The sequence below is a fragment of the Acanthochromis polyacanthus genome, chromosome 9 (genome assembly GCF_021347895.1).
Source record: "Acanthochromis polyacanthus isolate Apoly-LR-REF ecotype Palm Island chromosome 9, KAUST_Apoly_ChrSc, whole genome shotgun sequence".
Classification (NCBI taxonomy): domain Eukaryota; kingdom Metazoa; phylum Chordata; class Actinopteri; family Pomacentridae; genus Acanthochromis; species Acanthochromis polyacanthus.
This window is the reverse complement of record NC_067121.1, coordinates 25,231,036-25,302,978: the sequence shown is the minus strand read 5'-3', so window position 1 is coordinate 25,302,978 and position 71,943 is coordinate 25,231,036. Positions and strand designations below refer to the sequence as shown.

Genomic DNA, 71,943 nt, shown 5'->3' with positions numbered 1-71,943 from the left:
AATGTACTTAATAACCATAACTGTGGAAGTGGAATTGCTGCCTCCGTCTCCCAGCATCACATGCCTGATACTGGGAGTTACAAACTGATACCAGCTGCCTGTGATGAGCACACACCAGCCCGCCGTAGATCATTGGCCCTGCATGAGGCCAGGTCCATGATTTATCCAGGAAGTGTTAAATAAAAACAGAGATAACACAGACCTCAGCTACACACACCCACATCCCCGTGTCCTTCAGTAATAAAACAGTATGGGGTCCAGGGCATTTGTGAAGCCTGCAGGGGCGCCGGTCTCAAGAAAAACACTCACACGACACTCAAAAAGACAATTACACTCATTATTTAAATAAACAATCCAAATATCAATACACAAGCATTTCAAGTGGCCAGATGAATTGCGTGCACTGAAGAAGGAACACATTAAAGTGAGAAAATGAATGAGGAATTGCATGCTAGTGTGTGGTTTCCACACTGATTTGGAAATATTCGCATTTTTATCTCAGTTTTTAACATTAATGGCTTCTCGATTAGATAAAGTTATGGCTTTGATCAATCACATGACTCTACAACTAAAGTGTGCATTATTTTCTCGACATGTGAAATGCAGCCGTAGTCCTGTAATAAACTGAATCACAACACAGTTTTAAAAATAGAGTAATGATATATCTTCTTGATGCATTAAAATTGCCCTATCCACTGGTTTCTGCTGGTTTATCAAACTGATTTGGACAAAACAACTGTCTCCTTTTATGCTTTGCTGTAGTAACCTTTCATGCTAATAAGGGTGTATTCAGCTCAGTCTGAGTGGTTTAACAGGTCCAAAATAGTACGATTGTCTCACTATCCAAACACAAGACATGCACGTGATATTACTAACTTACTTGTTTAATGTGGTGGCTGTAAAGGGCCCTTTTGTTTGCAAAAGTACCAAAAAAAAAAAGCCGGAGTTTCCAAGCTACTGTTTTTAGCCGTGCACCTGGGACTACACAAGACTCAGCATGATTACAGGGATGAAAAAGCAGGGACCTAGTTTTCTGGAAAATACATCAGAGAGAGAGAGAGAAAGCAAAAAAAATGAGGCAGAGCGAGAGGGAAGCAGGTGGTCACTGGAGAATACTTTAGAGGCACTTCTCAACAAAGTCCTGTCTTCTCACACTTAACCCAAACTATGAGCTGAAAGGGGGACACGCTGACAGTAAAGGACAACTTTCAGCGACTGCAGCCGATCCACTGTGAACACACACACACACACACACACACAGACACACACACACACACACACACACACACACAGACACACACACACACACACACACACACACACACCAGATTTAGAGGAATACACACATGGGGGCATATGTGGGAGAAATAAGCACGCTGGATATGAACATGGATTAACACTGACTCACCAAGACACACACTCACAATGTGATTATGGGTTGTCGCATTACCATGGCAACACATCCTGCAATGTGCTAATGCCTCATTTCTCTGTTTGAGTGTGTGTGCATGTGTTTGTTTTGCGTGTCAGTGGGTGGAAGGTGGCAACAATGTCACACTTGCCCTTAATTGCACAGACAGAACAGATATTTTGCAAAGTGACACGGGGGCTGCATGGTGCGAGGTTCATTGGAAAGAGACAGCAGCTACAAATGACTGGACACGTTACGGTGTGTTACTAATTTTCAAGCTGATGCTGACTTTCAAAGATTTTATGGTTAGATAAAAAAAAAAAAAAGATTATTAAAGGAACTATTACTAAGTGGCATTTGTTCCACATATGTTGAATTAAACACCAATTGCCAGAACTCATTCACACATTTTGTCATCACTCTGCCCCTATTTTTCATGAATAGGTAGATTTGTTTTCTCAGTGCAGAAACATGGCGTCCCCATTCTTAAACCTGCCTGTCAAGCTCTGCTATGTTCAGGTACTTTCTATATTTAACAGCTGTCAGTGGTCCCAGCATCAGACTAGTTGCTGATGTGGGCAGTGATTCAGAGTTCTCCTTCAGGGGTCCCAGAACTAAAAATAACAGTGAATTTTCACTTTCAGCTTGAGGCGACGACGGCATTCTTTAACACCTATTTATATTCCGACACCATAGGTTGCTTACACTTTTTGCAATCACAAATGTACGCATTTGAGACACATTAAAGTCAGTGAATAAAACATGACCCTGTGACACAATGTACAACAGCATGGTACCCAGAGAGGAGTACAGCGTTGACTGTAAATGCAGATGTGTGTAAGTGTTAATATTTGTCTGCGATCAGACACACGCTCAGAGGATCACAGCTGTTGTAAATGCACACAGCCTGTTGTTGTGTGTCACACAATCTGAGGGAAAATGTGCGATTAATTCACGTGTGACATGTCATCAAGATAGGCTGAGCTGGCACTCCACAGAGCAATAAATTCCACAAATCATTTTTAACACACGTGCAGAGGAAACAGATAAGCTACAGTGGTGAGAAAATAGAAGTAAACTATTTGCATTTAACCCTCTGAACCTCCACTGACAGGTTTGAAAGGCCGGTTGTCTTTAAAATAAAGCACCAAAGTTACACTATTTATCAAAAAGAGAGGCCAGAAAAACATGAACTATCATCAAATTTTCAACTTTTCAACCAAATCAAAATGATGCTATCCACCATGTTTCATTTATTTAAAAAATGCGGTAAAAAGAAAGATTTCCTCTGAACAGAATGTGTGAAAAGAAGAAAAAAAATCAGCACTCCGATGAGTGACTCAACTAACAACCAACGGTCTTGTGACAATATTTTAGGGACTTTTCCACCACACTGGGCTGTACTGCAGGCTTTGTTTACACCCAGCAGATAAGAGACAAGCACAGAAACAATGTAAAAAGGTCAGTGGTTAAATACCTGCAGTAAGCGGGGCCATCATTTTATTCCAAAATAGTTAGCACCAGTGGGTTCTTGGAAAAGAAACCCATATGGTTTCATAGGCATTCCAGATTTTGTATTTCTGTGAAAACTGAGTCCATGGTGAGGAAAATGTGACAGGAGAAATATATATTCATCCATTCTCAATCCTCATTAGGGTCGGAGCTGACTTAGGGCGAAGGCAGGGGGCACCCAGGACAGGTACACAGACAAACAATCACACTCATATTCACACCTACGGGAAATTTAGAATAATCAATTTATCTCACCACATTTTTTGGACTGTGGGAGGAAGTACCATGAGAAAACCCACACATGCACAGATAGAACATGCAAATTCCATGCAGAAAGATCTCGGGAAGGCCAGGACGGAAACCAGTGATCTTCTAGCGGCAAGGCGGAAGTGCTAACCACCACTCACTGTGCAGCTCCCAAAACACATATAGAGAGTTTTTCTTTTTAAACCAGAAACTCTGTTTGTGTTAAGATATGGTCGGATCTTCTTTACAATTATGAACACAATCTATTTCATCATTGATTATCATTCATCAAATCACTGTATTGCCCATTCAAACATTCACACTGTAGTGGACTCATGTTCTGATCAGTTAACATGGACTCACATGCTTGTTCTTGTCTCTGCAACGACAGCCTCCACTGAGAAGAAACACACAGACTCACACATGCTTCATAACGGCAGATGAATATTCAAGACAGATGAGAATATTCATGCATATTTTTCATGCAGCAGTGAGTTCCGTCTCTGCAAACATTAGCCTGAAATTTCTGCAGCCTCTCCAAGTGGGAGTGCTGACTGCTTACAGGAAAACACACAACAGAACATTTTCGAGCCTGACACAGACTGATACATAGTAACTGATCTGAACTCTGTCCAGTTCTTCACCTGCACTCAGGGTTAGAGGATTTAATTTGTAACACATTTACAGAGAGATTTATACTGTATGGTTGTAAATACCAAGCTTTGCAAGTGAGCTGTAAAGCATAATAATTAATGTGAATTATAAATACAAGTAGGTGGAAATCCCTGTGCCGATCCTCTCTGTCCTCTTTTCATAAAAGCGGTTACCATGGCACTGTCTGTCAGTGTTTTCTAGACAACAATGGGTAGTAATTATGCAACCGATTGTCTGTGTGTTTGCTGTTACGGGTGACCAGGTTTCAACAATTATGAGCACATCCACAAACATTCAACACCGGAGATCATAAAATCTATATATAGGTAACCACACAGGTGTGAAGAGGTGGGACTGCAAGCAAAATGAACTGTAATTTTCTATTTCATAGTTATACTCCTATTTCTGCCAATTTGCATACAGGGGGGTGTCTGGTTAGAGAACCTCGGAGTCGCATCTTTTTTCTTTGCGGATGATGTAGTGCTGTTGGCTTCATCAGGATGTGGCCTTTAGTGGCTCAGATGGGATACAGCACCTCCGAGTCTGAGGCAATGGTTCTCTACCCCAAAATGGCGGTTTCTTCTCTTGTTCAGTTGGAGGTGAGTTGATACCTTAAGTGAAGGAGTTTGAGCATCTAAAGATCTTGTTCATGAGTGACAGGAAAATGGAGCTTGAGATCGACAGACCAGTTGGTTGGCATCAGTAGTGGTAGTAGTAGTTGTATCGCATCATCATGGTGAACAGGGAGCTGAGGCGGAAGGCAAACATTTCAGTTGACCTGTTGGTCTCTGTTCCAAACCTCACATTTGGTAGTCAGGTCTGGGTAGTGACCTAAAGAACGAGATCATGAACATGAGCAGTCAAAATGAGTTTTGAGCTCAGCCTAGGAGGGAGGATGAAGAGTAGCTTTGACAGTCAGAGAGAGTTTGCAGTAGAGTGAGGTGGTTTAGGCATTTGATTAGGATGGGCACCTTCCTTTGGAGGTTTTTCAGGCAATCCAAGTATGAGGAGACCCCAGGGTTGACCCAGAACTCACTGAAGGTCATATATATCTCATGTGGCTTAGGAATGCCTTGGCATCCTCCAGAAGGTGCAGGAAAGTGTTGTCAGAGAGAGGAGTATCTTGAATGTCCTGCCTTGAATACTAACACTACAGAGCAACCTCAGCTAAGGACAAGGATACATGCAAGTGCAGCACTTTGTTTTGCAGGAGAGAATGAGTATCATTATTGAGCAGAAACTTCCTGAGCTGAAAAAGGAAGCCAATTCAAAACTGCCAAAAACTGCAGATCCTTGAATGGCCAGTTTCATAAAGGCCCAATAATCAGAAACAGTCATATTTACAGACCTCTTCAAAAAATGTTTTGGTCTCTAAAGATAAGTTTCTTACTCATGAAAACTGTATGTGGGTGAATTTTATAGAGCACATCCATTTAGATTGTGTTTAGAATTGAAGTTATGTATAATGAAGGACATGGCTGCTTTGAATGGTGGGTGGATGTGATCACAGGACAGTTTTTAGTCCAAACATGTTTGGATGGCCTGCTTCAGTGACACTCACATTTCACCTCTCTCCTCATTTTTGGATTAGCCAGGAGGAGTCAGGCACTGCCAAGATGGCAATAACCGGAGCCACCACACTAATCTTCAAAACAGTTCCACTGGAAAACTTTGAGTAGTGTCACAGAGGGTTAGTCTATCTTTATATGCAGTCAATACTCATTATCTACGTATTGTCTCGACGCTCTCTACGATGGCAAGAACACCTAATAACAGTGTTGACTTGTATTCATATGTTCTAGGATACACTGTTGAGGGGATTTTAAGATGCTTTGGTGCTGATGAAAAGACTCTTTGATTCTGTCTGTCAACAGGCTCAAAGTTCAAACCGGGTTTCTTGTTGTCTCAAGTAAAGCATGTGATTTCAGCAGTTAGTCATTCTAACCTTAATCTGTCTGGTATTGGGGGCTTTCAGACTTTCAGACTTTCCTTAAATTTTTTTCTCTATTATCCACTTTCACTTCTCCTTTGTTTTTCCCTAGAATCTCAGTAGTCTGACAAAGGTCACTATTACAAAGCCACTCAGAAACTAAAGCATGAAGAGCTGAAAGTGACAAAAACTCTCCCAGAATTTGATTTAATATGCTGTTTGTAATGATTTTACAAAATGTGGGAATGTGTCAGCGTGGATGAAAACAGACCAATAAAATTTCGTGAACAAACAACATCAGCAGACAGTCATAGCAGTAAATACCAGCCTTATCTGTCCGTGGTCATAAATTACAACTCTCAGCTGTATTTTGGTCTGACATTCAGATAAGTCATGTGTTGGTGGCTGTTTCGATTGCCTGTAGTTCAGCTCTTACAGTGCTAAATGTCCTTTAAATGTTATTTCCAGTCATGATCTTGCAGTCTTCTGGCCCACTGTTAGGCTTTAAAAGGAACCTGTGCACCGGTAAGCCCTTGATCGATTACAGGAAACGAGGTAAACCCCGCATAGTCAGGCAGAGAAACCTCTGGGTCTTTCTAGATAGAATGACTTCTCATTTTGGTTTCACGTAGACGCCAACACACACACCTCTGCAAACACGCATCCTTCAGATGTGAGGCATGGTTTTCTAGGATGCCCTTATTAAAAGACTGATTATGAATACACACAGTGGGCTGTTCTGATGAAGGTGTGGGACAGTCCCGCACTTTAGTGAAACACATGAAAGGACAGTATGAAAAGCAGTGGAGGCTGCTGTGGGGAGATTCAGAGCTGGGTAGGGGGCGTTTTGCTGACTAAAAGAACTATTGTTGTCCCTCCTCCACACTCATTTTTTTAATGTGGCATCTGTTTACCATATTGTTAAATGAGGGTGAGTTATCTAGTTCCTCCTGGTAAAATTTCCCTGTGTCAGTAATGCTGGTGTTGTCACAAAGTCACTAAACTTACAGTGACTAAAATCCACAAGTGAAAATGCCGAAAGCTGTTGAACAGATATAAAATGAATTACAGTGAAATGATATAAAAAAATAAACTCCATATAGAAAATGTTTTATCCAACTTTAATGTATGCTCTGAAAGTGTGTCCAATAAACAATAGCTATGCTTTCAACTCAAGCGATGCTAATAGAATATTGATCTTTGTCAACACGTGTTTCAAGACGTTCTGTTTGTGCTTCACCCAGACCGCGGCACACAATCTTCTTGCTAAAAACAATGTTACTCTGCCTCCCTCAACAACGACAGCAGCAAGGTTACTTTAACCTCTTCCACCCTGGAGGCCTCTGTACTGAAAGCAGCAAGTGTCTATTATATAAAACCAGCTGGCTCCATTTTTTGAAGGTTGCCAAGCGAGGCGCGTTCAGTGAAGAGGCTGCCTAGTAAATCTATGACTAAAATGGATGAAGTGTTGAGTGCTTTATTTGTGTTGCATTAAATGTGTTAGAGATGCACTTTTCTGAACAGGTTCAATAACATCAGTGCGTAGTGACTCACTGTTATGATGTTATTTACTCTCTACTAAGTAAAAATATAATTTTTGGTGTAGTTTTTCAAATCTCACTCTAGCCTCTGGATAATGATATTGAGATTTAATACATTGTTCCAGGTGTTTCTGTCCTTATTTTGGCCCTTAAGTTACTCAAGTGTATATTTTGAGATGTTTATTCAGGTGGAAATTTTAACAAATGACCTACATATATGGGTCAGGGGATATGTTTTCACAGCTTTTCTTGCTTACAGAGACCTCATTAGCTTCTGATATTATTGCTAAAATATATTATCTAGGATGTGCACTATTTTTTTGTCTTTACTGCATCATAAAATGGTGATATAAATATATTTTGAATTTTGGAAATAAATAAAGCCCTAATTTATGAAAAACATAATTCCAACAAGCACCAAAGTTCATACACTTTTGACAGACTTCACAGTTCTGTTTTTAATAAATTTTCTAGTAAAATATATACCTGAAGTCACAAAGTATTTACAAAAGTTATATGTATCAGCAGGATTCTGGTGCATTGCAGTGTGACACTTTCTGATGAACCAATCTTACGGTTTTGAAATACCAAATACAAATACCAAGGAAAATAAATACTACTTTCATAATAGTGTAAAGCTTGTTCTTCATTTGCTAGCTGACTTCCTGTATAATTTAAAATCAGCACTTTTATTTGCTTTCATTTATTCACGTTAGCTTAAAAGGAGGATTTCTAACAGTAGGACATGAAAGTGATTGGACTATATGTACACTACAGTAAATTGTAGAAATATATTGTAAAATAACATTACCTGTGAATTGCTGTTCCTGTTGCTCAAATTTTCCATTTCTGTCATCAAACCCACCAAAAGTAGCACAAAGCTGCCATAATCTGCTATTTTAGCGAACCAGAACCCTGCAGCAATATACTGGTAGCGTAGATAGTGACTGCAGTGTGACTTTCAGTTTTAATCTCTTCAGCATTTCATACAGAAAGATCTGTTCCATTACTGTGAAGCATTACACTGTATTGGCAACTGTTACAAATGTTTACTTCATTTTATTTGCTTGCTTTGAAATGCACAAAGCATTGCCTTAGCTGCAGGATGGCATCATCTGGCCCACAGTTGTTCCAATGTCTCTTTCTAATGACTCTTAAAACAGTGAAATCAGCCCCAGATGGCTGTAAGTTCATAATCCGCATTGGTTAGAAAATGGAAAGAGAACAAAACATCTTCCACATCAACTTTCCAATAAAATTATGTCGATTAAACTGGATCTTTAAGCCATTTATTTTCTTTGCCCAATAACATTTTGATGGCATTAGCGTCAAAAGGCAATCTAAGATACAACTCATCAATGCTATATTTTAAGAACAAACCCCAGTTATCATATGTTAGTTGTGTCATTGCAGTGATTAACTGCTGGTGCTCTGCCTATAAGGCAAACAAATTATGCTATATCACATATGGCTCCTGGCAGTCAGCCGTTACTGTCTATAGTATCCTGCTCCTCAGACTTAGCTTGGGATGACATCCAAAATGGGCGGTGGACAGAGAAATCATTCATCATGGTTTCGGCTCTAGGGGATCACGGGGTCCAAGACCTCTGCTGTAGTAAACAAAGTCATACAACTATTCTAGCTGTCAGCACAGGACAGCTTGAAATATAGTACAATAATCCCATTATCGCGGCTCGCTGGTTTTGCTTCCAGTCAGTCAGTCCAGTTGTGGGTTTTCCCCTCATTCCTCTTGGATTAGATTAAATTCATCTCAGCTCTTTACGTGAATTGCTGTCAGAATGCTTTGGGGGTTTATTCGTAGACGGTATAGTAATGTGCTGTCCTGATGAACACGAAATGCTATTTTCGGTTTTGTACAATTGTGTGCTCCTACATACTGTGTGTCATGTCATGTCACTATAGTTCCCCTTACATATTTAAGAGTAGATGCCCCATTTATTTTCCAATGAAAATTCACTGGCAAAATGGGGATTTTTAAGCAGAAGTTCTATCTCATGAACAAAGCATATTTTTCTTCTTTGTTCTAACTACCTGTGTATTGAAGGGAAATATCACAATGAGGGTACTTCCCGTGATGTAAATTTTCCCCTCCCTGTTTCCAAAAACTAAAGCTAATGTGGAAATAAATCTTGACTGAACTTAGAGTCTGGCATATTGTTTTAACATGAGCTTTTTATCTGAGCTTGACTTTGTACCATGGTGAAACATGGCTCTCGCTCTGTGGCTGTGTGTGTGTGTGTGTATGCGTGTGTATGTGTGTGTCTATGTGTGTGCGTGTCAGATGATCCGCAGTGTGGGAATTCCCCTCTTATCAGTCAGTCTGGTCTGGAATCTCTCTTCAGGACTAATGTTTGTTTGGGTTTGTGGGGAGCAGGAAAGAAAAATGGTGAAAGACAAGAGACGAAGAGAAACAGGGACAGAAAAAGAAAGTGTGTGAAATGAAAATATCATATGCAGGCCCTGTTCTCCTGAATTTTGATCTATTCTCTTCATCTCTGCTTTCAGATAATTTGAATTGGCAGTATTAATTCACATTAAAACACAGAGCTTTTATTCTCTGGCCAGTTGTGTTTTTATACACAGTCTTGACTTTAAATTAGAAGCTAATAAAGCCTCTTGAGGGGGCTTCGAACAACCCCCCACACAGAAATGGACACAGCACAAAGTGTCCCATTGAGATGTGTGAGACGGCCCAGGGTGCCTGGTCCTACAACAAGCTCTTATTCTACCACAGATGGACCGGAGCTCAAACATAGTTGTAGTAGGAGGCTTTTCAGTGTCCTGATTGTCGAACAGCAGCCTTCAGATATTGCATGGTGAAAAGAAAAAGGCTTGTCTCGAAGCCTAACAAAAAGTCTTTGCTGTGAAAACCGGGGAAACGTTTAGCTGAAAGAGACTGGCCCTGAATCTGACTTTGTGATCTTGTGAGCTGCTGGATCAAAGGAGTAATTATGCTCATACAAAGATTACATTTGAGCTTTCTTAGCGAATCCCAGGCGTCAAATTTCCATGTGATTTGATGTGTTGTACATTTGCAACCAAAATCATACTTTGCAAGTTTAAATCATGCACCGTTTATCTCCCATGTGACTGTACCGCATGATGGTGGTCATGTGCAGAGGAACCATGTGGGGTTTTCCATGCTGAGTTAAGTTAAATTGGTTCTGTGGGTTAATAAATTAACCTCAGAAACGTGATTATGATGAAATAAATCTAACTCAAGAAAAGTTGCCTTAGTAGGAACTTTGAGCTGGGATAGGTTTTTTTAACCTGTGTTTCTGCGATTAACAAAAACATAAACTACATATTTTCAGGACCCCGTGGCAGCCGAGCAGCAAGGGATGATCTGAAAGGTTAAATTCATTTACTGAAAAAACAATGTCTATTTCTAGTAAATGTAGCTATAGTAGAGCTATGCATAACAGTCGGTCTGACTTATGGATGTATTATAGAACATGACCTCTCAAGTCATTAGAGTAACAAAATACAGCAACCTAAAGAATGAAAATAAACTCTACTTGATCATAAATCATTATAATTTCATAAGCTATCTTCACACAGAATTATCAGTGTTAAAATCATACATGGCTGAACTTTATGCCTTCATATACTCTGCAGCCTCTCTTTTCTTGAAATAGTTTAAACGATTCTCAATGAAATCAAAATATTTCTTGTACCTGGATTAGTGTTGCATATTGCTTGTTATCAACTATACTCTAAATTACAAAAACACACTGGAATTCCTAAAATCCAATAATGACTTTTGCTTTTTGCATACCAGCCCAAGATTTTCAATGATCCCATCTGACTACCTCTATAAAAAATTGTCCTGAAAGTCCATCCTGAATAAACAGCTACTGAGCTCACATGATAGAAAATTCATCTCTGTGACAATTGATTAAAGCCTCTCATCTGAAGAGGACAGCGTTAGACACTTACTTCTTGAAAAGCTCATTGGGATTTCTTTGCAAAGCAAGTTAATCAGGGCAGAACTTACTAAACTTTGATGAGTGTTTGCGTGACAAATCAGACTGAATAGTTGTTTTTGATCGAGATGGTGTTGTCAGTGGAATTTAAGACCACAGCTTTTACATTTCTCATCACTGACGCGTTTTCGATTTGAAATGAATGTTTCTGTTGTCGCACTGCGATTATGTTGAGTCTACAGGAAATCAGGTCAATGCAGGCAAAATTGCTGTGTCGCCTGCCCTGTAATGACAGGACAGGTTTCCAGTTTTAGTGCCATGTGATCGGTTGGCCTGGCTTTTTAGTGACCTTGATCAGCTGAGGGGATGAGCTGCTGATGTGTCCATCCTCAGCGATCTCATTCAGTGAGCGATGACTTCTCAGTCTCATCATGGCTTCCGTCACATGACTGACCACAGTGCGGTCAGATGGTTTGCTTGTGCTTCTTGAATGTACAACTTCACTTTCAAAATGGGAATTATACAACAATTCAATCACATGTCTATAAACTGTCCATTTGAAATGCCGATGATTCTTAATCCATACGACACTTGAGCTCACAGCTAATGATCGACTTAAACTGCCTGTGCAGGTATAATTAATCATCAGTTTACAGTTCGTGCCCTTTGAAATCCCTTTAGAAAACTTAATCTGGAGCCTCAGTGCATCCGCTGCATTACTGCCTTCTGGCCATCTGTTTCCCAGAGCTGTGCGCTTCTGTCTAGTCAGCAGTCTCTTCCCACCAAAGACATTAGTGGATTAACAGTCTCTCACACAAGGTGTCTCCACATAATTCAAGGGTGTCGACATGCTGTTTCCAAAAAGATGAAAAATGCTGTCTCACTGGAAGCTGGCAAAGGAAAATAAACAGCTGAAGAAATACAAGCAGTAGTCCAGTGACAGTGCGTATAAAAAGCAAGTGGATAAATGTTTAGGATTCTCTAGTATTCACATCATCTTTGAGCTTGTGGTGAAAAATCTAATATAAGAGTAAAACGCTGCTTTATTCCCAGCAGACATTTGCATAGAAAACCAAGGTGCAGTATTTGCATTTTACACAGCTACTTCTTATGTGTCACCAGAAAGTGACTCAACTCACTGTTCATCGGCAAGATAACGATTTTCAATGAGTATAACACTATTTGCAATAAGTAGAAGGCAAAAAAAGAAGTCCATTTGGCTTCTACTTAAGCACTTAGGATTACCATGACCTCGGTGACTGACAATCTACACACTAATTGCAACACTTTTTTACACATTTGTGGATTAAATGCTATCTTATTGTGAATTCACAGTCTATACAACTTGTAGTCTTTTGTTGCTTTTTTTAACTCAAAGATTTTCAGTACCATATAAAGTCAAAGCCTGATTGTAGTGTTGCAACAGCGGTAAACTGCAAGCGGTTTGGCTTTTTGATATTCATAACTGATGGAAAAATCACACTGTGCCATGGAACTGTGTTTGTTTTGCTCTGTCTCACAAGTTTGTTGTTGTGTGACATGCAACTGGTTTCCTCTGCACCTGACAAACAGGAAGGTCTATATATATATATTGTGTGTGTATGTGTGTGTGTGTGTGTGTGTGTGTGTGTGTGTGTGTACACCACAGGATGTAAGATTATCATTGTTGATCTTTCCACGAAGTACAACACGGTTACTATATACCTCATGGCTTTTCAACTCTATAAATAGTTTTTCTTTCTGCGGGTGCGCATGAGGTTATTGTTTGTTAGAGTGTGTGTCTCTGGCAAGTTCACGCCACACACACTGACACAGTCTCAGACAAGTGAAGGACAGTCACAGTTTTCTTTTGGCTGTCTACTCAAAGTCCTGAAAGCCATCTGGACAGTTATGTTGTCATTAGCAGCCCACTTGTCTCAGTAATCAAAGGACTGAAACTACCCTGATATGGGCCTACTGTTTACAGTCTGTTACCAGTAGAGTGCTCGATTCAGAATGCCATGTATATACACATAATAAAACGAGTTCTTAGTGTATATTCAGTGGTAGAACAACTATGTGTTACGTTACAGTGGGATTCAAACCTGCAAATCTAGGTTTTATTTAATTAAAACCTGTGTCTGCCTCATCATGCCTGTGTCTGTGAAAAATGCAGAAGTGGTGAATCAATTTAGCCACAGCAGCGCTAGCCAAGATTTCTGAGTTATGATTGACTTATAGCCACAAAACTGCAAGGTCATCGAAAGCAGTATGAATAAGACAACGGTACAAGACAAGGTAAGACCTGGAAAGCATTCTCAAAAGTCTTCAAAAACTCCATATGGTGCCTTTAAGAAACATCATATCAGATCCTTGAGGTTTACTTGGATTTTTTTTTGATAAATGTGGAATATAGATTTCAGAAAACAACTGTACTAATAAAATAGATGTAAAATGAGGAAACCAGGAGGAAAACCAGGAAACAGGTTGCGGTTGACACCTGAGATGTTGGTTATTTTTGTGTGAACAGATGATTCTTCCTGAGGGAGACATCATTTGGGGGTGTTAAGGAGGTGGATGGGAAAGCCATAAACTTGAGAAATCTATCTGGGAAATGAATGTGGAGGTCTGAACAATGAATTAGGATGCAGCAGGTCTGAGCACAAAGCCGTGGGAAGGGAAAGGGTCTGATGAAACTGATGCAAATGACTCAGAAACGTGTGTTCCTGGGAGGAAACAAGGGCTGCGGCTACGAAACCTTTCAAAAGCACAAACCTCACATGGGCCTTGGCTTGTGGCCTTGGCTGGATTTCATGAGGAAAGAGCTTCACAATGGCTCTCACACACACATTCACACACAGTGAAGGGGGGCTGGGGAGAAAGAACACTCTTGAGAAAACAGAAGTTACTAATTAGGTAAAATTGTCCCACAGCAGTTGGATGTCTGGCTGAATTCTTCCTCTCTCTTTCTCCCTTCATCTGTCTCCCTCCAGATGTTTGACTTCCTAAAGCTTTCACTTTGGTTTTAGTGCTGTTTCATGTTCTGTTGTCGCAGCAGGAGATACTGTGGCTGATCATTAGCGAGGATAAATAATGAGCCCAGCTTGAAGACCAAAGACAGAAAGCAAAGGCACGGTAGAAAAATGCACGAAACGGGAAACACGAGATACAGGATATGTGTTTTTGTAGATTTTACAGGTCCTGTATACGAACATCTTGGAGTAGAAAGTATAGGAAACCAAAATGGCCATGAAGTGGTCATCTAATTCCCTGAATGTTTATTCCATGGTGTCATCAGGATGGTTGAATCATTAGACAGTTGGTCATTTAAAAATGTACTGTGCACTAACAATGTCACACCACATTCATCAAATTTGGATATAATTAAACTCAGTGATGTTATGAGGAAACCAAATTGTTTGGTTTTCAGACACTTCTGAATTAGTAAGTGTCAAGTCTATCAGAGCTTCCAATAATCATCGCAATAACAACATGACTGTTGACGTGAATGCTATTTATAATCAGCAAACTTGTAATTGAGTTTATTCGCAGCAGACATTCTGACATAGCTGCAATTGCAATCACATTAAGAATGAATGGATTTCATCGAAGCAAACTCATTTAGAGTCCTTGAATTGTGCTGTTTGGCTCACTGCCATGTCTTACTGGGACACTCACTTTTATATGAGCCAGTTGACAACGTTTGTCTTACCGGCTTTCTATAATGACAAGTCAAACTGAAAAAGTGGTTGATTATTAGCTAACTTTGTGTTTTTGTGGGGTTACAAGACCTAGATTCTTCAACATAAGAGTAACAGCAGTGGTTTGTATCTCTTGGTAAGCTTGCACTCCATCAGCCCCAGTCAAAGCTAGAATTAGCATTGCTAACCTAAACTCATCCATAATTCCTCATCATGAAATGTAACACGCAAAGTGATCAAACAATTGTCCCAATGTGTTCAAATCACATCTAATAACTCTACTGTGGGAAAAATACTGATTCTTTACTTTCAGCTCTTCTACATAAATCATCTGTTGGTCAGAATACAAACTTTGTGCCTTGGACTTCAGCTTTCTTTGAGTCCTATATGATGCATGAAGTCATCGAGCACATTCCCAATCACGTTTGACAACAGATTGGCGCAGAGTCATCGTATTGTGGGTGTTGTATCAAAACGTCATGGTGAAGAAGGATCCAGGAGGCGAAGCTCTCGATTTACCAGTTGGTCTTCATTTCAGCCTCAGCTGACTATGTTCATAAACTCTGGGTAATGATCGAAAAATGAGAGTGAGACACAAACCAAAATTAGTTTCCTCGGGCATTCAGAGGGTGCTCGGAGTAGAGTGGCTGCTCTTTCGTGTAAAACTGGGCCTGAAACTGAGGTGGGTCGGTTGTTTGATTCAGAATTCTCCTGGATGCCTTCCTTTGGAGATCTTCTGGGCTTGTCTAACTAGGAGGAGACCCCAAGGTAGACCTAGAATTCACAGCAAGATGGGAAACATTGCTTTTGAGAAGGATGTGTTTAATGATCTGCCTAGCCTGCTGCCATCACAACCCAACCTCAGATAAGCAGAGATGGATAATTGGAAAGGATACAGAAAGAAATCAGTGGGAACTGGGGTTGCAGACATTTACCATTAGCATTAGCTCATGCTAACAAGCTGCAACTGATACATCCTGGTAGCAGTAGTTCATTTCAGTCAACAAAATTCAGAGCAATCAGATCAATTAATTTAATTTGAAACCTGTTTCTGTCTATTTATGTGACCTACATTTTAAACAGGGAGGGTTGTTCAGAGAAAGCTCTCTTTTACAAGGATGTGATGAGCACGGTGTGCTAGTTTTAAACAATTAAAGCAAATCAAAGCAAGCAGTGCACATCAACACATTATGCAACAAACAGGCCAAGGACATCAACATAAAACTTAAGGTCAAAGAAAACATGCATTCACACTACTCTATGTCAGTCAAAATCGATTTAAATAGATTTAAAGTCAACAGCTGATTTAACTTTACTAGCTTCTGCAGATAGTTTCACTTATACAGAGTAAATTAATTGAAAGTCAGTTTCCCAATCACAGTACTAACATGATGATTTCCAAGAACCATCTCAGGACCTTTTATAGCATGAAACTGATCTTTATTTTAAAAGGACGTGTAAGAAAACTAAAAAGGTTGCCAGGAAAGCATGTGCAGATGACAAGAATGCAAATACCACCCACCTTCCTGATTTAAAAAGCAACAATGTGTTTTAAAGCCATCTCCAGCTGAGAAATCAAGGGTGAAATAATAGAGTGCACTGAGAGGTTTAAGAGCAGAACATGTATATGTATTACGTACTCCTGCCTCTACTTTTAAAGCTCTTCTATTTTATTTCTGTGGAGAAGTCAGAGACCCAGTGTTTCCTAAATTAGGTTATTTATTCTGAGAGGCATATTTGGAGGAATTTACCTGCCATCCTGCAACTATTTTACATTTGGTGACTGTGCGCAGCTCTCCAAAGGTCCCGACCTCTGCTTATACAGATTCTCTAACTTTAAATAAAAATGCTACGGGATACCCATGACTAAAAGAACAAGACAGCTAGCCTGTTAATATGGCATCTTTAGAAGTACAGTCTCATTTATTCTCTTTTGGTAGAGGCTGACTTTCTGCCCACACATTTAGCCCCTATGCCAAGCTGCCATCCAAGATTAGTCTGTCAACTGACGCAGACGAACCAACCAGTATCGAACTACTATTTGGCTACAAGCTGCACTCAAAGCACAGAAATGTTCATTCTGCTAAAGTGACTCAATAATTTTGGAAACAATTTCTCTTCTAAAGTTCTGGCTGTCTCACTGTAACGTGGAGAGAAAATCTCAGTCTGGCAGCACAAGAGTGGATGACATTCTCCTTTGTGCCTTTAATGGGAAACAGAGGGAGAATCGTAAAAGGAAACACACATTTCCTGTAGGACTGGCGTGTGACGTACATAAGTGTGTGTGATGTGCCGGCTGTAGCCTGAACAGGCAGGAATGTGACATCAGCAGCAGGATCCCGCATGAAGGATAAACCGCAGTCAACACAAACACACTCACACACACATCATAGTTAGAAAAAGATGTGGCCAGGGGTCAGCGAAACAGTAACAGAGGAAAGGGAAGGACATCCCCTCATTTGGACTCCTTCAGAAATACCACCCAGTTCGCCTTGCCTCACATTCCCCTCTTCAAAGATTTTATAGATCACAGCGGTAATTTTTTCCCGTAAATGTGAGAGGGAAATGCAAGGCCACAAAATAAGCAATCCTCATGGGGAACATATTCACTTGAAGTGTTCTTGAAACATGCATCCATCTATATTAAAAGACAAAACAATGAGGAAATGGGAGCATCGCACACACTTACGCATATTTACCCACATGGAGAGGACACAAAAAGCTAACATTTGGGTTTTGGCACTCATGTTTCCCCAAGTGAGTAAAGTGTTCTGAAGAAAACCAACACGTGTAAGTTCAGAGAAGGGAAGGAAAGTGGAAAACTGGAAGAAACGTTTGAGGTTCATGGTGTATTTGGTGAATGAAGTAGCAACGGAACGAGGTTTGAGCGCTGCCAAGGAGGGCACTGGTGCAATGTGATTACATCAAATAAAAGCAGCATTAACACTGATTGGATTCAGTAAGACTTAACCGTACTGTTTAATAGGAGAGGGAAAAAAGTGCTTATTTGATGTAATGTTTTATTGCTTTTTTAGACTCTTGATTAATCTGGAACAGACAGACAGAAAGGAGGTTTGTAAGCCTGGCTTGCTTTATAAATGATGCATATGCATAAATTAAAGAGAGTGGGAATGGAGAAGAAATCCCATACTTAAATATATTTATTAGATTCATGAATTCCTCTAAATTAATTTAAGATGGGGTTAACACAAGACAGCAGTGATTCGGTGTCAGTGGAAATTAAGGTTTTTTTCATTATGTAGGCCTGCAATCAAATCCTTGCACAGGAAATCACATCCGTTTTGGGAATGGGTGCTCTACTTCACAGCAAATACATATGGCATCATATATCATTAGCATTCTTTGAGGAGGAGGTAAATGGTTATTTGTCTCTCAGACACTTGAATGTGTGATCACTGCCTGTTTTTCTCTAAGTGATGTAATACTGTTGCAAAAAATGTTACCTTTCAAGTATTTACTGACTAATCAAGTCCAGCAAACATTTCTCAGATGAATACAAAACAAAATTATACTTAAGATTCAAGTCCAAAAGCTGTTGCCAGCCATCTGTGACATCAGACAGCATCACTGAGTGCCAGCAGTGTGTCAAAGTCACAGTCTCTCTATGTGTACCGCAGAATTCCTTTACAAAGTCATTTAGATGAACGGTGAATATTAATTTCTCAACAGTAATAACTGATGGCCCATCAAACGCTGTTAATCAATGCTGTGTGGAATACCTGACACCATGATAGTTTGACTAAAATAATAGACAGAGAAAGAAGGAAGGAAGATGACTGCCAAAGCAGCAGGCTGAGAAAGCAATCATTCTGCTGAGGGCAGTTTGGCTTAGCGCCATTTAAATACAGTATGTTAGGTATATATACTGTTGAGGAAATGATTTCATGCTGAAAATGCTATACAGCATCTAAAAAGCTTACTGCTACAGTGTTTTTCTGCTGTGGAGGTGATACACTATATTTCCAGGATGTATCCCAAACTCCTATCAAGGACAGATTCTTTCATATTCCAGTGAAAAATGTTAGATTTTTCACCGTCTGTATTGCTCTGTTTCTGCTCAGGCTTTAGAAAAGCATATTTCAAATGGATATCCAACTATAAAAAGCTCATGATCATTTTTTTGGTGTTAAACTGTTGCATTAACCTGCATTTCACAGAAATCCCATTAGCACACCAAACAATGGCGTGTTTGGCACAGGTATTGTCCTGTTACTGAAATACTTCGTTGATTCCAAATGAGCTTGTGCCATTGCTGGAAACACATAATGTGTTGTTTCCTTTGGGTCTGTGGATATTTCCCTGTAAAGCTAAATTCAAAAAGAGCTTTCATAGTTCCTGAAGAAGCCTCTTGAATCAGAGATTGAAAGTCTTCAAGTACATAACAGAGACGTTCAGTTGCTTTGTACTGAAGCTTAGAGATATTTATGGCACAGACTATTACTTCTTTAAAACCGTTTTAACACTTAGTGTTTGCCCACCAAATGTGCATACACAATCAGAAATATTGAGAAATGTTCCCCGCTATTAAAGGATAATTCTGGGTAATTGCAGTCTAATTTTCTTGGGTTGAGAAACTGTTCTGTTGGGGCGTCATGTACTGCTGCATCTCAACCTGACCTCAGAGTGCAGCAATGAGTCAGGCGTGCGTTTGTGCAATTTCTGTATGTGTATTTGTCTGACAACCAGTGCTGTCTGCTGGTTACTCACATGGTGTGCTCTCTGACTCAGTTTGGTTTGTGTGTATGTTCTTCTGGAACCAAATCCAAAATCTGTTTGTGTATGTGCACATAACGTGAAATCACATGTCTATATCCCTATCCATACATTGGTATTCCATCTGTTACGTGCTGTTTTTTTTATTAATTTTTGTCGGCCCTCACAGTACCTCAGAATCTCTTTTCATTTAAAGCTGATAAAAATCTTAATTTTAGCACACAGAGAGGACAGTATTGTAAATTTTCTTATCCCATCTCGACATCAAATTGTACTTAACAGTTTATGAATCCTCTGGCAACACTTTTTTGCCTTTTATTGTGCAAGTAAGAACTGGACTCTTTGTCTTTCCATGGTATTAGTACACATAAAGTGCTCCTTTCTTGCACATATAACATCAGTTCAGTTGATTGTCATCCGGACATGCTTGACAAGTTTTTACAGCAGCGTGATTCTCTTACTCATGTCATGAGCTACGACTATTTCCTTCTAATTTAAAGATGAATTCTCTCCACACATTCTGACTGAGAACACAAATTAGGTAATTTTTTCTGTAAATATGAGCCATGGTCTGACTGAACTTTAATTACCCAATCTTAATTAAATGTGAGAGGTGAAATTTCCATGCTGTGCTGCATAGATTATAGCTAGTGCTTATAATACCTTGATAGTTTTGCTAAATGAATACAGGGAGAGTCTAAGTTCGGCTTTGTTGTGACCTTGTATACCAACTTATTACCTAAAATGCAAAATTTTAAGCATTTTCCTAAATAAACAATAAATACACAACTGTAGCAAGAAGGTCAAGAAAGAGAGAGCCAACAAAACAGTAGTTTTTAGTTTTCACATGTACCAAAGCAGTGATGAGAATTTCATACGTTCTCGGTTGTATACGCAGTTTACTTCTTGAATTTATTTTTTCCAGTTTGGATGCTGTGATGAGCTCACTGTTGGGTGTCAGTAATGTCTCTGCTAAAAGGCTGCAGGGCAACAAAAGAACAGACTCTTGCCGAGAAGCTCCTCTTTGTAAAGAGCAGATTGTGTCTCGCAGTCAGGCAGACGATCTGGTTCAGGACTCAGTCGTGTCACATGAAACATGACAAAACTTGATTACACTGCTTTACAATGGTTGCCTGGTTCATGAGCGTAGTTCCTGCATGTTTTTCTCATTTTCAAGGAAAGGAAATGTCAAACTCATGGACTGTCCTTACCGAGAAAACCCCAGGAGCTGTGTACAGAGCAACACACACCGGCTACATTGTGTTTTGTGGTGTCACTGGATCATTCAATGCAAGTAGTACACACTAACAATAGCAGAGTTACTAGAATACGCTGATCTGATCTGGGAGGTGAATGTGATAAAATTCCAGATTTTTATATATATATATATATATGGTTGGAGACAAAGTTTATTTTCCTAGATGGATTTTTTCTTGTTAAGCACCATTCTGCCCTTATCAGGCCAGTCAACATATATTTACATTTACAGGGCTTTTTAAACAATTTCAAAATTTAAAAATGCATTATAATAAAACCATCTTCCTTTAACTTTCTGACTGTTGTTCTGACAGTCCAGTGTGATTCAAGCCTTTACTAATGGACATTGTGTTTCATTACATATAAAATGAATGAGCTCCTTCATACTATTTTCATATAAAAGAGCACAAACAGCTCACAACATAATAAAGGATTCCATGTTTCAATCATTCCTAAAGCCCCTTAAAACTTAGAATTAAATTAAAAGTAGGAATATTGTTTCTATATCATCTGTTCAATATATCATACTATCAGTAAACTTCAGTTTTAAACTGGAGCCTTACTTGTGGCTAGTAGAGTTTCCAAAAGTAAAATGACAAGCTGAACTTTCATCTATTCGACTCCTCTCCTGTCAAACCAGCTCCCTGTTTTGGTGCAGAAGGCAGACACTCTCTCTACTTTGAAGATTAGGCTTAAAACTTTCCTTTTTGATCTAACTTACAGCTCAGGCTGGCTCAGGTAACCCTGAACCATCCCTTAGTTATGCTGCTATAAGACCCGGCTGCCTGGGGGACTTCCCATGATGCAATGAGCACCTTTGTACTCGTTTGACTCTCCATTTCTGTGCCTCTATTAACTTTCTGCAGGTATCTCTGGCTCTAGAGCTGCATGATTTGGGTTTGTGGTTGCTGGCCTTAGCCAACCTCTCACTGTTTGTTGTTCCCTGATGCTCATCTTTCTCTCTTTACTCTCCCTAGCCAGTCGAGGCAGACAGAAGTCTTCCCTGACCCTGGTTCTGTCGGAGGTTTCATCTTGTATAAAAGGAGTTTTTTTCTCAACAGCATCACAAAGGGGGAATGACTGAGTTGAAAGGTCTTGACCTTAAAGTGCCCTGAGGTGGCTTATGTTGTAAAAGAAAAAACAAAAAAATGTATTGAATATTAATTATGGGGGGCAGCAGTGTGTATTGTTTGCCACAGTGATGTGATGAAGCAGAGGAATGTTTTTTGCTTTCTTAGTGATGCTGTACTTATAACAAGTTTCATCATAACAGGAGAAATAGGCCCAAAAGTCTACACTGAAACTGGAGTCCAGCTATGTGAGTCAGCCTCTAACAAAGCAGTCATTGTTTGGCTTTATCGGGCATTCCAAGGCCCTACCTTTGCAAATTGAAACTTTCACAGTTTTAACACTGTTGCTAGCGTCCTCACTGTGTCAACAGGTTGAGTAGATTTCATTTTCTGACAGTTCAGGGCCATGCTAGTGGCCATGAGAATAAGACTGTACCAAATAGGAAATTGTGCAGATATACATCAGCATAGAAACAGGTCTCAATTCAAACCAAATTTGAAGTATTTCATCCACATGGCCAAGAATTGTATTCAGTGATTACCACCATAAACAAAGGAAAGAGTGTAAGCTACATGTAGGTATTTTCTACTGACAAATCCACTCTTAATTTTATGCAGACTACTTAGAATCAAACAAGTTAAAGCATGCATTTAACCGATTTGTTTTTCTAATGTATGAAATTATTTTTTTTTTTAAGTTGAATTACAACTTTCAAATGCACTAAATTTTATATACCCAAGAGGTACTGCAGTAAAAGTTGTGTATGAGATGTTCTAATTAGTCATGGTCATTTTCTAAGAAAATACACCGACTTCCTCACCTCTAATGCTTTGGGAAACCAAGCTAAGTCAAATGCTGCATGTCACAGACGACAATCAGAGCAAGTCTCACTTATTTTCAATAAACTTTATTTTTGTCCCATTTTCCCCAAAATGTTACATACAAAAAAGGTGATCGGAATTGAACATATCCTTGTGGCAAGACCGTAACATTTACACAATAAATAAAAAACCACATATAAATAAAAATAAATTAACAGGACATTATGTGCCAAAAAATAAAGACTCTTCTGAATTGGCAGATGGCTTTCACAATGTTGGGTTTTTGAAAACACATGTACGTTAATACTTGCATTCCAGGTCACAGTTTTTTAGGATACAACTCTGGGTCGAGAAAGCAATGTAAACCGATAAGGATTACAGTACAGTACAACAGAGTACAATGTTTTCTTTTTTCCATAGTAGATATTATTGGGATATATACTTATGATAACAGTTGTTCTAAAAGCTTATACCAGGTAGTGAGAGTGTAGTGCTATTGGATTTACCTTTAAACTTAGCTCAAGAGTAAATCCCACCTGTAAAACCCATCTCAAATCTTGTTTGTAGCCAGCTTGACATTCACAAAGGGTTGTTATTGCACTATACAGACATCCCTCAGAAAGGCACTTTTATCTCCCCTCCCCGCCCTCATTTTCCAACCGACAATTCCTGCTTGCTTGTGTGTGTGTGTGTGTGTGTGTGTGACGCACTCGCACACGCATTTACCTACTGGATGTGAAGTTAAAACTGAATCACTTTAAAAATCCAACAAAGAAAAATCCTTTTGGTATCTAGTTAAAAACAAATAAAATAGAACATGTGATAGTAAAAAGGTTTTCCAGATGAATTTACAAAAAAAAAAAAAAAAAAGTGCAAAGTTGTGTTGCTCCCATCATAGCCCCTGTAGTATGCCGTGTACCACATCAGTGAAGTTTGTATCTAATGATGAAAAGAAAAAAAAAAAAAAAGTGATGTTGGAGCATAAGAAGCAATAACTCTCAAAATTTTAGCATCAACATCATCAAATAAGGCCAGGAATGTTATTTGTGCATGTGAGGTCGAGATCTTAGTGTGATCCAAGAGCTGGCTCATACTTGTTTTTGAAAGGAAAAAAAACAAAACAAATGTGTGTACCATGGTCCAAAAAGGCCAGAAACCAACTGAGGGTAGGAGGGTTTCACTCTCTCTCTCCGTCCAGTCAAGCCATACTTCTTCCCAAAGCATCTCTGCTGACAGATCACAGTTGCAGCGCGAGTCGACGGTGTAAAAAGACCTTGCTACTAAAATGCTTTTTGGGAAAACCGAGCCTAAAAGCATTCCAGCTACAAGATTATCCCTGCTCCATTGCAAACAGATAGGACAATTGTAGTGTTTAGATACCCTTGAGAATCCATGCCTGTGTTTTTCGGCTATCAGGGGAGGGCTGAAAGCTGCAGGGTTTGGCGGCTTTGAAAGGTCAAGCCGAGAAGCGGTGGTCGCGAGTGAGTGAGGGAAGGTAACTGGGTGTTCATGTAGGCATCTGCCTGTGAGGGATCCATTGTTTCAGGCCAGGCATGAGTCTCTTATTTCAGGCATCAATACCTTCCGGGTGGATACCTTTGAGGCAGGAGCTGGACGAGCACAAACCCTACAGGCAGATGCTGCGTCGGGCAACTTCCCCTGACTGCTTGACATTTATCAAGGTCAGCCAGTGTGATAATCAGCTGCCTAGGCACCGCTCCAAGCAAGAATATTGCTCAGAGGACTTGAGCAGCCTTCCATCCGTCAACTGAACAGGTGTCGAACTCTCTGCCGCCACCACCTTGAGAAATTGCATCAACCAGTCAGGCTGCCTAAGAAAATGTGTTAACCAGTCAGGTTGCCTCCAAGGCATCTACCGCTCAGGCAGCCTGGGAGGCACTGATCTGTGCTCTCAGGCATCGGTGTGGTGTTGGAGCAGCTGGACCACGTATCTGAGCCGGTATCGTAGCTCAGAGGTGCAGCCCATCTCATTCAGCATGCTGAGGAGGTAAGTGTAGGAAATGCGTTCCCGGCTGATGTAGGTGAGCAAGTAGGAGTCGTCAGATGACTTCGACAGGATGATCTTGGTGTGGTCTGTGTAGAAGTTAACCTGGAGAAGATTTAAAAAAAATAAATGAATAAAATAGAGAACAGGATGTAAGTCAAGGAGTGCAAAAAGTTAAATGAAACCTATTGTCAAGAAATTCAATGCTGCAGTAGTCGTTTTATGAATGCATCAAAGACTAGAATGGTCAAATCTGAGTAAAACAAACCTGTAGAGTGCCATTGTTGAAGAGCATGACAAGAGCGTGATCGGTTTTGACCCACTGGAGGAGCAGAGGAGGAGTACCTGAGACGTGGTCCTCGCAATGCAGATCTCCACCCTGAGCAGGACAGAAAATGTTTACCTTATTGCATGCAATGTCATCTCAAATAATCTGCGTCTTGAAAAACACTTGCCTCATTAAAAAAAAAAAAAAAAAAAAAAAAAAAAAAAAAAAAAAAAAAAAAATCACACAGACCAGCTGACTGAACTAATAAATGCACCCTAACAACATGAGCATTCTCGTACCTCCATCAGGTTCTGCTCCATGTAGTTGGCCATGAGCTCTACTATTTGTTTCTGGCTGCGAAGCTGCTCAGGTAGAGAGTTTGTTGGGAAAGTGAAGTGTTTGTTGTTGGTCAGGCAGTAGTGGACTGTCCTGTTTGGAGGGAAAAGAGGGGGGGAAATCATTAGAGATGTTTTTGATAGAAGAAAATTTAAGCTCGATTTGATAATCAGCTAGCTAGTCTAAGTGGAAATTGCCAAAATATGACTGGAACACATACAGCATTAGAGCAGCCCTTTCGCTAGGCTGAGAACAGTTATGCGAGATCCAAGAAGGCTTAAAAACAATGCAATTCTTTACACCTTAAATAAATACTGCAGCTCGAGGCACTTACTTGCGTTGGTCACACAGGCTGAGGTGCGTTCCCTCGTTGAAGAGCACACCAATGTTTTGGTTCGAGAGCTGGTAGCCAAAACCATATTTGTTTGAGTAGTCAACCCATTTAGTCACCCACAGGAAGGACTGTGGCCTGGACAAACAGGGTGGGTTTCTGGTGGCTGGAGACAAGGACAGAAAAAAAAAAAGTGAGACAATGGAACAATTTGACACCAACGCTAATTTAATGGAAAGAGCAGCGATGAAAAAAGGTTTATATTTCCCCAAGTCTGTGTCAACATTTTACAAAAAGGCTACAAATGCTATAATCTTAAATGTGTTCAGAGCAACATGAGTCAGCACATATTCAGGGGATTTAAAGAAATAGCTGAGGCAAGGAAAGGATCCGGCTGCTTAAGTTTGAATAATTCTGCATTATTTGTAATCTAATGCAACAGAAACTAGGATGGTTCATGTTGAGGGAAGCAGCATTCAACTCAGCTGTGCGCCGATCTCATAAAAATCCATTCACTAGACATCATATCTAACTTGTCACAAGTATTACTGAAGTCTTTCCCTACCTGCAGGCATGGTGGCCAAGCAGCTGTTGAGAACTTTCAAGGATGACTCAGCAACAGCTGCTGGGGTCAGGACATCTTCACATGCTGGAGAGGAAACAAGCAAAAAAAAAAAAAAAAAATGAGATTACATTTTTTGAACAAGGAAAAAAAAAAGAAAAAAAAAAGGACAATATAAAACAAATGTCTCACAAAAACTGACACCTACGTTCAGTGCTGCTGGCCATGGTGCCCTTAAAAGAGCGAGAGATTGACTTCCTGGATTCCTCCTCGGCAGGTGTCTGTTCCAGAGGCACAGAGCCGGCCAGCTGACCGTTAGGAGAGGGAACCTGGAAAAACAAAAATCGGAAAAAAAAAAAAAAGCTTTATTTATCCCCAAGGGCCAGAAAATATGATTTAACACACAGTCATGACTAAAGTGTTAGCACAGGATGGAAGGAAAAGGTTACATGCTAAAAGTGTTAACCACAAAGCTACAAAGGACCGCCTTAGACACCGTGTGAATGAGTTCTATTAATGTTTGCATACTTGCTTAGCCAGAAGTGGTGCTCGTTTGTCTAAATTCAGCTTCAGCTTAATCTACTGTTGCTTCATTGGGTTTGAATGTTCCAATGTGGGCTGTCTTACTGCCACTGCAGGGAGGCTAAACTACACGGTTTCTGTCTGTGTGCTTTGCAAACCTGTTGCAAGTCTGACATGTTAGTTTCTAATGTCGCGCTACCACAAAGCATCTGTGAAAATGTCATGTTTTTTTCTGCAAACATCTAAAACGCAAGCAAGGTCATTTCAGTCCTACGTCGTGTTGAAATAAGAGCATATTAAAAATACATCCTGCATGTTTACTAACTGCGACCTGGTTTCTCAGAACAGGTTCATCAAGCAGATAAAAATTACCCCAAAGAGCAAACAATGGAGCTTCTATTGGGCTCTATAAATAGAAGCCTGATTAGGGATCGGCCAGCTGATCTGCCTGCTGTTGTGGCATCTAGCCTCGGCTCCGGTTGCTGATCGTAATCTTTTTTCTTTTTAATGAATACATCATGAGAACAGCAGAAAAATCATTACATAGTGGAGAAAGTGATTTTGCCAAGTATGCCCTTACAGTTTCCTCAGATTCTTACAATAAAGGCTGCCTCAATAAGTGGACATGCACTCCGATTTCACACTGAAAAACTCACAAGCAGCACAAAGTGCCACATTTCTGCTGTAGATTTATTCATCTGCTGACAAGCTGAAGGACTTCTGGGACACTACATCATCTTACAGAGTAAAAACAAACTTCTAAATCCACTTGAAGAGAGAATTCCTTTCAAATTTATGTAATGATATGGCTGCCCTATATTCAGTCAAAGATGGTCTTTTCAAAGCTATTTGCAATTCTATTCCGAGGAGAAACTCCGGTCTGCTCTCATCATAATTAAACTGGTGCTCCGCATTTCCACTGGAGTACCATTTCTAAGATGTTTTTTTCCCCCCCACTTTATAAATGAACAACATAGAAAAGGCATTCTCAGTCATAACAGAGGTTTGTCATGAAAATGTGCACTTGAGTTTTTCCCCTTCAGAACCGCTGTGTGTTGCTGTTGAAGCTGCGTGTGAACTGCGCGTACTAGCAGCTGGAATTACCCAGTTTTGTTTCAAAACTAGGCCATCATTTTCTCGCAGAAGTAGGAAAAACAAGATCAAAAGACGCACCTCACTGGGTCCCACTGTTTTGTAGCTGATCTGCCGGTTGATGGAACATTTAACGATGCCCGACACCAGCTTGGAAATGTCCTTGTCATCTTTTTCCTCGCATGGAATCTTCTCCACTGTGAAAACAGAGATTCTCGCATTGTAGTCACAACAAATACGTTTAACCACAGGAGCGTTTAAACAGCTATAGCGCGTCTTGGAAATGCTTTAAGGAAAACTGAACGCGATCCAGTTCGAGGTCTTTTTCAATTCAAGTTCTCGTGAGACAAAATCTAATTAAGAAGACAGGTGCCGCATAATTAGATTTGGGAAGGCACAAATATGTAACTAACAAATGACTTCGAAAACGGATGACCTAGTCTTCTTGTGTCGGTCACTTGGCAGCTGCCTCTGCTGCTGCTTACCTTTTGCTTTCTTCTTGCCAAAGAGGCTCTTGGCCATTTTAGTGAAGAATTTCTTGGCAGGGCTTGGAGGGTGAAGCTCTGGCACCATCACACAGCTGCTGGGGGGAAGTTTGTCAGGAGTGTAACCCTGAGAAAGAAAGAAGAGGCAGAGAGGGCGTGCGAGACGAGCTGGTGAGAAATTTGTTCACACCACTTTCACACTCCTGAAGCAGCACTGCGATCTTCAGCAAATGGCAGAAGTAGAATAGCTTTAAATCCCCATCACAACTGTCTCATACAAATGCCAAGCTGAACTAAGCGTCAACGTACTTTGGTGAAGAATTCGTGGTTGAGGATTTGGTCCAGTGAGAGTCTGTCACTGGGATTTTTCTGGAGGATGCCTGAGATGAGTTTCTGTGCAGCAGGGGAAAGCGTGGATGGCAGGTTGTACCGGACTTCCTTTATGCACTTGTATGTTTCTTTCAAGTCAAGAGTCTCAAAAGGAGGGTTGCCGCACATCAATGTGTACCTATGAGGGAGAAACCAAGGCAATCATTGGTCAAACCACGACAAAGGAATGACTGAAACTTACAAAAAAGACCTTAGAGACTTGGTACCACATTCATTTCCCCCTCCCCCCTACTGACTTTGACAAAATGAATTTAGATAAAACCAAAACCACACCATTGCTACTTTATAAATCAAAAATAACTCTCGGCTAAAATTAACACAAAGAAAACAACTCACATGACACATCCGAGGGACCACACGTCAGACTCCGTGCCATGGCCCTGTCTGTTGAGCACCTCAGGGGCCAAGTAGTTGGGAGTCCCACAAATAGTTCTGGGAAAAAACGCAAACCAGTGATGGGTTAGATTCAATACCTCAAACTATTCTTGCTTAGTTTCTGTTTAATTGTGTCATGCACACGAAGTTTTGGTTACAGCATTTTTTCCTGTCACACTCAGGCTTCTGGTATTCCACAGGAAGGTGTCAAACAGGTATTGAAACTCTGCTCTAAGCGTTACATTCAACTGCCACTTTGAAACCGGTTTTGTTAGGTACTCACTGGGGGAAAGTTGTAGGAGGAAGAATGCGCTTTGTGACTGAGGTAATGGTTTTGGGTTGACATGCTTTTTAGGGCACTATAGTCTTAGCTGGAAAAGAGCTGTGTTTGATGTCTGGAAACCCATCAAGAAGAAGCGTGCGATTGGCTTTTAACTTTAAAAATGAGCGATGGTTAAACTGATTTAATCATTTGTGTGAACTGTGTATTATTTTTAAATGTTTTTTGTTCAATTTAAACAGCCAAGGAATAATTATTAAAATCGTACTTTTTCCTCTGTTCGACTGTCTCCAGCTTAGCAGCGAGGCCAAAGTCTCCCAGCCGCAGCTCCATGTTCTCATTGACAAAGAAGTTGCCTGAAAGAGACAAAACCATTTGTCCAGTCAGCATTCCACAGATAACATGCGTCTGCCCAAAGTCACAGCAGATTCCTGGGATGCTTGTGTGTGCGCTCACACCACATTCCAGTCTTTTGTTTTACGTACCTAGTTTGAGATCTCTGTGCAGGATTCCTCTGCTGTGGAGGTACTTGAGGCCGGATATGATCTGTTTGAGGTAATATCGCACTTCTGGCTCCGTGAGCGTGTGTCTCGCCTTCCAAATGTGTGCCAGGGACTGCAGAGACAGAGCAATGGGTGAACCGTCAACCACGCATCCATCAGCGGGACCGTACAACACTGCTACACACACACACAAACACACAACCCTGCAGTAGCATGAAGATTAGATGCTGTTGTCATTTAGATGAGGAGCTGAGATCAAAAGTGGTTTGTCAGTGAAACACGGATACTTTAAAACTGAGAGTCTTTTGAATCATTGTTTATGTCATGTGGCATCACTGCAGCATACGTATTCAAACAGCCCACACTGCAATGAAGAATATCAATTACTTGCACTTTACAGTATGAATTGTTTTTAATATAGCAAAAGACCCAAGGAAGCACTAAAAAGGAAAAGCTCCCAAGACCCCAGAGGGTTAAAAGAGATTTTAAAAATGAATACAGCCTGTCTAGTGCTACTGTAGAGACACACAAGGCAAACAGTGTACGTGCAAGCAAAGCAGAGGAAAGCTGTGCAGACTGTTCTAGAGGTTTCTGAAGTCTCACCTTTCGACTGCAGAGCTCGAGGAATATGTAGATGTTGTCTTGGTCTTCAAAATGATGCGAGAATTTCACCACATGCTTGTGCGACAGGGTTTTGTGGAGTTCGATCTCATTGGTAATCTGTCGAAATTTGACAAGCGATCAATATGTGCACATATTTCAGTCCTAAAAACAAAATCCAGGTATTGATTTGAGGTTATGTGAGGGACTCGGTGAGACACACCAAGGACACAAAAGCGGTCTGATTATGTACCTTGTCCCTCTGGTGTGGTTTGGACACCCTGCTCTGTGGAATCACCTTCACAGCATACATTTTGTTGTTGGACAGGTCTGTCATCTCGTAGCATCTAGCAAAGCCACCCTTGGGAGACACAGAATAATCAGTTAACAAAAGCAGCAGGTTAAAAACCTGCAATGGCCATAAATTTCCTGCCTCAATGGCAAGTGTTTGACCTGAGGATCAATAGCTGGAGAGGAGGTAATCAAAATGATTCATCAATAATTTAGCCAATTCTGAAAGCCTGCTGTGGAGGATTTCAATTATACACAAGAGCAAATAACCAATCCAGCATTAAGCACTGTAATGAAAGGGGTTAAATCTGGTCAGATGCACCATTTTATAATCATCTGCATCTTTTGTTGCGGATCTACATCTATAGTCGTGCATTTCTCTTGATATAATCACATACTAGGGGGACATGAAGGATTAGGCAGACCGAGCTGCTGCTGCATTCATTAACCGTGAAACTGACGGAGACGTTTCCAGCTCTGCGGCAGGCAGCAGAGGAAAAAAAGACTTGGCTGGCTGCCCGATGCAGCGTATCGATGACGAGCAACATGTTGATACAGTCGTTTCCATTCATACGCAGCACATACAGTCACAACCAGCACACGGACACTGTCATGGGGTGAACAATCACGGAACAGCCACACGCGGGTCTGTCTCGGGGTGTAACATTTGTCTGAGGTGCCGCTAAAACGCGACGGGTGTTGGGAAGAATCGCTCGAGATTTTTTAGAAGGTGCTGCCAGCCATGTGTGCGCACACGAGCCGGGCACACCTTGCGCCTGATTCATTCAGCAATGACGCGCACAGCAGGGGCAAGATTGGCCACATCCACCACGAGGTCATTCTCTGTTCCCGCATCACAAACACACCTGGACGACAGCTCATAATGAATTTTAATCACCCGGAGTGTCCGCATTCATCTAAAAACAGGCGATTTTTAACCATTCACGTTCTCGATCCATCTCTAGGAGCGACATGAGAAATGAAACGTCCATACCTTTCCCAAAAGCTTCCCTTTACTGTAGGATCTGCCCGTCTTGGAGTCTGTCACCACCTGAGCCAGCTCTGGTTTGGTTTGGTCGGATTTGCTCCTGCTGTTCTTCGCCGGGGCAGAGGAGGGCTGCTGGGGTCCACGCTCCTGAGCAGTCTTAAATAAATCCGCGTTCATGGCGTGGCACGAAATGCGCTGCGCCGCGCTGAAACAACCGGTATCCATTGAGCACAGCGGTGTAAACGATCGGTTCGAATAGAAATCCCTTTCGCCTCTATTTTGTTCAGTAAACGGCCTGACGCGTAGCGATGCGTCCCACTCGTGTCTCCATCTGGCGTGTCTGGGCGCAGCGCCGCTCGGTTATAAAGGCGGCGGACACGTCACGGAGCGAGGGGGGCGGAGGGAGGTGGCGCACCGGTGGAGAGAGTCCAGACGATTTGCTCAAACAGAAACCCAATCAAAAATTTATCTGGAATCCAAGAAAAAATATGAATGAAAGAGCTCAGTGGGGGAAAAGAAGGACTGCGCTGTCTCACGTTGATGTCGCTCATGTCTGGAGGCAGATGATTCACTGTAACCCAGAAAAAAAGCCTATCCAGGGGTCTTTATCAGGGTAAATCTCAGGTTATTATATGGAAGAGTAAAGGCAGTAATAAACTGTTTCGTCAGATCTTCATTTTACCCAACATTTAAGCTTTGGTGTTACATTATTTAAGGGATATTATGTTCAGAAAAAGCAAAATAATCCTGAAAATATTATTTAGCTGCATTCTAGCATGAATCCTACATTGCAAGCAGTCTTATAATACTTTCAGAAAAACTGCAAACAACTCCTCAAAAAGTCCAGACGCCAAAGTACCTACATTTCTACAGTAAAATCTTGGGTTAGATTTCCCCTGTGTGTAATCCCCCTGAGAAGTATGGACGACTGGATACAGCTGCCACCTGGTGGAGGAAACACGCAGCTCTGGAGCTCAGGTTCTGCAGGATTGTGACAGTATAAATGATTTAAAAATCTTCCTTGAATGGCCTATTGTTTAGTGGCTGGTTATATAAGAAGGAGAAGCCTGCACTGCATCATAAAAGGTAAGTTTGAACAGCAACCGCACTGTTTATTTTACCACTAGATTGCAGTGTTTCTGGAACAGGCCTCTGTCAATGATTATTTAAAGTACGGCAACACAAGGGCGAAGTTAACGTTAAAAAGGTTTGGCAAAATGCCTAATAAATCATATTCTGATGTCAAAATCAACAGACAGACACAGGTAAAGATAACTCAGATCCACAGTTGTATTTGTTGGAAGTGCACTGACACTTGCCTGAGGACAGGCAACAGTAAATGTAAGATGATGACAACAGCCCATGTAAAAGAATAATAAAAAAACAGAATGTTGGAAGGAAAATTACAATTCAAACAGTACTACCATACATAGAAATGACACTAGGAAACTGCCCCACACTACAATAATGCAATTTACACGGAACTGTCAGAGCATTTACATTTTGCAGCAGGACTGAGCAGAATACATTAAGACTGACACACAGATGCATGCGCTACTGTCAATTATTGCACTGCACTGATGCAAGGTTACAACTGTATTTGCAGCTATCATTTGATCTATTTACGGGATGAGAAGAACACAAAAGGCTGATGTGAAAAGAGCCTACTGTTTGTGTTCAACAGGAATGCGAGTCAGCTTTGGCAAACGTACATTTGAAAACCTCTTAAATGTCAGCTCAGTTTCGCTGCACCGAATTCACAATATTGACGAGTTTTACCAATTATGTGTACTCTGGTCTAATCTAAACCATGAAGACTGACAGACCTTTATGTCTGACACAAGAAAGGAAAACAAAAACAAGAGCTACAAAAGTAACTGCATCGTGGTCCCTTCTCTTTTTAAATTACTTCACCAGAAAGACTAATAAAACATTAGATTCCAAGCCTCCACAGTAGTCAGAAGTAACCGCTTAAGGTGATGGGAAATACAAACAGGCAAACAGATGCCACTCCCTACACAACTCCTGAGTGTTGAAACCTAACATCAACGATGATGAAACGCTGGAATGACTTGCTGTATGAAGGTTGCCCTCTGGTGGACAACGGCCTCGTGTTTATGCAGACATTTTCCTGACAATTCATTATGAGATCTGCGACTAGCCATGACTCACAGGACAGTGGTAGTCTGGTTTTCAAAGCAGGGCCAAAATAAGGCCACTCAGGGCTTAAATGTTATTCCTGACACATCATTTATGAGCTTTGTACGCTGGACTTCAGTTCCAATACTTAATATTTAAGTCAAGCCTGCTACAGCCCTCGTAGCTCTCATTCGGTCCTGCTGTGGAAAAGCGGCAGTGTTTACAAGTCCATCATGTCTTCTCCTCTTATTTTCTTCTCTTGGGACTCTGACCAGGCTTTGTTGATGGTTCTTTTCATTTCGTCATCCCCCTCTGCGTAGATCTTCTTCAGCATGCTCATCAGGCCCTCGCTGGGGTCTGCACTGTCATCCATGCTGGGTTTGCTGTTGAGAAGCAATGACAACATATCTAAATGGTGTGTCCATTCACCGGTTTGGATCATTCTCGTGCTGAAGGTATGCACCGAAGCTGCCTATAGTCATTGCTGAATGCACAGTGACAGAAGTGACGCTGTACTTCAGTGTGAAGGCTAATGCACGCTTCAGAAGGAGTGCTGTGTTCAGTGATTAGCCAGATGTGGGTGTGAAAACTAGCAGGCTTTCAAATGGTTACGCAATTATAATTCCATTGATTCCTGGCACAACTCCTCCTGCCAATGTGTCATTAGCTACTGATGACTCATTCCCACATATGTCATGCAATAAGTTTTTTAGGAATTCATCCATTTGAGAAAGCGCTGGCCATAACCCTAATTGCAATTACTGCAAACTGAAAATCATCAATAAACTTACTCTTTCTCTTTTGACTGCTTTTCCACCGTTGTCAGGCAGTCCCACTTCTTTGTTGCCTGCTTCTTGCACATGACCAAAACCATGTCTGTTTTTATCTGTTGCAGAGAGAAGGAAAAATAACTGGTAAAAGGCTTTCAGACAACAAAGATGGCTAAATATTCTGTTCAGGCACTGGCAGAACAAACCAAGGTTAAACTAGAAAGTGAACACTGAAACTTCATTTAGCATTTTGTGAAAGGTACAGGAAAATCATCATGAGTTAATTTGACTGCAAATAAAAATGACCATAACTGTTAGAGCTTAACAAGAAAATGCAGTATATTAAGACTTATTACGAGTAATCATAGAGCTTGATAGAGCCCTGTCGTGCCTGCACAAGCCTTAATGATCCACAACAGAACATCTCTGCATGTTTTCAGTCAAGATGAAGCCATATATGGCCATGTTTGTGTGTGGGATAATATGGTAAAATCTTTAAAAACAAACTATGTAAAGAAGTATGGCAGGACAACACTCTGCCACATCCAGATCAAATTTGAGAGGTTTAAGTTAATGTTATGGAAATGTTATGGTTAAAAAAAACTGAAGTTGATCAGGCCTCTTGACTGCTCCAACTTTTTGTCTGACAAGTAGGTTGATCTCCAACTGATTTGCTGAAAATCTCAATCTCAACAACAACAAGCAGTGCCATTAAATTTGGGTTGAATCATTTCTGTCATTCAGCTTTTGAAAAACACAAGAAGACCAAAGAGCACAAGAATATTGTGCAGTCTGAATTCTGGTGCAGACACACCTTGACAGGTGGCAGGGCGTAATGATAAAGTAATAGTACTTTTCCTTTAGCCTTTCACAAGGACAGGCATTTTTAAAGAAGAGGACCTGCATCATGTGCAGTGAATGGGCAGCTGACGCTCTTGTTTAAAGCCAAGTACAGGAGACAGATTGTTAGTCTGTTGACGGAGACTCCGCCACAAAGACACGGCGTGATGTACATCTACTTGTCTAAGATGAAAACAAAGACTTTTGGACCAAAGACATCTCATCACAAGCTCAACTAAGCAGAAAGACGTAGGCTCACATCATCATCTACCATGTTTGAAATAGAGGAAGACAGTGAGGGGAGCAATCATGGCGGTAGTGATGAGGACATCATGCAGGATAACATCTTCTGCTACTCTTTTGAGGCCCAGACCAAATAAAGTTACGTGCACCCTTGTGCAAAAGCTTTATTCACCTTTTTGTAGCTGTCCTTTTCATCAATTGGATACAACAGGTTGAGAATTGTCATCTGATGGTTTTTGCCATCTAGATCCTTCACCAGCACAGACAATGACCTATGAATCACAAAATTAGAAAGTTTAATTGTATGCTTTGTGACACATGATTAATTAACAGTTAATATTGCATCATGACTACCATCTTACCTTTCTGTGAAGTTGACTTCCACGTCCTCTGATGGAATTTTGTGCACATCCTTCAATGCAAGGTAAATTTTGACAAATTTCTCAGACTGGTCCCACGCTGCATAGAAGATATACAAACATAAACAACTTTCAAACACTTGTTCAGTTACTGCTTCCTGGTACAAATGCTGACAGTCATAATAAACAATGGCCTCATACCATAGCTGGTGATCTTGACTGTGTACGTTGCTTTAGAGGCTGCAGCTGGGTCTGTCTCTCTTCTGGTCTGTTGCTCCTTCTGCTGTCGTTTGCTTGCAAGCTCCTTCTCCACCTTCTTCTGCTCCTGTTTTAACAGCTCCTGCACTCTTTTCCTCTCAGCCTTCTCCAAAAGGGACCCCAACTCCTGCAAGTCTGCCTCCAACTGGTTGATCTATGTTTGGGAGAGGGGGGATGAGATCACAGAGAAATACAGAGAGAATATTCAGTAAAGAAGTTGTGTCACCACATTTCATTATGAGTTTACATCCCAGAAGTGAAATATTTCTCCATTGGCTGGATTGTCAGAAAACACAATTTGACAAGATGTTGAAAAAGATGCAAAGTTGTATGGGTACCTGGTCAACTCACTCCCCGGTTAGAGTTAGGTTTAGGGTTAGGGTTTTTCAGCTTTCATTGTAAAAGGATATCATCCATGGATTTCAGCTAGTTATAGGTAAGTAACCTAAGCATATGGGAGTGACGTTCTGGGGAGTGAGTTGTCCGGGGAGTGAGTTGACCAGTATCCGTTGTATGTCTTAATTTCACTACTTTGCATATCACTAGAAATTTGCTTTTACTACTAAACTTTGCTTTAGGGTAACTTCTATTTGCAAGGCATTCAACATGAGGGTTGACATTGTACCAGCTCAGATGATAACTAAATAGTCGGTTTAGTAGTGCGATATCTTCATCTTGGTACAGGATGAATTACGCATTCACAACACGTGACAGATGCTAACACGCCTTATTAGCTATACCAAGACGCTAACTAACTAAAAAAGTCTGATATTTGTCAATTTCGAGTAGATGCTAAGCCCATTAATTACCCGATCCGGATGTTAAGCATCGCGCTAGCTGTCTCAACTATGTTGCTAGAATGTTCTAGTGAACTCCACTTGAAGCTAACAGCTAAACTAGCAGGCGAACTTCTTGCTAGTTATCCGCTGACACCACTCATGACCACCTGGTGTTATCATCTTTAACAAACAAGAGTTTAAGTTTAGTTGTAGATGTAACACTGCTTTAGCATTACATATAATTACATATAATAACAGACATTACTAGCGCAGTACGCAGTGACTTGCTGATTTTTAACGTTAGCTAGCGTAGCGCTGCTCTCAGTATAATAAGAATACAAGGCAGCTACCTCAGCTGAAACCAAACAAACAATAGTTTCATTGTCGGCGTCAATAAAATGAATGATAAATATTGTGTTCACCTGTTCAGTTAGATCCATTTAGGCTCTGTCTTTATCAGCTTTATCAGGAAATATGTTGCTGCTCTGAGTCTGCAGAACTTCGTCCCCAGTCAGGCTGAATGATCGGCTCTTCTTCTGTTTCAGTATTGGCGTTTGACAAGCTGCGGGTGCACTACCGCCACCTACTGGACCCAAATGTTAAGTCGTCACCAAATCTCACTAGCCATTCAAGTCTTATCTCAACTACATCAGTTTATACAGGACTTCATTGTTTTTCCTGTTGTTTATTGTAGGAGGCTTATAGCTAATTTATGCCACTTGTTTTATTTGCGAACAGTAGCAGCTGCCCAAATAAAGGTACAGCTTTGTGAATGATTAATAGACCACTGTGAAAACTTTGTGAGCCCTTCACTTAAGTATGACACATCCAGTCATCGAGGTCTTGCATGTGCAAGACAAAATCTTTTTCCAGCTACTGCTTTTGTTACACATGTTGAGCGATAATGTAATTTGGATTATCTGTTGACTTTATATCCACTTCTTATGTTTTCAGCCATCCAGTGTGAATATTTTACAAGATGCTGTGGGCAGTCTAAGGCACACCTGTGCACTAATCATGGTGTCTAATCAGCATCTTGATATGGCACACCTGTGAGGTGGGATGGATTATCTCAGCAAAGGAGAAGTGCTCACTGTCACAGATTTAGACAGATTTGTGAACAATATTTGAGAGAAATGGTGATATTGTGCATGTGGAAAAAGTTTTAGATCTTTGAGTTCATCTCATAAAAAATGGGAGCAAAAACAAGTGTTGCGTTTATAGTTTTGTTGAGTGTATTTTACTGAATGTATTAGGTTATCACAATTTCTCCCGCCTTTTAGAAGACTGTAACTGTATACTCATAATAAAAATCAAACAAAGGGATCAACGTTGAAGTCCCGTTTTGTAAATTTTATAAAGAAAAGTTTAAGCAACTTTCAACATTTAGGTTTATCAAAATATTAATACATTCTTCTATATGGCATCACAGCTATACAGTATCAGTGAATGTAACACCATTGAAATGGATTTTCCATTCTTACTAGGACAGAACATTACGTGACACAAATTTATATATTTTTGAAGGTGGTGGAAGAAAATCTATTTTTCATTGACTATATTTATTCTATGAACATTATTAAATATCACTGATCTCTGTATCAACATTTTACACCAACCCAAGACACTTATGACAAATGTAAAGTACAATAACATTTATTTATCCATTTCTGATACAGTGAGTTAAATCGGCATTTGATCTTCTCAGGTGTCACACTGTAATGGTTATTTTTTTCATATTTAGAACAGCCATAAGACAACAAAGGCAACTTACTGTCTGAATCAAACATCATTTACAGGAGCCTAAAATACCGATGCCCAGGGTTTCTGCCCAGACCCACTGAAACAGCCTGCTTTTCATATTACGATCTGACTGAAATGTCCAATGAGGCTGCAGTCACCACCTTGCCCTCAGAATCCCAGACATTTGATTGTGGTCAGCCAGATGACGGAAGACAATTCGGCTCAGTCGCCATTTCCGCTTCACTCCCCGAGGTCGGGAAGTCATCACACACCTGTTGCGTATCCTCACAGGACAGCTGTCTCTGGGCAGCGCTGCGATCTCTTTGTCTGCTACCTCCTGCAAAGATTTTTTTTTTTTTACAAAAAGGAATTTTATGAACAAAAAAATTCCAAAATACATTGGAATTACTTTGGTTATTGGTTTTCATGAACTATGTCCCAAAGAGATCACAAAAAACACACAAGATTGTGAAAATTTATTTCATTGCATACCAAAATTCATAGTTACAACACTTTGCATAAGCAGTAACAGCTCAAAACTCATCAGTGCACCAGCAGCTTGACTGAACTATATATTAATGCACATTTGTTCTTCCACTAGTTCATGTTCAGCGTAACAAAGCATATGTGTAATTCGTCCAACATAATAAAGCACAAAAAAAAAATGGTAATTTGAGGTGATGTCAAATCAATTATCACGTGTGTTTTACATGATCACAGCATGCTTAGAGTGATTGTCTTGCAGCATTTATTAATAGTTTGGTGCATCACTATACAAGGTGAAAGAATGCAGTCTACCTGCAGCTTCTTGGGTAGGATGGTGTTTTTCCTCAGTGAATTGATCCGTAGCCTCTCATCAGCATAGTCAAAGGCCATCTGTCTTCTCTTGACGTCCCTCAGCATCCTCCAGTTGACATAGTAACCTCTCACCTGCTCCACTGCACCCCAGCAGCTCCGCAGCGCCTGCAAACATCATTTCAGCCGTTACTGACTGACAGCTAACATTGTACCCATGTGCCACATGTAGAGTAACTGGGTCAGCCTGGTCTGAACCAAATCTTACAGGCAGTTCTGAAAGACTCTTCGCAGATAGTAGATATTATTCCAGACATGGTTCCCTTTCCTGCTTTTGACGATCTTTCTGGCTGTTCCAAAGTTGAGGCATATATCTAAAGATAACCTTTCTTTTGCCATCATGGCTCCTCTGCTCTGGAATGACTTGCTTGAGGAGATAAAGCAGAGTCAGTGACTCACTCCTTCAACCCTACTTTTATAAACCTGCTTATAGGTGATGCCGGAGTCATTCTGCCTCAATTCACTGAATGCATCATGCCTGACCATCTTTGACAGATTTTGACAGAAGTGGTGAATATTAACTGAGTTGGCCATGTGTAAAATCTGGGGTCATAGGTAACATCTTTGCATCCATCAGTGAAGTAATGTTTGAAGTGCTATAACTTGAGATATAATGTAACTAGGGTGTTGAAATTTTGCAGGATCATTAATATCTACATATGCAGTATATGCACAGAAAAAAAATCTGGTTAGATTCGAACTTTTTTTTTTTTGTGAATTGAGGTGAAATGAGTTAATTTAGATCAACCGAACTCTTATGATGCCTAGAGGACAATGATTATCTCCTTTATAAACTCCTCTGTGCTGTGTGAACAAATCAAATCAGCTGTGTTGTGTTAAACGGGCTGTAAAGATGTCCCACCGAGTTTATGTCCTTATCAGACTCAGTTGTTTAATTATGATTACAAAAACATCGAAACATGATGACATCTTCTTGGGTCGTTCTCCTGACTTACTACAACAAACCCAGACAGATGTGAAGGAGGTTCAGTGGTGTAAAAGGTAAGACTGCCTGTAGCACAGCGTTAGCTTCAAAATGAGATTAAAAGCTCTCCAGGTTAAACTGCGGTACATAAAATTCATAATATATGTCTCAATTCCTTTCTTATTAACTTAGCAGTGCATGTAAAGATGAGTTATTATTAGTTACCAAGCAATAATATAACTTCTTGTCGCATGTCAAGCTAACTAGCATTAGCCACGGAGCTAACGTCAAACGCTAGTTATTCGACTAATAGAGTCAGTGTTCCTGTCTCTACCCTTCTGTCAGAGATGTGAGGTGTAACATTAATGAAAACACTTCAACCACAACATGCACGGTTACAATGAGTAAGTTACCTGCTTTGGAGCGCAGACCGTAGAATAAAGGGCATTTATCCCCAAACATGCTAACCTGTGGGCCGCCATGTTGGGTTTGTGCAAAACCACCGAGAAGGAAAGACATGAAAATCTGAAATATACCGCCGTCTGTCGACCAGGAGGATGACATTATAAACTCTAGAAGGTGTTTGAGCCAGGTTCATCTTTCAACGAAGTCATAATCAGGAAAAGAAAAGAAAACACTTCCCATTCAGAGTGAAAAATGAAAGTAAAATCAACTACTGTACTAGTTGTACTTGGTAATGCCAGGATTGAGTGTGCATGGATAATGTCTACTTTGTTTATTTCATGCAGAAATATTAAAGCTTAAATGTTTCTAATCTGTCGGATAGCATTTCCCTGCTTTTTCTGATTTGTCTAAAGTTGGTAAATATAGTTATGCACTGAGGTCTCCCGACTATATGTGTCTGCTTTGTACAGAAAGGTGCACTTTGACATAACCTGGTACTTTGTTGTGAACTGTACCGTTTACTACGTTTAAATGTGATTTAAACATTACAAAGCTCAAACTTATTTCCACGCATAAGTGCACAAACTTGTTAATTTTTTTTTGTTAAGTAAAAGATTTCCCTCCAAGCAGCTGTGCTGTAAAAGACTTAATTATTTTTCTTTTTTAGAGGTCAGGTAATGGATAACCCCATTTGAGGAAATTATACAAAAAGGAAATTCACAAAAAGTGAGTGTCCGTCAGAGTTACAGGATATATACAGGGTGCATACAGGACTAATACCTTCTATAGACAAGGGCCAAAATGTATAAAGTCCTCCACAGAATTGTTTGTGTTGCCTTCCAGAGACAAAATAAGGCCTCCCATGTGCTCCAGAGTGTCAGGGACAAGCTGCTAGACGCAAACTTTCCCGTGAGAGAGTACACAGGTAATGCATGCAATAACATACCGAGTGCCAGCTATAAAATGAAGTAAAACCAGTAAAACAGAATTTCCACCATCACTGTATGTGGTACTACTTAAACACCCATAGGTGGCATTGTAGTTCTATGATCATGAGCTCATGTTCTCGCTCCCCATCCACCAGGAACAGCACCCGTCTTCATGCTGAATCCAAATCTTGTGTCTGACTGAAATCCTTTTTTTTTTTTATTATTATTTTTTTAAGACAGCTTCTGAAACCCAGACCCATCTTTTCTCCCCTGACACCCCCAACAATGAAACCCTTGTGTTTTGGGAAGTAGATATATAAACAGTACACTCTGGTCTTCTTTCATTCAGCAGGGTGCTGCCCTAAAACTTTTATAGAAAATAAACCTCCAATAACAATAGAAGCAGAGTCCATTAAAGTTTTTTTTTTATTTTAATTATCCCCATTATTTTGGATCCTCGAGGGGAGGGAAGACGTTCTTGGATAAATATTAACACATGACAAACTGCAGGCAGTTTTCTCTATAAAGAGCAACATTTTGAAGCAGACTGGGCCTCTGAGCATTGAATTAAATGATAAATGACAGAAATGTAAGTGCATTACTGTACCTTATGGTTAGTGGCATTCGTAAGGTTGTCACTGAATATGTAGTATACCTTAATACTGGTATTAAGTGCTGTAAGAAATATAAATTTCCTGTTGGAGTTGATGTCAAAATATTCAACTGTCTTTGATTTTCTGGGTGAGTAGGCAATGAATCTTTTTCAAATTACTTTAATTCCAAAATGATATGGTTGTCAACCTGGAAAAAATGTTTTGTGCAGTTTTTGGGAATTGGAAATTGCAGCAATGTCATTTGACAGCAGCAGTACATCATAGTTAAAGTGCATTTTAGTCCTCAGTTGTTTTTGGCCCATAGTTCAAACCTCTGAAGTGGCTGTTCCAAGATCGCCAGGAAGGTAAAATCATTCCCTCTGTAATTTCTTTTACCTTCCTAACATAGAGATGTCAAAGGCATGAGAGGATATGAAAGGTGACCTTCTAGCTTTCCATATTCTGAAATTTATGATAAATGTCAGGCTGCCAACCTCTGCCAGCAGGTTTGTGTTGGTAGACAATAAATACTGTCCTGCTGCAGGAGTTTAAGCAGTCTTCTATCAGACCTTCAACAACTTAGACTTTTTCTGATTAACAGACGTTCACTGCATATCTATCAGTTATTGCACAAGGAAACCTTTGCATGTTAATCAGGCTTGTCAATTCCATTAGGCAACTAGATGAGCCCTCAGTAGAGGGCAGAACCACGTCCTCTGCTGGCGAAAACCCTGTCCTCCCTATACATCCATCCATCCTCTATACACCGCTTTATCCTCATTAGGGTCGCGGGGGGAGCTGGAGCCTATCCCAGCTGACTCGGGCGAAGGCAGGGGACACCCAGGACAGGTCGCCAGTCTGTCGCAGGGCTACATATACAGACGAACACTCACACTCACATTCACACCTACGGGCAATTTAGAGTACTCAATTAACCTCAGCATATTTTTGGACTGTGGGAGGAAGCCGGAGTACCCGGAGAAAACCCATGCACGCTCAGGGAGAACATGCAAACTCCATGCAGAAAGATCCCAGGCCCACCCCGGGATTCGAACCAGGGATCTTCTTGCTGCAAGGCGAAAGTGCTAACCACTACGCCACTGAGCAGCCCTCCCTCCCTATACAACTGATGCAATATATATCAATTTTGATCATCGTACATATCTCCCTCCCTACTTGATCTGCTGACCTGTAACTCCACAACTGAGCAGAGGACCTTAGACTGATCTTCAGTGCCAAGTTTGATTATCCTGACTTCAGCGGTTGCAGAGATATCGGACTGGACATACATACATACATACATACATACATACATACTTACCCAGCCAGATATCGCGCCGAATGCAATAACCCTGCCGACGTACCCGTCGGCAGGGTTAAAGCTGCAGGTAAAAATGAATAAAACATCTGAAAACAATGAGAACAAGTAGTGTAAGCAACTGACATACACAAATAAAACAGTATTTTAATAGGCAACACCCTTTGTGACCACTGCCTCTGTAAAAAAAAAAGGTAATTTTCCTCACTTTGTCAGCATGAACAGGTCTCCAGTGTAAAGTGTAAAGAATGGGTGCAGGAGGACTAAAGTGTTTCAACAATAGTGATCCGAAATATTCAGTTCTAGACATCACTGAGAAAGATCCTTGATACTTGAACTTACTTACATTGCAGATTCATAAGCATTAGCTTAATATTGCAGCTTCTGGGCAGCTGACATCAAATTAGCAATGAAATATAAAGACATCTTGTTGCTGGTGTCTGACAGTAACTGCTGTACAGATCTCCAAACCTCAGGCTGGATCATAGCAAAGGCTAGGGAGATTTGGGAACAAAGCCACACATTAAAAAACCGATGTGTTAGTGAGAGGAGTTGAGATTACTCAGTGAGACCGCAGATGGGTGGCCTCATCCATAAAAATGACAGCCGTGCAGTCAGCATGATGACATGAAGTAGCTCAGGTTGGAACAACTGGGAGCACTGGTTTCACTTGAGAACTGCAACATGAAGTACAAAAGAAAATACAAGATGCACACTCCTGTTCTGCAAGAATATATGAATGGTCTGTGTGCAGCCACATAGAGCTGAATGAAACTTTTTTGACACTAAATCAGCTTGAAAGTACATCATGTAATGATGACAATGTGCATGGCAGGCTTTATTCTGATCATCATACTGTCCAATCAAACTGTATGTTTATCATAACTGTATGCTGCACATGCGGAAACTGGATGTGAGGCTCTTAGATTAAATGTCCTCTGTGTGACCCATTCAAAGTGAAGGAAAGCTCCAGTAATACAGACCAGACAGCCATCAGCAAACAGCTAACCTGTCTGGTGTTGATCAACGATATCTTCTGTTGTAGTGGTTTCCGTATTCTTTCATCTTACACTAAACAAGATGATTAAAGCAAACAAGGATCCGCTGCCTGATCAAACATTAGACTAATTTACAACATACCGCAAATGAAAATATGACAGGAAAAACAGGCCTTTATGTTCTCTGTGTAGTTCCTCATAGATTCTGACTCAATTTGAATTTCAAAAAATCGAGAATAGTGGAATGTATTTGCTCCAGTGGATTCTCTTATCTGATTACTTCACTCATGAAACAAGTAAATACTCTCATAAAGTGGAACTAGTTTAACATCCTGAGTAGAAATAAATGTGTCTTCACCTCTGAGCAGTCACGCTTTAAGGCCACTAATCAGCTTGTCAACAATAAACAAACTGCTTTCTTTCTTAGTGGGTGGGCTTTTACACTTTTGACCAAACTTTTTACAGCTTGACTTGTGAACATAAATCATAGACAGCTCATATAGTCAGACTACACAAGGCAGGAGCAGTAGCAGCAACGTGGTAGTGATATATATATGAATAAAACTTAACAAAGCCGAACTTTGACATCTCGGAAAGAATGTGCTCACAGTCAGCTGAGTACAGCATCACATTTCAGCACATATTCCTTTGGTAGTTCAAATATTTGACATCAGTTTTGAGTGCAGTCACATCCAGCTGGCAAAGCAAAAATGTTCCTTATATTTCTGTATCATAACATAATATTATATGTGGTCATAATGTGAAAACAGAGCTGAAGTGAAGCCCCAACGTTATGCTGTGCCCTGGTCATCATTCTAACTTTATGAGAATTATGTAACCTGGTCATAATTTGTAAGTCAGGAAAATATTTTCACATTTGTTTACATGGTAATAAGTCAGTAGATAGCAACACATTTGCTTGTGTTAAACATTTCTTGCCAGTCAGTTCATTTTAGATATTTCATAGCAATTTGCCCTTTTTAAAAAAAGTATTTTCTGTTGAGTGGTTGTTGGAGAGGCTGCATTTTATATATTACATAAAGAATATTATATGTTTGTCCTCTAAAATGAAAAAATCTGACTGTAAAAAACAAGGATGCACTTCACTGACAAAATACTGTGAATCAGCCAACTGCAAATTATAGGAAAGATTATTAATATGCCAGATGAGTCTATAAAAACAAAATTGCTCTGGAGGGCCTTCTTATGAGTGCTTATTTTTATCATCTCCAAACACATTTTAGTCATTTAAAGTCAACAACATATTATATCTTGAAAGACCAGTCGATGCAGGTGTGGTAAAGTGATTACAGTTCACTTAAAAAAAAAAAAAAAAAGAAGAGAAATCCACCATTTTTATGAAAGCATAATCAAATGCATACAGTACCTGGTGCAAGGAGGAAAAAATGTAACCGTGAGACATTTCCTGTATTTCTCTCACTGAGTAAAATAAATAACTCTCTCTCCTTGAGATGTCGTAAACTTCACAAGCGGAGCCACTCGTTTTCGAGCCTTCAACTGGCCCTTTATTCTGTACCGGATGTCTCGGGCAAACTTTTTTGCCAAATGAAAAGAACCAAGCACATGTTACAGCATTTAAAGGTGCTTTAATAAATCATTGACAAAGCAAACCTTTCAGGCTGGATTTCTGATCATGGAAAACTGGTGTAGCAGTGCAAGTATATTTAAACAATGCCCACGCGTGTCTTGAGAGAAACAAGACAGTAAAGTTCGTGGAGAAAAAAAAAGATATTATTGGTCTGTCAGCACATCATAACTAAACACACTATTGACCAATTACTGTTAAAGTTTTGCTCCACACTGTTTGCTTTTATATTGCATTTGAGCCTCCTGTATGACTCAAAGAGATTCTTATGTCTCCAGATTGACTTTCAGAAAAGCATTTTATTTGTGCCAACTGTTTTTGCTAATGTCCAAGCAATGTGGTATTTTCAGACTGAACATAGTCACTAAATCATCAGTTTCAGCTATTTTGATACCTTCACTGACACATCAGCATGGGAAATCCCTTGTGCCTTTGCAATCAGTGTCCATTTGCAGCAGATACAGCTCATTGAACAAGAGGCCATGACCTGACTGACTCAGAGGTCCCTGCTTTCCATAGTTCAGGAATGTCCAATATTCCCCCAGGAGATAGAGGCAGATTTTTCTACTGGATGGCATGCATACTTGCAGATTAGTACGCTCACATTCCTATTGTTAGTCTATAGACACATTTTAGGGAATAAAAGTAAATTTCCAAAGAGACCTTACATGCTTTACATTCAGCTGCGGGTCTGCTTCTTACAAAGAAATTTAAGCAGTTTGCATTAAAATAGACCTGAGATTTGAATAGACAGGGAAATTAAACATATCAGGTCTGCGGAGACTTCGTTTTCTTAGTTAATGAGTGGTTAAAGAATGAAAATACAGATCATTTCCTGACACAGCACGTGTCTAAAATATGAAATGTATTAAAAATCATTTTAAAGAACACAAGTGTCTTGTGTTTAAACTAACCTAACTTGCATACTAATGCCAATCAATGACACAAAACCCTGGTCAAAAATCATATGCAAAGGATTTCCTGGAGATCATGAAGCTTCAAAACAAGGTTTGAGAGTTGTATCACTCAAGTATATAGAAAACCATGTAATTCTATGCAAAAATGAATGAAACCTTGTGACAAATTTTTCTGACTTTGTAGGCTTCCTTTTATAGCACATGGCATCTCCTGAAAGCACAAAAACACAAATCTGTTCCAACTGTACCCATCAAACACGGTAAATACTTTAAATGAAATGGGTTCAATGATGCACATCATAGCAGCTTTATTATTATTGTTGTTGTTCTATGGTCCTGGCAGATAGATTAGCAAGTTAATATTATCAATCACAATAGTGTAAGACAAGGAACCAATGAGTCTTTTGGGTTCCATTTGCTCACCCGAGGGAAGCATTTTTCTAAAACCAACAACTCTACTCCTGAGCTGTGCTTTATTTTTTGTGTGTGAACAACATGTGTGATGCATAATCTCATAAAGGAGAACATTAGCCGGTTTGTGTTTCATCCCACTGCTGTTTTTGTCCCATTTCGGATGATATAAAGGCAAATTTGTAAAGACCAAAACTGTATCACTTTGAATCTATAGGTAGACGTCAAAGTCATTGCCAAGGTGAAAAACGGAAGTCCTTAATACAAGTGATAGGATATGGCTTTAAATAAGAACAGTTACTTTGGTAGAGAAGGAGAGACAGAAAAGAAGGAGAGGATGAAGACACATCTGTGGTTATACTTACTTATAGGACCACCAACGCTCTATAGGAAGTGTAGTCTCCAAGCTTTGAAAACAAATCTTGCTTGACCCAGGAGGATCAGGTGAAGGGTAACTCCTGGTGCCGATTTACAAAGCTGAAAAATTTCCTTCTTGTCAGCATTTGAGGAAGTGTTGATTCATGTGACCTCTCTTTCTCTGTGTTTATGTTTAAACTGTATTAATACAGGCAGGAAATGAGTCATTTAAAGTTATCTGTTCTCAAACAAGAGTACATGCCCGGTGTGTTATTTGTCACTGTCACTCCCTTTGTAACCAAGTAGCTCTGTTTTTCATTTGAGGCCCAAAAGGCCTTGGCCTGTCTGTCAGAGGCTATCTAAACCTTGTTTTTACTGTCAGCTGAAAGCAGATATCTCACATAAAGGTGATTTTTCATTCAGAAAAGACAAAAAATATCACAAATACAGCAATAAGGCAGGGTGAAACAGCTCCCTGTTAATCTTCTTTCTTTTTGAAATCTAGCCAAAGTCGGATTACTTATTAACAAAGAGGTCACAACATCCACACCATCCAGTCTATTTCACAATGATTCATGCTGGTAAATGAGCATCTGCCACAGGTGTTGGAACTTCACCTGCTCCAACTTGCCCCTCATTTAATTCTCACCTTTTCTCTCTTCTCTAAGGTTAAAAAAAGAAACTGCCGGTGTGGGCCTGGGTTATGTCAGGTGGTGGACTGAAGGTCAAGTCTCCACACGACAGGATGACCTGACCTTGAAGACTGGTATCCACGTCAGCCCAGGAAACTCTGGAGCAACTGCATACGCCAGCTCATCTGTCAGATTGAGGTTTGACTTCCCTTGTCCGTTCCGATTAACTCATTTGCTAATATGAGTTATTTGAATTAGGGCTCATTAATCATCATTCTGATGGCAGGTTCATCTTGTTTTGTGAACTGAGTACTTTTTATTTTTTAACTGTAGTTTAAACCAAAACAACAAATATATTCACACTTTTCCTCCTTCTTTTCCAAATAGTAATCAAAAGCAGATGTGTCAGAAGAAAACTGACTTTATACTGGTGTGAGCTCAAAACCACAGCAGTTGTTACGCGTTTTCAAATCACCATTACCAACACAGTAGTCGCATTAAGCTAATCTTCAAAAACAATCTGAAAGCTGGACAGATCGACTGCTCACAGCAGTTCAGTGACATTAGCAGGCAATCATGATAAAAACCAGCATATTTTGCCATTCTGTGTGGTTGACAAAGAACATAAAATACAACTGTGGTGTGCATTAAAGACAACTGCAGACAGCACAACAGCTTATAATTTCAGAACATGTGCTGTTATGCGTTGGTGTGTGTGTCCACAAGTTTGTTCGTGTGAGCACAAAGTGGTCGGCATCAAAGCAATCCGAACACACAACAAGAGCTCTGAAAGGAACACATTCAAGCAAGCTTCATATGGCATTAATTTGTTTTTCCCTCAAATGACTTTGGCTTTATCTACACTGCATCCTCTAATCTGATCTGCTTTCCACCAAAGTCACACAATTTGGACTGGTAGAAAATAAAAAACAGCCTGCGAGACATTTGACAGCTGTAAACATGCAGAATGCGACGCTGAAGCCAGCGCTGACCTCGCTTCCTCTGATAGGATCCAGCCATTGCCATATTTATGTAAACAATGCAAACACATTTTGCTGCTATTTTTGCCTCTTAAGGTGGGAGAGGAAAAACATCTTTTTGCCACAGCGATGGAAAATTGTCAGCTTTCAGTTGGCTGTTTTATCTAGTCTAATAACCCCCAGACAAGCCAGACATTTCAGGCCGTCTTTAAACATATTTCATGTGTTAGATATCTGCGGGTGCTATTTGGATCAGTCTGTCAGTTCCCATTTCACACACGGGCCTTCATAGTAGCTCTGCTTCAGATCAAATCAGCTCTCTCAATCAACAGTTTCCAGATCCACGAGGAAACACGCTCTACCGTTAGCCTGTGCTTGATTAAATACACCATATGGTTCAAAGAGCAGAGCTAATGTGTTTTTTGTGTATTTACTTAAAAAATAAATGAGGGCTCAGGTTTATGTTACTGGAAATGGTTGTTTAAGCACAGATACACATGCAGTAGTTATGAATGTCTGATGGGGTTCAAATGTATTTACACTAATGCGGCCGGCAGCCTTAGACAATCTTAAGTGGCGGTTTCATCTGACATACTCACTCTAAATGTTTTCATCACTGGTGCTAACCCTTATTTAGTACATTACAGAGTCACATTTTAAAGTTTAGTAACCTTAAGGGAATAATTTGACATGTTCTGAAATGTGTGTGTTTGCAATCTTGCTCAAAGTTTCATGAGAGTCATTACCACTCTCTTACCAAAATATGAGGCCAGGAGATGGAAACAGCTGAGACTTCCTGGAGTCTCTGCAGTTTGTCTGATTTTTGGTTTTGGTATGAATTAATCAAATTAGATAAAATGCTTTAATTAGCTTCAGGGGAGGTGCTGGTAGGTGGATAAAAAAAAAGCAACTATGGACAGAGCCTGAAAGATCCAGGCTAACTGTCAGAATTTTCACTAAACTAAGCTCTCTGTCTTCTGGCTCAAGTGACTAATTCAATAGACAGATATGAAAGTCTTCTAATCTAAGCTAGAAGCAATGTGTATTTCTCAACATGTTGAACTATTCCTGTCTTTTATATATATATATGTCAGGGTAGAGACTGCGATTTGGTAGAGTTGGAGTTTCTACCAGTAGAGACTGCGATTGGAGTCTCTACCAGTAGAAACTCCAATCCTACCAGTTGAGATGGAACTTAAAAATCTGACCCTTGCCCTGACCCCTGACCCTAACCTTAACTGACCCTGACCTTTAAATCTGACCCCTGCCCTGACCCCTGACCCTAACCTTGAAAGTCTAACCTTAGCCCTGACAAATCTCTACTGGCAGGATTGGAGTTTCTACTGGTAGAGATTGCGATCGCAGTCTGTACTTGTAGAGACTCCAATCGCAATCTCTACTGGTAGAAACTCCAATTCTACTGGTAGAGGTTGCGATCGCAATCTCTACTGGTAGAAACTCCAACTCTACCAAATCGCAGTCTCTACCCTGACATATATATATATATATATATATATATATATATATATATATATATATACACACATATATGAGTTTTAAAACTCATTAGCCTGTGACCGGTATAAAGGCTGCAATATATTTTCAAGGAGCTCTGCACTTATGCCAATATATAATGTAAATGTGGATATTCACATGAATGGTATTCATATAGATGAATGATGATTAAAACAATCGTGATTACAAAAAAGGGTTATGCTGTCATTAGCTGAGTTAATGACTTCACCATACTCTGTTTTATGTCATGGGTAATTATAGCAGAACATTAGGCGGCTTAAATGCCTTCTGTAAACTGTAAGTTCTCACATATTGTTGTTGTAACAAGAAACACATGGATAGCACCAGGGCCACAATTTATCTTGGCTGGGAGGAAAAACAGCACAAAGCTGCACCAAGCATTCACTCAAGTATTTCAGTAGCCCTGTTATCAGCACTTAATCAAGTGCATGATTGCAAATTTAAAAAAAAAAAATCTAAATCTAATGATCTAGCTAAACCTTTTTAGTTGCAAGCATTGTTTTGATGGAGAGAAAACTGCAACAGAATGTTGGTGATTGCACTAACTTATTATTGTGATTTATGTAGACATTTCTGCCTTAATTAATCTAAAACCAAATTCAAGTCATTGTAAATTAATGGAATTGTTTTGCTAACTTAATTTTTCCCCACTTTAAATTCAGGATTTCAAACTCGGGTTTATGCTACAAGTTACTAAGTGATTGGCAATTTAAAATACCATTGATTGTCAAGGGAAGACTAATTCCCCTCTACAGAGTTCATTGGTTGAATATAATTTAAGTTGTCATAGCTCAAAAAGACTGATGCAAACTGTTGTGTAGCTTGTTTTTAGGCCAAAACATCTGTTTTGGAGTGTAGAGAAATGGACAATAAATTGCTTCCTCCAGGAGCAAGAGCTAGACTGAAGGTATGACAGCAAAGCACAGCACTTCATTGGTTCTATAAGGAATACAGAATATTAAGTGAGTCTGACATCACTGTGTTGAATTTGTTTAATTAGTGTTCTCATCTCACCTCAGTGGCTCCCTGATAAAAGGCATGTGAATAAAAGACAGGAATTCACTGGAACATTTCATCCTTTTACAAAATGAAAGGACTAAGACACTATTAGAGTTTAGAAAAGCTCTGCTTTTTTGTCTGGAGGTTATACAGTTATAATGAAGCTTTTCATTTTTATTTTAACTACTGATGTTGCTCTTCTCATAGTTTGATAGGAACAACTGTAGCATTTTGAGGAATATTAATAGGATTTTTTTTTTAGCTTGAATGATGAAATGAGGGCTGCACCGTGGCTTGGTGGTAAACACTTTCCCCTTGCAGCTAGAAGAACCCTGGTTTGCTTCCCGGCTTTCCTGGGATCTTTCTGCGTGGAGTTTGCATGTTCTCCCTGTGCATGTGTGGGTTGCCTTCAGTTACTCCAGCTTCCTCCCATAGACATGTTCAGGTTCATTGGTGATTCTGAATTGTCCGTAGGTGTGAATATAAGTGTGATTGTTTGTATATGTAGCCCTGTTATAGACTGATGACCTGTCCAGGGTGTCTTCTGTCTTTGCTCTAAGTCAGCTGGGATAGGCTCCAGTCCCCGTGACACTAATGAGGATTAAGCAGTATAGATGATGGACGGATGGATGGTGGATGAACTGAGTTATTTTGTCCTCCATCAGCCATAAAAAAGTTTTTTTTTTTAAAAAACAACTCCGCACTGATGGGCAGCTGGCAATCAAATGTTAAATTGTCAGTATTATGTAATAATTTTACTGTATGATGGGACAGCTATGAAAAGGCAATTCTATTTGCATTCTCTACTACAGTGTCTTTTTAAATATTCTGATAAATATACTGCTCTTAACAATAACCAAACTACAGCATTTGCACTGTGAAGACACTCTTTTATCATGTTTAACTCAGTCTTAAAAGAGAATATTGACGAAAATATTGTCCATAACTCTCCAGCACCTCTCCTCAAATAAATGGTACTTCATTTCATCTGATATAAAACCTGGCAAAGCTCCCTGGGCACAAAGTCACACAACACTGCATGCAAACGTACTTTGTTTTTCATGTCCATGTGACAGCATGGCATGTGTTTGCATTCTTTGCTTCAGTGAGTGGGGCCAGCGGTTTTTAGGGCAAAGCCTGACTTCAAAACAGGATGATTGTAATGTTAGTCACATAATAGTAATTAGCATAAAATACTGTTTTGTTGCAAATGCATTGCCTATTGTATACAAATAACAGAGAGAAAAAGCGGAACTGCCTTCCTCAGAAAATGTTACTACAGACAAATTATTTCCACAGCAGTTAAATTTCTCGTCAGCTGAACTGAAATCCGGAATGTGATAAACAAACAGGAGACAAAAAACGTTGGAAGAGCTTTCAAGAAAACGTCTTCATTATGCATCATAGTGGGACAAATCTTATCTGCAATTTAAATGAAGGTGACAAAGAGGAAGAAAAAACAAGAGGAGGATTGTCACCCTACAACAAAACATTTCTGTCTTAACTATGCCTATCATTTAAGAATGGTTAATCACTTTGTTCTTGAAGCCCATGTTTCCTCTTGTTTTAAGAAAAAATAAATAAAAAGCACAAGCCATGACCATTCAGGTCCTGGCATTACTAAAAAGTAACTTTGATGTCAAAGCCAAGGTTTTTCACTGTCACTAATAGAACACTAAACTAGGACTTTTATTATAATAGAGTCTTGTTGCTGTGGTAATTTCCAGACATTAATTTTAAATTGGTGACAAATTAAGGGAGGGAGTATTGTTTTTAACCACAAGTTTAATTTTAGAAAGTTTTCATCCCTGCAGATCCTTTCATCCAACATGTAATAGCAATTTTACACATGCACTAAGTTGATACAAAATAAAACGCGCACAAAAAATAAGGGTAAGGTATGTAAAAATGTTAGATTTCAGCAATTGTTTGTTAAACACAGGTCACATCAGTAGGGTTTCATCTGTGCAACTGTGTGGTCCTTTAAGCATGTCACCGTTTGCATTTTTATGTTGTCAAAGAATAAATAATTTCACTCACTAGCTTTAAATGTGAAGTCAACTCCCAGCCTGACAGAAACAGAACAGGTATTTATAAAAAAAACCCTCCTCTCATAACAGCCCAGAGTTAGCCTTTTTCCCAGAGACCAGAGAATGGAAACTGAGTGCAGACATGCATCACATTAAAGGAAACATAATATAAAATTCACCCTGCTGTGAAGAGTTGTTACATCTGCTGCTAGTGTGGGGTACGTTTCCCGGCATGGGATGAAACCAACATGCACAATAGGAAACAGTCACATTTTCATGAAAGTATAGTGACATGCATGAAGTATTTTCTCATTGTCCCATGAAGCGCTATAAATGTCATCACCTCCCACACAGCATGTCCCCGCAACAAAGTGCACGAATGGAATTTAATGTGCAGATTAACACTGAGGGTATTCTTCACGTTCACTGGAGCTGAAGAGCTGTCTTGTTTTCTTAGCAATAATCAACAAATTTGTAAAGTTAAAATGTGAGAGGAGAAGGGAGTGAATTGGTAGATCACATGAGAACTGAAGAGATGGTATGTTTTAACATAAATAAGACTTCATGGAAACATTCTTGCTTATTGCATACTACTGGAGAGGGCCGATTGGTTGAGTGGTTTGATCTTATACCATATGGGCACATATGCCTTGAGCAGCATAACCCTAGTTCAACTCCTTATTTACTGTGTTTTAGTCCCATGCTCTCTCTCCCACAATTCATCTCTACTGTGCATTGAATATAAAGGTGAGAAAATCTTTAAAAAATAATAATTGCACACAACAAAGCAACAGCAGATTGTTTATTGTAAAACTGCAGGAAGCTATAATTGTGATTAGAAGGCTGGAGGAAGGGAAGGCAGGAAGAGTGTTTTCATAATGAAGGATAACAGTTAATATTTTTAACCAAACAGCAAAGAATTCTATACAAAGACTGGTCTTTTGATGTTCTGAATGCAACCGAAATTAGTAAAAGCACTTGTGGGAGGGTTGTCCCCAGAAACAGAACCCAAACACTTGCTGACATTTGAGACAAAACTGTTGACAAAGTGTTGACAGGTTTGCTATTTGGGTGATTCGTCTAGTGTGTGTGTGTGTGTGTGTGTGTGTGTGTGTGTGCCCATGTTTTTGCTATATTGTGGGGACCAAATGTCCCCACAACTGTAGGAAAACCGAAAACTATGTCACTTGTGGGGACCTCATTTTGGTCCCCACAAATTTAAACAGTGTTTTCTTGGCCATGTTGTTGTTACTGAAAAAAGTAAAAGTGCAAAAACGTTTCTTTAGGGTTAGCCATTGTTTTGGTTAGGGTTAGGGTTAGGTTGAGGTTAGGGTTAGGGTAAGGGTTAGGGGTTAGATATGAATGGGAGTCAATGGTATGTCCCCACAATGATATCAAGACACACACACGTGTGTGTGTGTGTGTGTGTGTATATATATATATATATATATATATATATCTGTTTGTGGCATTTGTGGTATTAAGGAATTCCTTGGTGCTGATTCGGAATAGTTTCACCTTGTGAAAACATTCCAAACTGATCTCCGACAAACAACGGTTCACATTGTTACACACAAACATACACTGAAAGTCATGCAAGGAAACAAACACTGGTAAAAAGATACTGTGCCTATAAAAAGTAATCACAGTCGCTCCAATTTCAGCCACTACAGCTCCATGAGAAAAGGTCAATATAATTAGACTTTTTTTGACAAGAATTTAAAAAAAAAAGACTCTTCCATGTCAAAATGTAAACAGATTTCCACAAAATAATGTTGATTAATTAAAATATAATATGCAAAACAAAGTGATTGCATAAACATTCATCTTCTTTGAAGTGACTAACCTAAAACATCCTCAGTGCAGCCAATGGTGCAAATAGTCACGCAATTAAGGAAGATCATCCAAGTGCAGGTGACAGTAGTATGAAGACATCTGTATCTGGAAGGTCCAGTCACTGGTACATGAGTACTCCTGGCTATAACTACACCATAAAGACAAAAGAACACTCCAAGCAAGTCCATGGAAAGGTTATTGAAAAGCACAAGTTAGAGAACAGATGCAAGGAAATTTCCAAATCATCAAATATGCCTTGAAGCTAATCTTCCATGACCATACTATCCCCAAAAACTGAGTAACTATGTAAAAAGAAGATGGATGAGGGAAGTCCTAGTAACACCTCTGACTCCTACGAAGGAGCTTTACTGGCTGATATGGGAGAGACTTAGCATATGACAAGTGTTCTCCATTAATAACCAGTCAAAGTTTAAAGAGAGAATGCCAATAACAGCAACAACAGCAATAATAAAAGTTAAACCTCATATTAAATGCTCACTAGTGTTCACCAGGAGGCATGTGCAAGTCTCTGAAATTAACTGCAAAAATGTATTTTGGTCTAATGAGATCAAAACTGAGCTTTTTGCCATCTTTGGCAGACACCAAATACTGCAAAGCATCAAAAATACACCATCCCTACCACGAGGCATGGCGGTGGCAGCATCATGATGGATGTGGAGATGCCTCCAGGCTGCAGGCCCTGGAAGAATCATAAAGGTAGAGGGTAAAATGAATGCAGTAAAATGAATGCAGTAAAAGAACTGTAATATAGGAGAAGATTTGTTTTTCAGCAAAACAATGACCCGAAGCATACAATCAGCTTTGACTGTGTGCTTTGGGTCATTGTTTTGCTGAAATGGTTTAAAGGCAATAAGATGAATGTTCTGGAGTAGCCAAGTTGGAGCCCAGACCCCAATCCAATTGAGAATTTGTGGTTGGACTTGAAAAAGTCCCCATGTAACCTGACAAAGCTTGAGCAATTTTGCAAACAGGAATGCGGTAAATTTGCCAGAAGCGTTGGGATTGTTGAGACCTATCAACACAGATTCAGCATTATAATTGCAGCCAAAATCGCATCTGCTAGTACTGAATAATTTTAATATTGGTGCCAGATTCCTCAAATTAAAAGGAAAATCCTATGTTACCTAACATTACTATTTGCTTTGACCTTTTTTGCTCACAGGTTAGAACGATGTGGAAATAGAAATGCTTAGAGAGAATTTAGAAATGATAACTAACTGTAAGACAGATCTGAAACCAGTAAACCTGGAATGGGTGAGTTATTGTGTTTTCATGTTGCCTGCTGTCAGTGCTCATATATAGTGACTGAAACACGGCCCATTGAGATTTCATCACCAGCTGTCACTTATTGCTTTACAACTATACTTTTGACAAACTCACCATACACACATTAAATACAATAGCTGTGTTCTAAATTTGTCTGTATTTCCATGTAAAATGATTGCTAAGAGAAAACGTTAGAAGAAATAGAAAATCCTGATCTTACTAACATCTTGCAGTCAACTGTTTTGCGATGTCCGGTCAATTTCAGGTGCAGAGGGAGTCTTCTTCCTGAAGAGGGCATGGACAGCAACGAATCAACTTCATTTAAAGTTATAGATACTGAAACAATCAGTTTAGAACAGGGCTAAAACCAAAGGTCTTTTTTTTTGTTGCAATATTTTGAGCTGAAATTTTGAAAGACACATGCTGGAGACATGTAAAGCTTTCATTAGTTGAGTGAAAAGGAATATAATATGAGATCTTCAAATGCAATTCAAACATTTAGTGGTAGATTTGTAAAATTGAAATGGTCAGAAACAATGTTTTTGTCACAGGTGACATCAGAGCGGTCTTGTTTTCCTTCCATAAAACTCTGATTCCAGTGATTTTACCCTCCACTTTGAGAAAGTTAATTAATGTAACTTTAGATGTCTATCTACAGATGCCTCTTTCTAAGGACAAGGACTAAAGAGCTTTGTACTATTTAAAAAGAATCTTTCAACCTGATTAAAAAGAAATTCAAGGCAACTTAATTAATTATGGAATTCTTTATTCTCAAGACACAGTGTAATTGAAAGTGTCCCAGTTTCACATTTTCTCTGATAGAGCAAATTTGTGGGACGGGCAGGAGGCTCTGTTGTTGCACCGAGTCTGAGGCGAACATTGCATGGACTGATGTTCCACTGTTACATCTTATCTTCTGGAATAAACTCTCTGCAGTGACTGTGTCATTGTCAAGCATCCAGAGGGTCATTTATATCTGTCCCTACTTTAGGGAGGAGTATGCTATTGATACCGCAGACACTGGTGCTGAAGGACAGAAATGATTCATTTAGAGTTATTCTGTGTTTAAGAGCCACCAATTTAATCCTTGATTCCTTCCTTCCTTCCTTCCTTTTGATTCCTTTTGGTATGCTGTTCATAAAAACATATAATCCATTCATGGTGTTTTATCATCATCTCCGCCCCGCCAGTAAATATGTAGAAGTATGACCAAACCATAAAGCACCAACTTATTATTTAATATTTCATATTAAAAGGCAAAGTGCCACAGACTTCTTTTGTTATGAAACAGAGTAGATGAGTGGCTTTATATATATATATATATATATATATATATATATATATATATACACACGTGGACAAAATTGTTGGTACCCCTCAGTTAAAGAAGGAAAAACCCACAATTCTCACTGAAATCACTTGAAACTCACAAAAGTAACAATAAATAAAAATTTATTGAAAATTAAATAATCAAAAACAGCCATCACTTTTGAATTGTTGATTAACATAATTATTTAAAAAAACAAACTAATGAAACAGGCCTGGACAAAAATGATGGTACCTCTATAAAAGATTGAAAACTATTTGATCAGAGTGACATGATTAACTCAGGTGTGTCATTTAATTGACATCACAGGTGTTTCCAAACTCATAATCAGTCAGTCTGCCTATTTAAAGGGAGACAAGTAGTCACCCTGCTGTTTGGTGAAAAGGTGTGTACCACACTGAACATGGACAACAGAAAGCGAAGGAGAGAATTGTCCCAGGACATCCGAAAAAAAATTATAGACAAACATCTTAAAGGTAAAGGCTATAAGACCATCTCTAAACAGCTTGAAGTTCCTGTGACAACAGTGGCTCATATTATTCAGAAGTTCAAGACCCACGGGACAGTAGCCAACCTCCCTGGACGTGGCCGCAAGAGGAAAATTGATGACAAATTGAAGAGACGGATCGTTGGAATTGTATCCAAAGAGCCCAGAGCAACCTCCAAAGAAATTAAAGGTGAACTCCAAGGCCAAGGTACATCAGTGTCAGATCGCACCATTCGTCGTTGTTTGAGCCAAAGTGGACTTCATGGGAGACGACCAAGGAGGACACCACTGCTGAAAAAAACTCATAAAAAAGCCAGACTGGAATTTGCAAAAATGCATGTTGACAAGCCACAAAGCTTCTGGGAGAATGTCCTTTGGACAGATGAGACCAAACTGGAGCTTTTTGGTAAGGCACATCAACTCTATGTTCATAGACTCAAAAAACAAGCATACGAAGAAAAGAACACTGTCCCTACGGTGAAACATGGAGGAGGCTCAGTAATGTTTTGGGGCTGCTTTGCTGCATCTGGCACAGGGTGTCTTGAAAGTGTGCAAGGTACGATGAAATCTGAAGACTATCAAGGCATTCTGGAGAGAAATGTGCTGCCTAGTGTCAGAAAGCTTGGTCTCAGTCGCAGGTCATGGGTCTTCCAACAGGACAATGATCCAAAACACACAGTCAAAAACACCCAAGAATGGCTGAGAGAAAAGTGTTGGACTATTCTAAAGTGGCCTTCTATGAGCCCAGATCTGAATCCCATTGAACATATGTGGAAGGAGCTGAAACATGCCATTTGGAGAAGACACCCATCAAACCTGAGACAACTGGAGCTGTTTGCTCATGAGGAGTGGGCCAAAATACCTGTTGACAGCTGCAGAACGCTCATTGACAAATACAGAAATCCTTTAATTGCAGTGATTGCCTCAAAAGGTTGTGCAACAAAATATTAAGTTATGGGTACCATCATTTTTGTCCAGCCCTATTTCATTAGTTTGTTTTTTTAAATAATTATGTTAATCAACAATTCAAAAGTGATGGCTGATTTTGATTATTTAATTTTCAATAAATTTTTATTTATTGTTACTTTTGTGAGTTTCAAGTGATTTCAGTGAGAATTGTGGGTTTTTCCTTCTTTAACTGAGGGGTACCAACAATTTTGTCCACGTGTGTATATATATATATATATATATATATTCTTGAGTAACATTCACAGCTCTCTTTATTTTTTGTTGTTTGTCTTCTTTTTAAAAACATGCTATTAATTAAAACTACTTTAAACTTTGGTCCAACGTTGACCATCAGGTTGTTTTTATGTTACTTCCCTTTCCCCTAGCGAGGTCATAGCACCAATCTGTGAGGAGAGTCAATATTAGACTTACATTTTATACATGGCCAGAAACACAACTCCAAATGAATTCTAATGTTTCTCCTTGACTACTGGATATGTAAATAAGCAATATTATGCTAACATGTTTGACATGTCAGTTCCATAGGGTGAAAATACGTTAATGACGTGATTACAGCCTTGCCCCCAAGGGGTCAAAATTGAATCGAAACTTTGAAATATATGAGAGAGCTGCTGGAAAGATCAATATTTCAAGAAAGTGAAGAAAGAATGTTGACTGTGCTTCTTTATGTAAACTAATTTACACTGTTTTATATTTGTGACCCTTAAATTTAAAAAAAAATAAAAGTTCTGATTCTCTCTTAGTTTAAATGAGACAGTGTCAGTGTTGTTCCTATGATTCTACCTGCATTCCTTCTTAGCAAGGTGCCATGATATGGTGCCAACCATCTCATCTGATATAGGGCAAAACGACCAAGGGACCAAATACTTATGTCCAGGGGTGCAATTAAAAGATAGAGCAGCATTTGTTCTGTACAGACAACCACAGCAGACCTCCCAGCAGCAGCTCCAGTTTCACTTGAACAATTCCTCCGTCCACTGTTCCCCACAGAAATTTGAAGTCTTACTCGTATTTTTAGAAACAAACAGCCGCTGTCAGTGTAATCTACTGCCAACCTTGACACCTGAGGTCCTCAGCGATGGTCACGGTGGTAGATGTTTGCTTTCTGTCCAGGTTTGTGTGTGCACTTAGCTGACACTGCGAGGTTTCACATTCTGTTCTGTATACTTGCATAACAGAAACCATCTGAAACAGAATATTGTTTCTTTGTTTGCTTTAAAGTGATCACAGTCTGAGGGGGTAGGTTTTTGAAGTCTGTGGTTTCTCTGTCGGCTTGAAGGAGTTAGGCTTCACAGCGTGCTTAGCGGCGGCCTGTCTCACAACAGCAATGTGAGAAACATTTCGCAGAGAATCGTACGTAAATGTCAAATCAAGTCAAGACATTTTGGTTTCTAAGTGCCAGCTATGCGCCTGACAACAAATGTTCCAAAGTGATTATTATCACCATTTTAGAAAACTCTTACCACAAACTATTTTATTCCAGGAAATACCCAAAGTGCTCTTTTTTTGTCGGCATTTTGAACACAATTTGTATGCCACTGCAACATTCATGCTATTTAGAATTCTGTTTCTCCCTCTAAGGTTTTTTGTTCACTGTTTCATTTTTCAAAATGTATTTTGTCAGATATAACTTCTCCCTAGTGGTGCCTTGTATCCTAACCCCACTCTGGGCTTTTCTTGGCTTCGGTCTTGCCCCTTTCAGCCCAACCTTCATTCAGTTACCGTGTTGAAGACCCTACTCCCTCTGTTAAAGAGATTTATTTCAGCCCCCTCTGCTATTGTAACTAAAAACACAACAGGAGAAAAAATAATTAGTTATTAAAAAGTGGAGAAAGTGTTGAGATAATGGCGAATCAAGGTGAGAAGTGTGTTTGGGTGAAGTGTGATTAGCTCCAGAAGGGGAAAAAGAAGTAATTGCTCCTCATTATCTCTCCTCCTCCTCTGGTCTTTCTGCCTTTTCACTCAATCACTTAACGGGAAGAGGAGAGGAGACACTCCCAAACTTACTGCCCATTGGCCTACAGGCATTTGGGGGAGATTTTAACAGTCGAAGAGGGAGGGAGAGCGCAAAAGTCAGTGGCAGCGCCGAGATCTTTGAATCATAGTCCCTGGCCTGTCAGCAGGTGGCAGAGGGAGAGGCTTGGTGGCTGGCACTCAGTCCTGCAGAGAAAAGAAAGGAAAAAAAAGAAGGTAGTGGAGGAGAAAGTTAAAGAAAACCCTCAAGGGTAAGGCATTTTTGTTGTTTATCATGCTTGGGATTTTTTAACTTCATTTCTAAGTGTCCTGTTCTGAAGGATTTAATGAATTGCCACCATTAGTCCAATTGGCCTGCAGGTGTGGGATAATTTTAAAATGTTTGCTCGTAGAGTTTGCTCAGCTCACTGTGAGATTTAGTCGTTTAATCTGCAACAACACAAAACACTGACAAGTCTAAATGAAAGTTATTTTGATGGCAGTCACTTCACGATTGTTAATTTGGCCATGTTCAGGGAAGAGCTTGTTTCTTAGCTCTTACTTTTTCCTTTGCTACCATCGCTGTGAATTCTTTTAGTTACCTTTTCTTAAAATCTCGAATTTTCTCTGAATCCCGTCTCTCCTCTTTTTCATACATCTCCTATGAGATGGTTTACAAGACTTGAGTGAAGCACATCCACTGCATTGCACCCTCTGCCTGCTGTCTGTTACAGAAGTCTAAAGGTTAACGTGATACCCAGAATTTATCAAGCACCACAGGACTGAAGCTGCTTTTATGTAGTTTGGGTTTGCATGCATGGTAACGCTTTGTTTATGAAAAAAAAATCAGGAAATCTTGCTGTTGATGGGGTTTTGACAAACTTTAGAAAGCTGTGTGAACACTTGGATTCTCGGTGTACATAATGAAAGCATATTCAAAGTGTTGCATACTATTTTATTGGTGTGTTGAAATGAAATGTAATGAGAAGTGTCTTGAGATAAATTCCTGCACATGTGCAAATGTAAAACAAATACAGACAAAATATTACAGTTAGTTTGAATTTGATACTCTTATGCTAAAAAAAATGGATCAGAATTTGAATATTTAATAGAATATTGGATTGATATAAATCATCATGATTATATCCCCCTGTGGAGCTGCTGTGGCAGCTTTGAGTATTCGTCAAAGTCTATTACATTTATTATTTATGATTTGTAGATCAAGCTCATATACACAATGTATCGTAGATAATCCTAGATTGCCTGTCAACAAAGCTGCCAGCACTAATTTTCCTCAGTGATAATAACATAAATATTTATAATAACTATGTGCTGGGGTGATGGATATTCGCACTGGGCTGTTGCTCTAGTAGATTTACCTTTTAATGCTACTGTGCTGGCTCAGGGAATACACAGAAGCCCCTTGCAAAATGAGCTACAGATGTGGGCCTTCAGCCATGCAAAATGATAGAGAGAGGAGGAGGCAAACAGAGAAGGACAGAAAAAGAGAGAGAGGGACCCACAACCCTGAGTGGGTGGCTTATAAAGACTATTCAGATTGCGTGATGTGACTGCTTTCATGGCAACATCAAACCTTTGGTTACGGAGTCTTTTTTTCATTTACCTCTACTGACTGAAAATGACCCCTGGACACATGAAAGTTATTGCAAGCACACTTGTTATTTCAAAAACTGATCTGTGTTTATATTTTAGGCTGTTTTATTCATGCCTTTTCAGCGGGTTAGGTTTCCATCTGACAGCCTCACTGAGGGAAACGGAGCCTCTGTGGGTCTGATGAAGCAAGGTCCTTATCGAGGTCTCTTCGTGGTTTGTATGGCAGCAGGAGGTGGGCAGAATCATGAAGATATGAGCTCTGCTCGCAGACGATAATTGCTTTCAGGCTCGTTTTATTCATTTTAGTTCACATGTTCTGTCTGCAAGCTGCTGCACGGGGAAGGAAGAAGGGGGGAGAGAAACATCCCCAAGTTTTTGCAACCGCACATAAAGGCATTGCCTTCTTTCTTCTCATCCTCAGGCTTGTTGGTTAGTTCCAGAGAGATTTGTCCTGAGTTGAAACCTGGTGAAACAGTCAGGCTTTTGTCTGAGGCTTAATGGCTCTCTGGAGAGGGTGGGGAAAATGTGTACAGACTGATCAAGTCTTCTTGTACTGCCGCTCTCTTTCTCTATCTGTATTCCCAGTACAAGTTCTTTCGACAGCTGTTTGTCTTTCTTTCATTTGCGGTTGTCCTTTATTCGTGTCTCTCTGTTTTTTTGAGAACCATTGTTTGACGCAGTCCCAGTTTCCAATGCTGTGAAAGCGTTTTTTTTAAAAACTCACGCAAACACACAAGTATCCTTGACAGCCTGTCAAGATACCTCAAGTGAAAAGTGTCTGTTGATCCAGACAGTATTGTCTCTCGGTGATTAAATTGCTGTTGTTACCTTTGGAGATCTCCTCCCACCATCCACGGGAGCTATAAATGGCAGGTTTCACATACTGTACACATATGGACAGGGTCCTTTGCCCCTCTCTCCCTCACATAAAATCGTGAACACACATTACACATAGTCAACAAACATTTATCAGGCCCACTGACATAGCCCTGCTTTGAGTTTGAGAAGTTATTGTCAGGAAGGAATCTTTAACTGTGTTTATTATGGACGTGTTGAATTTTACTTGCTTTGGGCTTGGAGGCCAGGTTGAAATACTGTCTGGATGACCCATGTGCTGCCCGGGAGCATACTCTGGACCGAAGCTTTTCTGGTTTTCTGCTTTGTCCTGCAGCCTTAGAGTGACAGTCAATCAATGTGCTGGACACTCATGCCAAACCTGTGTTCAACGTCTTTACCGGGTCATTGAAGTGGATCCAATGAATCCTCTCTGCTTTTACAATAATCAGGCAAAAACCTTCAGTCCTGGTTTGTGTCATGACAGTCTCTTAATGTAGCAAAATATTTCTGGTTTACCTAATCTTGTCTGTCATTTCATGTGCAACCACCATCTGTTCAATTCATCAGTTAGTCAATAACCACATGAATAAATCTAATTCGTCATCTATCTATTTGATCCAGCCACTTATCTACTCATCTCCACTTTAATCCGTCTATTGATCACTGTCTATCTGTACATCTGGTTTTTGCACATCCTTTCATACATCTATTCATGTGACCGTCATCCAACTGTCCGTCCATCCGTCCGTCCGTTCTTCTATCCATCCATCCATCCATCCATCCATCCATCCATCCATCCATCCATCCATCCATCCATCCATCCATCCATCCATCTCCATGGCAGTGATTCCTAATTTTGACTATCCCACTTCCCTCCTTATTCCCCATTTCCTCTCTCCATTAATCCATCCATCTGTCTTTCTTTCGCACACCAGGACATTCTCAGCAGTCCTCTGCTATGCTTGGAAAGTCACAGCGCCGTCTCCTCCAAGAGAAATAAGAAATAAAGGCCTGAAAACGGCAAGCATCAAATAAAACCTTGACAGAGAGCAATAAACATGCTTGTTAAGCATCTCTGTGCGCCAGTGCTCAGTGCCATTACACATGGCTATAGTATACTGTCTATAATGTGGCTAACTGGTAGACTGTCAGTGCTTCACCAACACTCTGTCCTTCCTGCTCTCACCTATTCACTCTCTCTCACCCACTTCGTCTCTCTCACTTTCCACTTTTTTCATCCCCTACTTTCTCTCCATTTCCTTCTCTTAATGTCTCTTAAATTCATCTCTGGTTTACTCTATTAAGCTTTGGCCACTGATAAAACACTCTCTAAACTCAAAGTTTTGACCGCTCCAGAGGGTAAAATAAACAATTTCCCAGTGATGTCAGGGCTTGGATTGCTTGCACAGGCACCAGCCTTCGACCTCAAGCTTTTGACCAGCAGCAGTAAAGCAGACAGCTAAAATAACCACATGAAGTCGAATATATTGAGTTTGGACTAGTTAGAAACAGGTCGTGGTAATTATACAGCTATTTGTCTCTTTAAAGAAAGACTGGAGCGTTTTAAATCACAGAGTGACTTGAGTTACATCCTGTGTAAATCTGATTTATGTGCCAACTTTGCTGAAAGTAAATTGAATCCAGTTAAGTAAGAGCAGTAGCTTTCCACCTTAGCTGAAAATATGTCATGTATTTACACATAGCTCAAGGTATCAGGTATTCTCCATTTCTTGGGATCACTGCCCAGAATTATTGTTCATTTAAAAATGAAGTCATGTTGGTGCACAAATGAGTGGCAGCTTCTGGGTCCACTTGATGACATTTTACTATTTTGGCCAGTGCTGCGTCCAACAGGACTTTCAGAATTTGTTTCTCTGTGTGCACATTTTTCTACTTTTCCATCTGTTTTAGTCTTTGATCCTTAATGAGAAGATATCATAACAGCAGGAATTTCCAGGTGATCAGTCTCCACTAAAAATTTCAGCAACTGCTCCTGTCTTTTGTGTTTCAGTATGCACAGTACTTTCACTTTTATGCTTTACTTTTTCTAATCATAATAATCCTGTCATTTCAAGTAAATCCAACATATTTATTGAAGCATGTGTCCTACTATATAATTTTATGTAGTTTCCAACTGTCAGGCACCACACACTTTATTGCTGAACTTTCATTCACTCTATTAGCGGTTTTCTGTTTCCACAGACCACACAAGTGTAGCACAGCTAGATCAGAAGTTCCCTTTTGCCACTTTCTAAACTTTTACACCAAAAAGTTCAGTTCTGACCAAAGTCCAAAAAAATGGCCTTCTGAAGGTTAAAACAGGCTCACTATTTTTGAAAGCATGTAATTTGGTTTCTCAGGGAAGCCGCTGCAAGGTTTTAGGTTCACATGACATCACTGTCATTAGACACAATGACATCATCACACGTGTGAGCTCTCTGAAGGTTAGAAACGCCTGACTGAGCACAATTTATGGCTTAGAGCAAAAAGATCTCTGGCAAAGTGATGACTGCTGACTTTCTGCTGCCATACAGTGGAATGGGAGCATCATTGCACAGACATAAGAACACACACACAGAGTGACATAATGGTTCAGGTTTCCTTGTGATTAAATATACAGTAGCGTGCCCCACTGAATGCAATGTAATTTGTACCGTCCCAACAGTATTTCTGTCCTCAGCTCTCTATAAAACACTGACACTGTGGAGAGAACAAATGTGACCCTCTTTTGACCCGGAGACTCAGGTTCAGTCGGGCGCATCGACAAACGACTACAGTTTCAGTGGTCTGTTGCACAGAGTTTGTGCCAAAGATACAATCTGTGCAAATTGTATAGAGCAGCACAAAAAAAACAGATGGAATATTTCAACTCTGTGAAGCTTTCACTCATGCCACTCTGGTAGAATCTCATGTGCCTAACAGTCAGCGATGGAGTGTTTAGCTTTGCTCTTTTTGATGCTTTTGACAGAGATGGGCGAACAAGGCTGGATTACAGAAGAGAGAATAACAGGGAACTGCCTAATGACCCCAAGGAACTTCACTTCATATAATTTCTGTCTATGTAATTTGATTAATTACGCACTCGTGAGAAATCTAATTTGCACCACCGGAGTTGGAGTATCAACAATAACAGATCCTTCATCCTCCCTCTTGTGGATTTGGAAATGTGTCCAAATCGAGTTGCTGTTTTAGTTTAGATTGTTGCCATTTCTCAAATTGTTTAATTCTTTTGAGTTGTAGCATTATTGTCAAGTCAGTTACTTTCATTCTTCTCTTAGTTAGTGCCATTTCAGAAGTCAAAAACAAAAGATGTTTATGATCATAAAAAATCAGGAAATATTCACTTGTGAGAAGCTTGGAAAGTTTTGGTATTTTTACCTGAAAAATAATATGTATCTCTACCTTTTGGGAAATATGCTCACCCACACACCAAAAAGCCCTCTTCCATGTTTCCATGGGCTTATTCTTGCTTCTGCGTTTTGGGCCCAAGATTGCATTTATAGAGTCCCAGTCCAGTTGAGAGCTTGTGAGTCTGAGACTGCTGGCTGACCAAATGGATTCCTCTTGGCTTTTCGTGAAATGGCTCATCTAAATTTTCCAAGTGCTATTGGGCCAAAGGGATCAAATTATGATAGTAAAAGAAGTTATTTCGGGAAAGGTTTGACACTCTGAAAAATATATCATCCATTTTACAGCTGTTTCTTGTCCACTGATTGTGTATGGGGATGTGATTTTTGGGCCTGAGTGTCAGCTTTGTCAGCTATGACAACAAAACTCCCTGACAGAAAGAAAGTTAATAAAAAGGTCAAAATATGACTTCAGTTATGTACAAAACACTTCCAACCACAATATTAAAACTGAAACTGACAGGTGAACACTGATCATGTCATTCCAATGCAATTTTCCACTGCTAAACATTAGGTCCTTGCATTTATGTGGATATTACGTGTGCTACCTACCTAAATGTTATTGTAGGCCGATCACACCACCCTGCTGGCAGGTGTGTTCCCCAACAAGCACAGCCTCTCCCAGCAGGACATTGCGCCCTTCCACACTGCCAAGACTGCTCAAGAACGGTTAGAGGAACACAAGTCAAAGGCATTGACCCAGCCTTCAGATCTCCCAAATCTCAATCCAGTTGAACATTGGTGGGATGTGTCCATGTCTTAAGTATTTTGGTGATACAAGAGGGATCTAAACAATATTAGTGGAATGATTTTGATTGGTTTTGTAATTATTTTTGTGCACTCTTCTTTTGTTTTTACTGTTGCATGGAAACAATGCTTTTATTATGGACTGATGGGTTTGAAAGAACTAATCCCTATGAGTTTTGTAAAATAATTACATTAAAATGCTTATGCTTTCTCCAAAACCCACCAGGTGCAGATCAGCAGTGTGTGTCAGTGTGTATCTAGTTCTTTGTTTGTGTGTCCTGTCTTGTTTCAAAAAAGTGAAGACAAATTAACAAATGCATACTCTTTTCTTAACCTCTAGCAATGACCACTAGACTCCTGTGGAGGGCCCTGTGCCTACTGGCCCTGCTCTGCACCTTGTCACACTTCAGCTCCGCCACCAACCACCCAGACCCCTCAGCCACAGAGCAGGGAGTCACCTTCAGCCACGTCTATAAAATTGACATCCCTGGGAGCTCCAGCTGTAAACTAGAAAGTGTGCCAATGCAGGACAACACAGGTAATGAAAATAGGATAGAGCTAAATGAGAGACTGACAATGAACATACAACTGAAAACAACTACAGAGCAATAATAATCAGAGTATGTGCATGCCTTTTCTATTAATTTAGGTAGTGCTTAGTATCTCTCAGGGCTGTTCACTTTTTAATTGTGTTTAACGCTTGTTACTCCTGTGCATGGATATTGGGAGCCATTATGACACATGTGGCAATTAAAAATTTGACTTTGTCATACTTTGCAGGTCTGCAAACAGAGACCACAACAAATGGAGAGAATGATATTATCTTCAAACACAACATTCGGCTACAGACACCCAAGTGTGACTGTGAGGAGTCAGAGAGCTTTAAGTCTCTGCTGTACAGAGTCAATGGACTGGAAGAAGAAGTCAACTACCTAAAGACGCAATGCAGTCAAGGATGCTGTGGAAAAGGCGGTGCTGCAGGTAGGCCTAACTGCACTGTTGCAATCTAATATACATAGTTGGAAAGCTGAGATGGCAAGTCAGTGCTAAAAAACAAGAGGAAATGGTTGCAAGTAACTACAAACAGTACCAACATTGTACCTCTCTCTCTCAAGGTGTGGATACCAGCTGTAGTGGCCATGGTACCTACCAACACGACACCTGCAGCTGCCTCTGTAACCCCGGATGGGAAGGTCCAGATTGCTCCATATCCTCCTGCCCTGACGAGTGCAATGACAACGGCCGATGTGTGGATGGGAAATGTGTGTGCCACCAGGGCTACACAGGAGACGACTGCAGCCAGCTGATGTGTCCAGACAACTGTAATGACAAGGGACAGTGTGTCGATGGAAAATGCGTGTGCTTCCCGCACTTCACCGGTGAAGACTGCAGCATCCAAAAGTGTCCCAATGACTGCATCGGTAACGGCCAGTGCGTGGATGGCCAGTGCATCTGTGATGAAGGCTTTTATGGGGAGGACTGTTCTCTAGGTAAGCTATTCAAAATGTTAGTTTGATTGCACTGATAAAGAGGTAAAATTCTATGCATCTATCCATCCATCCATTCGTTCGTTCTAATTTTCACATTTTTGTGCTTCAGCAGTTTTAAGACAAACTGCTAATTTCTTAACTTGTAAAGTTACGAATAATTTTTCTCTCCATTAGCTAATGTACATATCTTTTCAAATACACTCAACAAAAATATAAACGCAACACTTTTGTTTTTGCTCCCATTTTTTATGAAATGAAGTCAAAGATGTAAAACTTTTTCCACATACACAAATCACCATTTCTCTCAAATATTGTTCACAAATCTGTCTAAATCTGTGATAGTGAGCACCTCTCCTTTGCTGAGATAATCCATCCCACCTCACAGGTGTGCCATATCAAGATGCTGATTAGACACCATGATTAGTGCGCAGGTGCCTTAGACTGCCCACAATAAAAGACCACTCTGAAATGTGCAGTTTTATCACACAGCACAATGCCACAGATGTCGCAAGATTTGAGGGAGCGTGCAATTGGCATGCTGACAGCAGGAATGTCATCCAGAGCTGTTGCTGGTGTATTGAATGTTCATTTCTCTACCATAAGCCGTCTCCAAAGCTGTTTCAGAGAATTTGGCAGTACATCCAACCAGCCTCACAAGCGCAGACCACGTGTAACCACACCAGCCCAGGACCTCCACATCCAGCATGTTCACCTCCAAGATGGTCTGAGACCAGCCACTCGGACAGCTGCTGAGACAATCGGTTTGCAAAACCAAAGAATTTCTGCACAAACTGTCAGAAACCATCTCACCGAAGCTCATCTGAATGCTCGTCGTCCTCATCGGGGTCTCGACCTGACTCCAATTCGTCGTCGTAACCGACTTGAGTGGGCAAATGCTCACATTGGATGGCGTCTGACACGTTGGAGAGGTGTTCTCTTCACGGATAAATCCCGGTTTACATTGTTCAGGGCAGATGGCAGACAGCGTGTGTGGCGTCGTGTGGGTGAGCGGTTTTCTGATGTGAATGTTGTGGATGGAGTGGCCCATGGTGGCGGTGGGGTTATGGTATGGGCAGGCGTCTGTTATGGACGAAGAACACAGGTGCATTTTATTGATGGCATTTTGAATGCACAGAGATTCCGTGACGAGATCCTGAGGCCCATTGTTGTGCCACACATCCAAGAACATCACCTCATGTTGCAGCAGGATAATGCACGGCCCCATGTTGCAAGGATCTGTACACAATTCTTGGAAGCTGAAAACGTCCCAGTTCTTGCATGACCAGCTTACTCACCGGACATGTCACCCATTGAGCATGTTTGGGATGTTTTGGATCGGCGTATACGAAAGCGTGTACCAGTTCCCGCCAATATCCAGCAACTTCGCGCAGCCATTGAAGAGGAGTGGACCCCCCCCCCAATAAAACAAAACTGCACATTTCAGAGTGGCCTTTTATTGTGGGCAGTCTAAGGCACACCTGTGCACTAATCATGGTGTCTAATCAGCATCTTGATATGGCACACCTGTGAGGTGG

General features: G+C 40.1%; 4 protein-coding genes across 4 annotated transcripts in view; 1 reads left to right on the top strand and 3 right to left on the bottom strand.

The window, feature by feature from the left end:
* Nucleotides 1-22,874: 22,874 nt before the first annotated feature.
* On the bottom strand, nucleotides 22,875-32,180 carry plk3 (polo-like kinase 3 (Drosophila)). Its single transcript, XM_051953976.1, has 15 exons — nucleotides 31,839-32,180; nucleotides 30,807-30,914; nucleotides 30,557-30,673; nucleotides 29,936-30,065; nucleotides 29,719-29,806; nucleotides 29,132-29,227; nucleotides 28,715-28,913; nucleotides 28,406-28,532; nucleotides 28,002-28,117; nucleotides 26,515-26,635; nucleotides 26,310-26,393; nucleotides 25,748-25,910; nucleotides 25,377-25,506; nucleotides 25,078-25,188; nucleotides 22,875-24,914 (listed from the first exon to the last, which is right to left on the bottom strand). Exons 1-15 carry the CDS (start codon nucleotides 32,055-32,057, stop codon nucleotides 24,717-24,719), a joined length of 2,007 nt encoding a protein of 668 aa, XP_051809936.1. The 5' UTR covers nucleotides 32,058-32,180; the 3' UTR covers nucleotides 22,875-24,716.
* Nucleotides 32,181-33,104: 924 nt separating this feature from the next.
* cacybp (calcyclin binding protein) lies at nucleotides 33,105-37,783 on the bottom strand. Its single transcript, XM_022208275.2, has 6 exons — nucleotides 37,643-37,783; nucleotides 36,385-36,595; nucleotides 36,187-36,283; nucleotides 35,997-36,096; nucleotides 34,763-34,857; nucleotides 33,105-34,354 (listed from the first exon to the last, which is right to left on the bottom strand). Exons 1-6 carry the CDS (start codon nucleotides 37,658-37,660, stop codon nucleotides 34,192-34,194), a joined length of 684 nt encoding a protein of 227 aa, XP_022063967.2. The 5' UTR covers nucleotides 37,661-37,783; the 3' UTR covers nucleotides 33,105-34,191.
* Nucleotides 37,784-38,860: 1,077 nt separating this feature from the next.
* On the bottom strand, nucleotides 38,861-41,282 carry mrps14 (mitochondrial ribosomal protein S14). Its single transcript, XM_022208266.2, has 3 exons — nucleotides 41,157-41,282; nucleotides 39,762-39,926; nucleotides 38,861-39,300 (listed from the first exon to the last, which is right to left on the bottom strand). The coding sequence occupies exons 1-3, from the start codon at nucleotides 41,223-41,225 to the stop codon at nucleotides 39,118-39,120; spliced, it is 417 nt and encodes a 138-aa protein (XP_022063958.1). The 5' UTR covers nucleotides 41,226-41,282; the 3' UTR covers nucleotides 38,861-39,117.
* Nucleotides 41,283-48,951: 7,669 nt separating this feature from the next.
* Nucleotides 48,952-71,943, top strand: part of tnn (tenascin N) — a 72,687-nt gene continuing 49,695 nt past the window's right edge. Inside the window, exons 1-4 of the mRNA XM_022208265.2 lie at nucleotides 48,952-49,107; nucleotides 69,259-69,456; nucleotides 69,699-69,899; nucleotides 70,034-70,408. Of these exons, the coding sequence (XP_022063957.2) occupies nucleotides 69,261-69,456; nucleotides 69,699-69,899; nucleotides 70,034-70,408 (772 nt within the window). The 5' untranslated portion in view covers nucleotides 48,952-49,107; nucleotides 69,259-69,260. The remainder of the gene's footprint in view (nucleotides 49,108-69,258; nucleotides 69,457-69,698; nucleotides 69,900-70,033; nucleotides 70,409-71,943) is intronic.

Coding starts and splice junctions, on each gene's coding strand:
- plk3 (XM_051953976.1), bottom strand. CDS start 32,057: ATGGATACCGGTTGTTTCAGCGCGGCGCAGCGCATTTCGTGCCACGCC. Junction 28,118..28,405: donor TGGCAAGAAGAAAGCAAAAG/GTAAGCAGCAGC, acceptor CTGTTTTCACAG/TGGAGAAGATTCCATGCGAG. Junction 25,911..26,309: donor CTTGGCCACCATGCCTGCAG/GTAGGGAAAGAC, acceptor CCTTGTCTCCAG/CCACCAGAAACCCACCCTGT.
- mrps14 (XM_022208266.2), bottom strand. CDS start 41,225: ATGGCGGCCCACAGGTTAGCATGTTTGGGGATAAATGCCCTTTATTCT. Junction 39,927..41,156: donor CGGTCTGCGCTCCAAAGCAG/GTAACTTACTCA, acceptor TGATGTTTGCAG/GCGCTGCGGAGCTGCTGGGG. Junction 39,301..39,761: donor TCCTACCCAAGAAGCTGCAG/GTAGACTGCATT, acceptor AAATCTTTGCAG/GAGGTAGCAGACAAAGAGAT.
- cacybp (XM_022208275.2), bottom strand. Junction 36,284..36,384: donor AGTCAAGATCACCAGCTATG/GTATGAGGCCAT, acceptor TCTTCTATGCAG/CGTGGGACCAGTCTGAGAAA. Junction 34,355..34,762: donor AAGCAGTCAAAAGAGAAAGA/GTAAGTTTATTG, acceptor GCTTCTCAACAG/CAAACCCAGCATGGATGACA.